Source organism: Ammospiza caudacuta, chromosome 9 (assembly GCF_027887145.1).
Source record: "Ammospiza caudacuta isolate bAmmCau1 chromosome 9, bAmmCau1.pri, whole genome shotgun sequence".
NCBI classification, from domain to species: domain Eukaryota; kingdom Metazoa; phylum Chordata; class Aves; order Passeriformes; family Passerellidae; genus Ammospiza; species Ammospiza caudacuta.
The window spans coordinates 14918180-14986889 of NC_080601.1; the positions used below are offsets into that span (position 1 = coordinate 14918180).

The window sequence follows — 68710 nt, forward strand, 5'->3', positions numbered from 1 at the left end:
CGGCCCGCTTTGCTTCGCACGGTGCTTCTTCTTCTCTTTTTCCTCCATTTCACTGGTTCAGCACTTGCATACAGCCAGCAGGATCCCGAGTTCCTCCGTGTGACGGCGGGCACAGCTGGCACAGAGAGAGAGCACAGTCGGCACAGGGCACGGGTACACAGCACTCCAGCTGGAGAGCACCGAGCGAGCCCCACCGCAGCCCGCTCCCGGGGCCCATGCCGGTGCACGGCAGCCCCCGCGCCCCGCACTCCCGGCCCGGGGCCCCGGGCAGGCCGGCAGCGCCCCGGCAGTGCGGCCGAGGGCGGGGAGCCGCCGGGCACACCGGGGCCCTCAGCTGGCCAAGGGCTCCGGCCGCGGGGCCGCTCCCCACGAGCAGCCACCACTCACCGGGGCCGTGCGGGCCGTGGGCCCGCTCCGACGCTGTCCTGGCCGGTCCAACGCTGTTCACCCGGCCTGCGTGGTCCCCCCAGGTCGGGTGCTGTTCCTCCGGCCCCGCGCTGTCCCCTCGGTTCGGGTGCTGTTCCCCCGGCCCCGCGTTGCCCCTCGGTTCGGGCGCTGTTCCCCCGGCCCGGTCCCGCCGCCCGGCCCACGTGTGCCCGCACCGACCGCTCCGCTGCGGAGCTGCCCTCCCGGGAACAGCGGCTGCGCGCCGAGTTCCGGGCACGGCGGCGGAGCGCTATTGCCGGCGCACACGGTGTCCCACAGCGGCAGGGTGGTGGCGGAGCCGCGCAGCCCGCACCGGGAACCGGGACGGGAGCCGGGAGTCGGCCCCTGTGCGCCTGTTCGGGAATAAATGACTCCCCTGCAAGCTCTGTGAAACCCGCGATAGCTGGCCGGCCCCACAGCACCCGGAGCGCAGGAGGCGTGCGGACCATCGGGTGCCCGCGGGCTCGGGGCAGCCCCGTACGAACTGACAGATGCGGCCCCAACAATTACTGCGAGAAAGATAAAAAATCGATCCCTGCCAAGGACTATGGGAGAACGAACAAGTCAGAGGGTGAAAGCCTATGGAGAGCTTTTCCGTGCAGTGAATTCTGACGGAATTCATCAAAGAATGGCAGGAACAATGGGGATTTCAGCCCTGAGCCCGGGGTGATGAGGCCACCCCGTGCCCGAGCCCCGCCTGGGCACAGAGGGCCGCGCTCCTGAAGCCTCCGGGAGCGAGGACTCCCCCACCTCCCCGGGCAGCCCATTCCAGTGTCTAATCGCCTTTTCTGTGAAGAAATGTTTCCCGATTTGCAACCTAAGCCTCCCCTGGTGCAGCTTAACACGGTGTCCTCTCCTCCTGTGGCTAACACAGCTCAGGTGGGGGCGTTTTGCAGGTACCAAGCCCTGCAGGCACAGGGACATGACCGGGCACGCAGAGGGCAGGGTGCCCGGGTGAGAAGTGAGCCATTGTTCTATCTCCGCCTGTGCCCCGCCTGCAGGCCCGTGCCCGTGAGGAGCGCTGTGGGTGCGCACCCTGCACAATGGAGAGCTCTCTTACCAGGGGTGATTCTCCTTGTGGCAGAGCCAGCGAGGGGCAGGGCTGCTAACGAGGTGTCGGGGGTGAGCGGCTGTTGCCGGCCCCATCGTGCCTCCCAGGCAGGTGCCTTCCCCTTCCCGCTGCACTTGCGGGGCCGTGGCTGTCACGCTGTCACAGGGGAGGAGGCGGCTGGGAAGAAAGGAATGTGATTGCAGGTTCCCGCATCAGGAGCTCGGGACACCCTTCAGTGAATTAGCCCAGCCTGACTAACAGTGACATTGGTGAATTTGGGTCCTCGCTGTCTCTTTGACAAGCTATGTAGAAAATACTTTTTTCAATATTTAGCGTGTAAAATCCTCCCTTCTTCTGTAAACAGGAGTATTTTACAGGCAGTAGAATAGTTCAACTGCTGAACACATTTGGTTCCTGCCCCAGCATCACCTGATCATGACAGCAGAGATGCTGGCCAGTCCAGGGGAGGCTACTATACCATTGCTGTGGAAGTTCCTCCTACGTGTTGAATAAGCATTCTCATCAAGAAGGTATTATGAGGGAGAAGGTATATGTAAATAAATAAGTCTTAATACTTTTTTTTTTCAAAAATTTACTAAAAGAGTCATAGATACAATCATGAATACAATCATCTCTTTGTCCTTCATTCTCAAATACAACTTGTGTTCAAAGTGCCTTGCAGCTATTGTCTGAAGCCATACAGCTGTTCTGTAATACATGAGTTTGTTCCAATCCTTTAGGTCAAAGCAGAAAAGTTATAGCCAGATAAAAATTACTGACAAAAGTGTGGACTAATTTTCCGGACTTCTGTGTACACAACTCCAGAGACAAGTTTGTGCAGGGATATCAATTTTATTAATAAAATAATGCTCTGTGATTAAGTTTTATTGTTACTCTTGTTCAACAAACAAAATAATTGAGTTAATAACAAATGTATTACATTCTAAGCATACTTTAAAATATTCCAGAGCCACATTTTAAACCCAAAAATAGATCTGCATGTAGAGTTTTCAGCATCCTAGGCCTAATACTGCTTTAACACACACCCATGGCAGTTCTCCAGAGGTACACATGAAGAACCTTTCCATGATTACTGTGGTCTTCTGGACAACCATGGATCTTGAGAATTCTAAAAATAGGCTCCATGTACAAATGCAAAGATGAAACACATTCTTCTCTCCTCTGAGTGCAATTCTACAAATTCATGAAGGTAAAAAACCCTTAATTTGGCAACTAGACAATCACAATTAAAAAAACCAAAAAACAAAATCCAACAATTTGCAAACAAATTACACAAAAGAAAATCAGAAAAATATTGCCTTTTGAAAGACTGTAGTAATTTTTAAATGAAAACACTATAAATTAAGTACCCAGGAAAAGACCATTAGTGTTCTTTCTGAGGAACACACCTAAAATGCAAACACACCCAGTGAGATGTCCCCTGCCACCACCAAGGCTACTTTTCACATGCTTGTACCCCTCTTGTGTCAATGCTTTCTCAACTAAAAGCTATAAATAAGTCTGTTATCTAAGATTCCTTAAGTTAAAATAAGTGAATTATGACCAGAATAGAAACAAAACTCAGTAAGGCCACAGAAACACCACTATAGTGCTAAACCTCCTGGCAGAACAAATCCAGCACAGTCTGAGCACAGAGAGCTCTTCAGTGCTGACACAGCTGTGAAGGTCAGTCTGTGCAGGCAGGTTAGTGTCAGGCTGCCCATAACAAACACGTGCAGGAACACTGCAGGGGTGGTGACAGATGGCCTGGGCTGGGGAGGCACCTCAGGCAGCCCTTGCTAACATGGCTGATCTTTCTTTCCCTCCCATACAGGCTACAAAACTCAGAGCAAGCACTCTGCACACCTAGGCCTGCAAAACCTCTGGCCACTTCAGACGACACTGGCAACTGAGAAAGAAAATCACATTCATTTTCCATCAGGCAAGTGGACCCACTGCCAGTTTCATGTCTGACCCAAATGACAGACTGAATTCTGGCCACCAAAAGCAGAAAAGTAACTTCTTGTCTGACCTTGCTCTGCATTTTGCTCATTCTCAAGCAGCCAATCTAACCCAATTCCCAAAATTTCATTTCTCATGCCCAGCCAATGAGAGTCATAGTCATTTACTGTCTCCAGCAGCTGCTGCTCATACAGTGGGGCTGGAGTGCCAAGTGCCCTTTGATACCCCCCTTCATGCTTTGGAACTACCAAAGGAGGGCTAGCATTGCTAGCTGCAGCCAGAGGTGAACTGTGCCTCATCTGCTCGGGCTCGAGCTTGGGTTCCCCCCCATCAAAACTGAAAGTGGAGCCATTCCCAAAGGGAGAAGTGCTTGACTTGGCATACAAACAGTTCTCAACACCCAGGCCCTGGTTAGCACTGAAGTAGTTTAAGACAGGCTTTCTGTACATGTTCTCTTTAGGTGCTGGGTACTGGTGGTCTGTACAAGGCTGGAAAACATCTGCATCTGAGTAGTAGCCTTCAGGGAAGGATTTCTTCAGGTGCGGATACTCCTGTGCCTGCTGCACAGGGAGCGAGAACGGGGCGGCACTCCCCAGGCTCCCCGCCCCTAGCGGGACCCCTCTTCCCGAACAGTCCAAGCCGAAGTCAGCCGGGGTCTGACCCAGCGCTCCAAAACTGTTATCCAAGCTCCTGAAATGCATGTCGAGCCTTGAGTACAGCTGCCCCGAGTAGAACGGCGACTGCCCTCCGAAGCTCTGGCTCCCTCCAGGCAGGCCCGGCTGCGGGCAGAGGCGGCTCCGCTCCGTGCCCGGGCCCTGCTGCGCCCGGGGCCGCTCCTGTCCGGCGCACCGGGGTGGCTTCGGCTTGCCCGGCCTGGCGTAGGCGGCGGCCTCGCTCTTCTTGTGGTTGAGCTGCCGGGCTCTCCGGTTCTGGAACCACACCTGCGGGACCGGCAGACACTGAGCACCCGAGCCGCCGGGGAAGCCGCTCCGCCACCCGCCCGTCCTCCCTGCCCGGAGCGCCCCTCTCACCTGGATGCGGGACTCGGGGATGTCGGTGAGGCTGGAGAGCTGCTCCCGCACAGCGATGCCGGGGTACGGCTCCTTCTCGAAGGCGCGGACCAGCAGCTCCAGCTGCGCCTTGCTGAAGGTGGTTCGCTTGCGCCGGCCGCCCTCCCGCCCCGAGCTGGGGCCGCCGGGCCGCGCCCGGGGCTCGCCTGCGGGGAGAGAACGGGAGCGGCGGTCAGCGGGGCCGGGCAGCGTCCTCCGGCCCCAACGCCGCCAACACCGCCACCACCAATACAGCCAACACCACCACCAACACTGCCACCACCGACACTGCCACCACCGACACCGCCGCCACCACCAATACAGCCAACACCGACACCGCCGCCACCAACACCGCCACCACCAACACCGACACCACCAATGCCGCCACCACAAATGCCCGTCCGGCGCGGCTCACCGGTGGCTCCGGGGCTGGGGGCCAGGCTGGCGCTGGCGGGGGCCAGGCTGGCGGAGGGGAGGCTGGCCGGGGGCAGGCTGGCGAGCTCCATGCGGGCCGAGGTCTGCGGGCGGTGTAACGGCACGGGCAGCTCCGTGCCTTAAGAGCCCTCCACCCCGGCCTTTAGCGACCCCCACCCATCGGCCCGGCCCCTCTGCGGCTCTGAGGGTGACTCAGAGCCGTCTCCAACACCTCCATTGTCATCCCATCACCAAAATACACATAATGAGGGCTCGCCCCATCCAAGGAGCCAAAGTGTCTCCCAGCGAAGTCCCCGCTGCTGCCGCCAACCCATCCACCTTTCTTTAATTCAAATGGAGAGAAAATAATTTAATGAAGAAATCTTCTGCCTTTGGTTCATCCCTCTGAGGGTGCTCCCCTTCTCTCTGCACTGCAGGCCTGGAGCTCAGCTGGAAACCCGGTGCTCCCCCAGTGCAAGGAGGCCTCCATAGCACCCTTCTCCTACAGCCAAGCCATCCCAGCGCTTCCTGCACCCAGGCGACAAGTCCTTGTCTTCCCCATTTGGTTACCCTGCTCCTATTCTTATCCATGGGACATTTCTCATTAGCTTTACTGCAGGAAATAAAATGCTGGTGGCTTTACTAGACATTGCATCAACATCCAATGTTCACAGCAAAGGACAAAGCCTCCCCCAGCACACTCAGGTCACCCGGGTCAGATGGAGCAGTCTCCCTCCGGAGTGCATGCTGAACAGCTCAGCAAAGGTTTTCCTTTCCTGGGGCAGCTTTCTTTCCCTCCAGACAGCTCTGCTCATCCAAGTCAGGTACAGAACAAGCAAGGTCTGTGCTATCAGCCCAAGGTGAAATCATGAACAGCATATTAATTCAAAAGAGTGGCCAGAAATATCATTTAAGAGAGCCAAGAGTGACATAAGGGACTTAGAATTGCAAGGGAGCAACAGTTGCAATTGAAAAGGATTAGATGTTAGAAGAGAAGCAAATCAATTAGTCAGTGTAATAATTTGTCAAATGAGGCCACTAATGGCTGTCACTGAAGATGTTCAAGAATAGCAGCATCATTACATCATTTGTTTTTCATCTCAACTTATCCCCATTCATTTTTCAAGCTTGGGACCTGCTCCAGCTTGCTGTGAATCTGAAGGGTACAGGGACAAAGTGAGTGTGAGCTGGCACACACTGTTTGCATTCTGTAGGGACCAGTGCACCCATCATCCATGCTGCCACTTCTGGGTTGAGCTGCACAAGGGTTTTACCATTACATACACCATCACAGTCCTTCACAACAAAAATGAATGTCCTTGCACACAGGGATGGCAGTCAGCTCCTGTGAGTCTGGTACTCCAGAGACCAGATTCCTTTAGCAGCTTGGTCCATAAGGCTCAGAAACCACTATGCCTAAATGACATCTTCAAGCAGAAGGGCATGTGTATCTGAGTGCTCACATACAATAAGCAGACTTATAAAGCTTGGGGTGTAGTTTTATTGACAGTGTTCACTACAGCAAATTCAGCTTCAGCTGTGAATTCTTGTTCTAGGCATGCAGCCTCTAGCTGCCATGAAGTCCTCACAGGGCTTTGCACCCAGTCGAGTACAAACCATCTCCAGTGCACTCTGGGCTAGCAAAGCTCATGCAGCTGCTCCTTCAAAAAAAGCTGATCACTTTTTCTTTTTTTTTTTTGGCCAATTTAGTTTTTGGTGAACTTAATACAAGCATCAGCATGGGACAGGGATGTACAGGGGCAAAGGGAAAGAGATAATCAGGGAGCCTCAATTTGAAGTGGCTCAATAAATTGTGGAATTGCACATGACATTTCCATCTCTGCAATTCCAACAACAGTCCATGGGATAGATGCTACACTGGATCAAGGATACCAAGGAAGTTTGCAGGGTACCAAGAGAGATTACTCATTCAGTCTGGACAGAGGGAATGCTGGAACAAATGCTCAAAATTTTCTTTCTGGATTTCCAGTTTTTATGGCAGAAAAGATCATCTCATGGCACGAAGTACAACACAAAGCTGCCCCTGTAGGCAGCCTGCAATATTGAGCTCAAAAGAACAGGGAAACCACCTCCTCCAGCACCCGCATACACACCTTATAGACAGAGCCAGTGCAGAAGAGATAAGAAGGAGCCAGCAGAGGCTTGCACAGACTTGCAGTGCTTGCTAACAGTGCCTGTCCATCAGTACGAGCTCGGCTCAAATAGAACAGCTTTTGTTAACATCCCCTAGCATAGAGAGAGCAGTTCACACTTCCCGGAGTTATTGTTTGAGGAACTCTGCCAGGCAGCCTCTTTACACCCTTCATTTCCAGAGATTTTCTTTGCAATGCTAATCGACAGAGATTGCGAGTTTTGTTTTTAAGTCAGATTCCAGGAAAGAAGATGACAATCGTTGCCTCCCCCTCCTTTTCCTCCTGTTCTGCTAAGGCATATGGACTTGGCCTAACATAAGAGCTAATTTCTGCCACAGCTGCAGAGGAAAAATAGTATTCTGACCCCTACTTTTGATTCATTTCACAAATAGAGAAATGGGAGAAGTGTGGGAAAAGAAGCAGGAAAACCCAAAGCAGCATGCTTAAAAAAAAAAAAAACAGCATCTCTTTGGTTCACAGATTGTCTTCAGACTTCCACAAAAATCCACGGAATTTTGCTACAGTTTTTTTGCTAGTAGGGTCCAAATGTGGAAACCCATTCTGCCAGGGTTCCTTTATGCCCTTTGTGGTACAAGTGCATCTACAGAGGAATCCAAATCACAGGTGGGATATGCTGAGAATAGAACAGAAATGAAGGATACGTAAGTAAAGTATATTTAGGAGCAACAACATTATTATTAGACAAGGACTAGCCTCAGTGCTCTTTAAAATGGCTCTCGAAAAAAGGTTTGCACCAATCCTATGCAGGCTACGGGACGCAGCTCTGTTCTCTCCCTCCTGAGCAGCCCTCATGTCAGAGCTGCCAGGCAGCCCCAAAGTCGTGCCAGCGTGAATGGTGTGCTGAATCACCCAGTGCAGCACGGCCCTGCCACCAGGCGCCTGCCTGGGGAGTCCTGGGACAAACACCCTTCAGAAATCCCTACATCAAACATTTTCCAGGGCAGTACAAAGCTATTGATGTTTGAGCAGAACTTTCAGCCCGGAGGAGTCAAGATCAATTTCACTAGTTGGTCTTCGGACATTAACACCTCATAAAAAGGATGCTCATGCCGTGCTTATCTGGAATGTGTCTTTAATTATCTTCTGGTATACACCTTTTGCAGCCCATTACTTACCAGTCAACACTGCTTTAATTATGGGCTTGGCAGTAACAGGCAGCTTTTACATCGTTGAAATAAAAATGCCAGAAAGCAACCCGGGAGAAATGCAAAGAGATTTCATGTTCCAATGGAAAACGGTGGAATTCAGCAAAGGGACATGGATTCTCATTCACAAAGATTTCATACCATGAGCAGGACTCTCATGGCCAGGGGCACCCAGGAACCCTCCAGAGAACATGAGCAGACAAGTGCTGGTTGTGCTGTCCCCTGTTCCTCAGGGAAAGGAGCACTTCCAGCAGCCCCTCTTGCTTTGAAAAGTAGTTCAGTGTCCAGACAGGTCCAGTTCCATGGGGTGCCAGCAGGATAAGCAGGTCCATGGGGTGCCAGCAGGATAAGCAGGATGGAGGCACATTTTACACCTTGAGCAAAAAGAAGACAAAATTTATGACAATCCTTGCTTTTCAAGAGTATTCATTCCCCTGTCCAGAACTGGCTCTTGAGGGAGCTGCCACCAACACTGAGCTTTCCCTAACAGTAAACACCTTTGTTAATCCAAGGCATTGCTCTAGATTTTTCTCCTACCAGAAATAAATGTTGCTTCTAATGCTTGAAAGTGGAGGCAAAAAATATTGCTGAAAACACCATGCACTTTTGGGACATACCAGTCTTGCTCTAGTTCACACTAAAATCTATATATTTCAAGATGAAAAATGCATTAGGCCCATTTCAGCTAACTTGGAACAATATTACACTTCAATATTTCTTATATTTAAATAAATAAAATAAATAATTTAAATAGTTTATGTGACTGATTGTAATGCTCTGAAATCCAGGGTAATTATAAAAAAAGACTGGATGTCTGTCTCACCTGATATTTAACTCTTCACCAATGATGGAAACTGGATACCTGCCACAGGAAGGTAGGAATCTATAACCAGCTCAGTAAATTACATACTGGGACTTGAAAATTATGATGAAGACCTCAGTCATTTTCAGCCCAGAGTTTCTATTTTGTGAACTTACTCTGTGATTGTCTGAATGTATGTAAAATTTTAGCTTCCAGAGCATCCTTTCACTAGGACTTGTCACATGAAACAGCATTTAGTTTTCTGTGTTCCGAACATGTAACTTGCTAAAATCATTTGGTGCTTGCTGCTGCCCACCCAAGAAAATGGAGTGACCTTCACTGACTCTAGCAGTTCACACTGACCATTTTTTCATACAACCCCTTCTCTCTCTACCTTCAGCCACCTCATTTCCAGACTGAAGACTCCCATCTTATTCATGCTAGCTGCTCCATGCCTTCCTCATTCCCACTGTCTTTTCCAGAGCTTTTTCTGGCTATCCTGTATCCTTTGTGAAAAAAGAAGATAGAGTGACTTTCAGAATTTAAGATGTAGAGGAATAATAGGGTTTTAACTATTATGAAGGTAATGTGCAGGTTTTTTTCCCAATGCTTTCCTAACAGCTAACATTTGCTTTCTCTTTTTGACCCTCACTGAGCTTGCATTGTCATGGAATTATCTATCCAGCTCCAAAATCTCATTTCTGTGTTGTAATGGTAATCTGCTGTGAAACCTGCAAAGTTCCTTACTTGTACTGGATGCTGCCTACCGGTGAGTTTTTGAGTCCTGTGGCAATCTAGAAAGAAATTGTCAACCCTGTCAAAGAGAAAGCTGCCTTAAATTTTAAAGGAAGCAAAACCCTAGATAATACCAAAGGTAAAGTATTTGTAAAATTGTGTATTTTATGAAGTGGTAGCCCAGCAGTACCCAACACTGTTCATTTTTTCTGGGCAGTAGGAAAAAAGTTTTAGAAGATGGATGTAGGATAGCTAGGAAAGTGGTGATCAGTGCTCCCAGCCTCATGCAATAGAATGTCTCCTCCTCTGGTGGAGGAAAAATCTGTGTTCTGTGGGATAGGCCTGCCTCCCACAGCCACACATAACACTGATCTGCAGTTTGGACAGGCTGAGCCTGAGTCTGTCAAGGGTTAGGATGACCACAGGGAAGGACAAATCAGCAGAGCAGAGTCTGCCCCAGTGCAGGAATGGGCTGGAGTAGGATTTCCCTGTTCAATAAGCCTAATGAATAGATTATCAGTATTCTTGACCCCATTGAACACACAGTAGAAAAGCCACACAGCCATGCAGTAGGAAACCTGTGGTCAGTAAAATCCTGCCACAGGAAATATTAAAAAACCATGGATAAAATATCCTCCAGAAATCCAGCCTGGGCCTCCAGAGGTTACTGAGCACCATTCAGTCTGGGAGCCCTCACTTGCTGCAGCACCACTGAGATAAAGATGATTCCTTTAAATGTCGTGGTATTTCATGCCCAGTACAGTCAGGCTCACAGGCTACCTTATTTTATGGTAATCCTTCTCCCTGTGCTCTGTGCCATGTCCTTCCCTGTCTCCTTTCCTTTGTGACAAACCGTCTGTCATCGTCCTCACCCTGCTGTTTATGTAACTGCAGATCTCTCCTGTGACTGATCAGCTCCAGAAGCACTGCTGGACTCAGACATGACAGGATCAGACCTCTGAGCTGCAGATGTCTTAGGAAAAGGACTATCTTTTTCTTGTGCTGACAGAATCCAAGCACACCACATGATAGTATAGAAATACAACAGATCTCAACATGGCAGTCTGCTGAACTTGATTATGATAACTAGTCACCTAAGGACGAGTGAATTTGGCCTTCAGGCTAGTCTGCTGGGACTGGAGACAAGTTGTCTGGAGTCTCCTCCTCCCTGTTTAAAGAACTATTGCTCTAACCTCCCCTGTCAATCCTACTCCTCATCTCCCAAATAACATCCCCACCCATGTGGCTGTAGTGAAACATGCTTCCCACCTATCTCACCATCTGCCAGTGAGTTACCCCATTTCTTGGCTAGATCTGTGCTGGCTTTTTTCTACTGCATTTAGTTTTTCCATCACAAGATTCCTATTCCAGACACATAGGAAAAAATATTCAGGACTATAAAACTGTGTCAATTGATATGACTTGTTCATTAACTGAGGAGCACAAAAAAGATCCATTAGTTGGTCCCAATGGACCCTCAAGAACAGTAAACTAAATGGAAACCTTTGCTTTTTCTCAACACTGCACTCTGTGCTTACTGCCATTCCCCTTGGCAACACAAGGCAGCGTCTTTCCCAGTAGGAAGCAGTAAAAAAGAGTTAGGAATTCCTTCAGAGAGACAGAAGAAATAGTGTCAGATTCCAAACACTATGTATTAAAATACACATGCACTGTCACGAAGTGGTTAAAGGCCACAACAAGGCATCAAAATGCTGAGGGTTTGCTGGATATTTAGTCCTTCATTCTGTTATAACAGTGTATGTGCTGTAGGATGCTGGTGTGCAGAGTCACAGCACTGGACCTGTAGGAAATATGTTTTTGAATAGTCTAAGCTGCTCAGGGTTTTCCAACATGACCAATATGAATAAGGCTGTCTGTCACAATTTATCCTTGCAAAGTACATTCAGTTTTATTATTAAATACCCTCCCCAAATGACATAAAATCTTTCTTTGCTCCCACAGCTTCAAAAAAAAAATCTTGTAAAATGCTTGTAGTCCATTCATATCCAATTTTTAAAATTCCATCAGATCCATTTAGCATAAATCCAACATTTATAAACTGGGATTTCAAATGGACTTGTTACTTGTTAATACTTCATTTTTAAAAGCTACCTCATAATAAAAAAAAGACATCAGAGATGTCCACAAAATATTTTCAGTAGGACTCAAGTTACTGACTCCCAGCAGATATGGGTGAAAACAAGTAGAGGACTGTAAACTGCACAATTGTGGTCAAAACTGAAGCTCTCTGTACAACCTGGACTTCAGACTGGTGAGCCTTGGATGTTTCTTGACAAAGGCTTATTAAGGCAATGTTGGTTGAAGCACATCATGATAAAGATGGCTGTTTCACCTTCCTCTTCCTCTTTAATAAGAGAAAAAACCCACAGTGATATTGCTAGGATGAGCATATGGAACTCTGACATAAATTCACCTCTAAAAGGCACAAACTGAATTTGTAGTAAAATCAGTGAGAATTTCATATGTTTATACTTTATAGGTGTTACCTAGTTCTAATCTTTGCAAAGAATAAAGGATTTAGCTGGGACCTTTATAGCTGACAATCTCCAAGACTTGAATTATGTTCATAATTGTGTTTAAAATATGATAGAAGAGAAGCAGTTTTATCGAACATCCAAGAAATCCAATGACAAATGAGAAGGATACAACAGACATATGCAAAGGTTACCTCACTCCAAGTTGCAAAGGCTATTCACCACAGTATCAAACAGAATTACTATAGCACATTGTTTCCTATTATGCACATCTCATTACACTCAACATTTCCTGTAAGTACAGGAGTCTGCTGAAAATCTTGTCCATTAACCCAAAAATTTGATGCTTGTCAAATTGCAACACAAAGTATTTTAAAAGACCATATACTTTTCCTTAGCTTCTCTAATCTTAGAACTAAAAGATTAAGGTGATACAATTCTGAGTCCCCACTAAAAATTAGAAATGACAGGTTAACTAGCTACATTAGGAACCAGACATTGCTTGCAGTGGTTTCATTATAGCACTGTGCCATTTAGCTCTGATTTTAAAAAGAGTCCTGTTGATAATTCTATTTCCTTTTCCCTGAATGCATCCCATCTCTTTTATACCAGCTTCAAATCCAGTTTAAAATAGGCTCCAGTTTATTTCCAAGTAACTTCCTAAGAAAAGTCCAGTCCCTAAATCCTGACTTTTAAAGAAAGTTGCTGTTTAAAGAACTCTAGCATGATGACTCATGCCATAAAATTTGTTCTGAATTTGACTAATCCTCCCTCCTCCCTCTCCTCCTTTTTTTCTTTTTAAGGAATTTTAAAAGACAGGGAAGAGCTAACGTGTCTCTATCTATTCTCTGGCATCCACGGAGAACACCAAACAAAAGAGGCCGACTACCTGGCAAATACCCTTTGTACTTCCCGATGGAAGTGAGATAGCCAATATCTCTAAGTTAGAGATAGCAAATGTTTCTAAACTGAAGAGGCAACAGTTTCCAAAGTAGAAATCTCAGAAGTTATGGTAAAATAGTTTTATTTTCTGTAAACTCAAAGTGAATTTGTTCTGCATTTTTTCAATAATTCACCAGTGTTTGGGATTTGTTGTTTCCAGTTTAGATTATACCTGTCAATAAACGCAGTTCACTGACAAATAACATTCCCAATGTTGAAGCCACAAAGATAACTAATCTGTCAAAAATATGAGGGCAGAATTGCAAACCTTTGCAAAATATGATAGAGCAAGCTTTTCAGATACTCTGGGAAATTACTCCCTCAAAATTAGTCATCAGATGTATCTAACAACACCTAAGAAACACAAGAAAGATTAATCACTGAAAGCTGTGGACTTTCTGTTTTATGACACCTTGAAAGAAAGACAAAATGCCCCTTGAAACGTGTCCTGTAAGTGCAAGTCACTGACCTCTATTCAGAGAAACAAGCTAATATTTAATGGCGTGTGCTGGCCAGACTAGATGATGCTACAGGTCTTCTGCCTTGAAATGATTACAACTGGAGCTATATTCAGCTGCTTACATACTCTAAAGACTCATCTCTTTGTCAAGAGAAACAGTCTGTTTTAAAAAGTCAGGTCAAAGACACTGCTCTGGATCAGAAATGGAATCTCTGAATGCCCAGCGCCCAAGAAAGGCCTGAGCAGGGAATTCATGAGCTATTTCACATTCAGGTCCAAGGCTGCCGAGATGCCAGGGCTGGTAGAGCTGCCCATGACAGTCAACAGGGCTGGCAGCGAGTGGGGGCTGCTGCCCCACGTGAAGAGTATCACTTAATAAAAATATAGATCAATTATTTTTGGCAACAGAGAAGCAAAAGTAAGCCAGCTCCCTGTCCTCTGCCCACGGTGCGGGCGGTCCTCACTGGAGAGTGGCAGTACGGGTGACAGGACACCGTCTCCGGCCCCACCTGGCCACCCAGGCCGGTCTAACGAGGCTCATGCAGCAAGCCCGTGCCTTGGCTGTGAATCCACTGCCCTCTGCAGCCACCGCCGCGCAGCACCCCTGCAGCGAGAGCAGCCCTGCAGCGAGAGCAGCCCTGCAGTGAGAGCAGCCCTGCAGCGAGAGCAGTCCTGCAGTGAGAGCAGCCCTGCAGCGAGAGCAGCCCTGCAGTGAGAGCAGCCCTGCAGCGAGAGCAGTCCTGCAGTGAGAGCAGCCCTGCAGTGAGAGCAGCCCTGCAGCGAGAGCAGCCCTGCAGTGAGAGCAGCCCTGCAGTGAGAGCAGCCCTGCAGCGAGAGCAGCCCTGCAGCGAGAGCAGCCCTGCAGTGAGAGCAGCCCTGCAGCCCCGGCCGCCTTTTGGCCGCATTCCCAAGCAGGGACCGTGCTGGGACCGCGGGGATGGTCCTTGGGCGGGCACGGTGGGTTCTCCTGGGCCGGGCACGGCGGGTTCTCCTGGGCCGGGCACGGCGGGTTCTCCTGGGCCGGGCACGGTGGGCTCTCCTGGGCCGGGCACGGTGGGTTCTCCTGGGCCGGGCACGGCGGGTTCTCCTGGGCCGGGCCATTCCCACGCTCTCCTGCCACACAGCTCGGTCCGGATCAGGAGCTCAGCTCCACCTTGGGAGAAGCAATTGTGTAGAAGGTTCTAAAGAGGAAGAAATTAACGAATGGGTTACTAAAAACAAACCAAAGCAAAGCAAACCAAACAAACCCGGGAGAAAAAAAACCACAAAAAGTTTAATTTCAGAAATTTCTCCCAGATACTAAGATGTACGTGGGGCCACACGCTCTTCTCTCCTGCATCAGCAAAGCAACACAGGGAAATTTATGAATCAGGTTTAAGTTCACATAGCCAACCTCACTGGGTTTTGTAGATGGGATTCCCAGCAAAAATTTTAGCACAGAAGGATTTTTTACCAAATTATCTTGTAATCCCCAAAGAACACCCCAGAAAAAGGAGGAAAAAAAGAAAAGGGTGTGGGGGGGAAAGCACAGGTATGTCATTAACACATAATTAACAGAGCAGTGTGTTTAGCCTTCTTGCAAAGAGAAACGAGAGCACAGCCAACATTTGACATTGTCTCTACACTGTCAGTCATGCCAAGCAAACAAGTAACAGAGCTCAAAGGAAAGCAGAAACCCGCCCAACCCACCCCCAGCGTTTCTACCCCTGAGCACCTTTCCCAAGGCCTTGTTGACTCATCACCGAGACCACATTCCCAAAAGGGCACAGGATAGAAAATGCTGGATTTAATACGCTTTGAATCGCCAGTTTTCAAAAGGGAAGGCACTCTGTAATGTTCTAGATAAAGACTGAACTGCCCAGTGGTGGGAAGGTCAGTAGCTGTTTATTTCCCCCAGGAGCGAGCGCCAGTGCAGTGTGCGCTCCGGGTGTGCTGCGGCCGGGACAGCGCGGCGTGCCCGGACAGTCCGGGGGCACCGGGGACGGCCGGGAGCCGCCTCCGCCCCGCGGCCACGAGAGGGCGCTGCGGGCCCTGCGGCGTGGGCCGGGCCGGGGCTGCCCGGGAGCCGGGCGCGCATCGCGGGCCCATCTGCTGCGATTGATCCCCTTTGCCTGCATTTCCTCACCCCTAGGCAAACCCTGCAGGAAAGCAGCAACGAGTCAAGCTGAAAAGCTCACTGCAACTTCTGTGCTGTTCCACGCTGCGTTCGGTACAGAATCGCAGAATCGATTAGGTTGGAAAATACCTCTGAGACCATCAAGTCCAATCTGTGACCGAACACCACTTTTTCAACTAGACCATAGCACGGAGTGCCATGTTCAGTCTTTTCTTAAACACCTCCAGGGACGGTCTTTTCTTAAACACCACCTCCCTGGGCAGCCCGTTTCGGTGTCTAATCACCCCAAACTGCCCTAGTGTGGTTCTGGACTATGTCCTCTTGTCCTGCCACCGACTGCCTGGGACAAGGGACCAATTCCCACCCGGCACACCCTACTTTCAGGCAGTTGTACAGAGTGATAAGGTTTCCCCAGGCTAAACAACCCCAGCTCCCTCAGCTGCTCCTCACAGTGCTTGTGTTCTAGACCCCTCAGCAGCCTTGCTGCCCTTCTCTGGACACATTCCAGCAGCTCAGAATCCTTCCCAAACTGATGGGCCCTGAAGTGGACACAGCACTCGAGGTGTGACCTCACTGGTGCCATGTACAGGGGGATGATCCCTTGCCTGGTCCTGCTGGCCACACTTTGCTGATCCAGGCCAGGATGGCATTGGCCTTCCCGGCCCAGCGGGCACGCTGCTGGCTGGCTCCTGTTCAGCCAGAGCCGAGCAGCACTCCTGCTCTTTCTCCGCTGGGCCACTTCCCAGCCACTCTGCCCTGAGCCTGGGTCTGCAGAGGCCAAGCACAGGAGGCGACACTGTGCCACACCGGGTATTGACACTCGGTCACACACATCGGTGCCGGGCCGCCCCCCGCCCGGGCCCGAGGGCAGTGCCCGCCCGGCGCTGGGCGAGGCCGCACTCCGCCTCCGCCCGCCGGGCCCGCCCCGGCCCCGCCTCCCCCAGCCCGGCCTTAGCGGCGGCGGCGCGGCCTCCGCTCACAGCGCGGCCCGGCGGCATGGCGGCGGCGACGGAGCGCGGCCGCGATGGCAGCTGCCACTTCCAGCGCTCCCGGCTCATCTGGATGGTCGCCATCATCTTCGGCATGATCCTCCTCGGCGTAAGGAGCGGCGCGGGGAGGGAGGGAGATGGGTCAGAAACCGCGTGGTGCGTGGAACAAGTGCCCTGCACCGTCCCCGTATCCGCGGAAACGCCGCTCCCTAAAATAAACGGGGAGAAAAAGGAAACTGGAGGTACTGCTTGGGCCAGGCGGGAGGAGGCTGGACAGAGCCATGCAGGAAGGCCAGAGGGAGGGAGAAAGCAGCTGGTCTGTAAAGGGAAGCAAGGCCGTGGCGCTGCGGGCGCGTCCCGGGCCCGGTCCGAGCATCCCGGGCGGCAGCGGCGAGGGCGTGCGGGGCAGGTGCCCGGGAAGGGGCTGCAGCATTGCCAGCGCTGGGAGCTGCGGCACCGAGCAGCAGCACAGCTCCGGGACAGCTGGGGGACATGTCAGTCCCCAAGGGGCATTTACAGGGGAGGACTTTGGGCACAGGCTGTGCGAACTGGTGGTGTTGGAAAACACACGCATTCGGTCACCACGGTGTGTTAATTTCCAAAACCAGACTTCAGCTAAGTTAGTTTGGATTACTGGAGCAGGGATATTAATGGCTTTTTGATGTATCTGGCAAGTTTATGAAAGTCATCCCTTGACTTTCACATGTTGTGATTTTCTTTCTGTTTGCGCAGATTTTCTAAACTTGGGAACCACCACTGTAAAAATGATAGTCAAGGCACGTCAAGCCACTCACAAAACAATTGTTGGGCTGTTTCAAAAGAAATAAGAATGAGCTTTAAGCAGATTCCCTGTTTAAAATCATCACCTCACCACATCTTTGGCATAGCTGAATGTACATATAGTGAGAAACTGCAGTGTTGATATACCAAAGCAAGATAAGGCAGTGTGAACTTTGGCCTGGTGCTTACCTTATGTCCCCAGTGGCCTCTGAAGTGCACAGCTCATCCCTCACTGCCTGCTCTCCTCCTGGCTTGTGGAAATCGGCGTGCACAGTGCTAAACACTGCGGACAGCTCTGTGACAGGAGAGAAACCGGGAAAGGAATTCTGCATCTCTGGTCTTGGGATTCGTGCTCAGCTTTCTTCTGTGCCCTGTTAAAAATAAACAAAAATCTGACATTTTCTTTTTTAGGGGATGGAAAAAGAAAGACTGATCCCCTAGTTTTAGATAGCTATTCCTCCTAAACAGTGTACTCATGGTTTGGCCTCCTCAGGTCACTTGCCTCAGATTAACTTCTTCAGGACAAAGACAATGTAGGTTTTGCAGCTTCCATGTCTAATAGGTAATGAGCTTACAACCTAAATACCACTTAACGTGCACATGCACTCTTGGTCCCCAGACAGCAACCTTAAACTTATCCCATTGGCATCTGGTATGTCAAGGCATAGAAGTTTCCTAGTTGGAATCTTTCAAAGGCTACTGGAAGAATATGGTCCTTGGACAAGGTTAATGGAGTGGAAGAACTTAAGCACTATGAATAAATGAGCTCTGAACTCATGGGGCTCAAAAATAAAGCTATATTGAAGGTTTAATTGATAGTACTTCTACCTTGAAGTAAGATAACTTTATTTTTTTTTTCCCAGTGGGTAACACTTTGGCCTTCAACTATACCTTATAGTTACTTGGGATTATTTGGTACCTTCCTCAATTATTTAGTGGAACACCACCACAAATGGGTATGCTACGGGTAAGTTATATTTGACTGTATCATTATTTTGCCTCTCTCTGACTCCTGTACTTAGTGTGTATTAGCAAGCTTTCCTGTAACCCAGTTGTTAATTAGATTTAAAGAGCTCTCCTTTCAAGCTCATTACAATTAAGGGTGTGGGGTAATAAGTATGTAGAGGACTAGACAGGCTAAGACCAGGTTGATAGTTTAAAAATTCAACTTCGAATTTGGCATCACTGATGGTTTAACAAGAAAGGGAAAAATGTTAAGATACTACTTTTGGTGACAGTTATTAGTCCAAAGTTATACTTGTACCATCTACTGCAAGTCTTTTTCTTCTCTAGTTGTTACTCGGCAGTCCAGTGCTTTCTTTTGGAATCTTTTTTATCCAGCTTCAGTTAAAGAACATTTTCTACCCTGGTCCTCACTTCTCCTGATCTACATGAGAAATAACCTGCTGAACAAACTGCATAATGCTGTTTTGCTGGGTTACAAAACTAAGTTTTTGCTACTGTAATTAACAAAAGGGCCAGAAAATATTTGCTTGAGCTCACTGGCTTCCTGTAAAGACAGAAATCAGTAGGGCTTTCTTGTTTATTTTATGTATCATGTAGAACCTTCATCTTTTCTCAGAGCATCTTTTGCTTTAGCAAGGTATTTAATTGATCCTAACTGATTATTTTTTTTTTCCTACAAAAGCATCTATATAAAAATTTGTAGGCCAAGTGTGGCTTATCAAGTCACATTATATGTTCTGCATCTATACACACAGTTGTTTTCATAGAACTAAAGCTGTAAAAACTTAAGTAGCTCCTTAGGACCACTAAAAATACTTATTTTTAAGTAAGTAAAAGGATAGATTTTGCATGCTTAACTAAGATTAACTTGTACTGTTTTCACTAAGCATTTGCTTTTTGGCTTAATCTGATTGCTGAAAATTTTGGAAGCCTAGTGGATGTTTCAAATAGCAGGTTAAGGCTTATTGCACAAGTTACAGTTGCCCTCATTTTCTCAGTGGGCTTCAGCTCCTTTTAAGTGTACACTTGTGGGGTTTTTTCAAGATGAAAAACATCCTTTCTAGGTTAAAATAGGTTGTTGCTTCAGTGCTTCCAGATTTATATTCTCTGCATAATGCATCTTTGATCCAACGGTCTTCTCCCTGATTTTCAGCAACATAAACCGTGTTTTCTTTCTGCCAGGTTCTGGATATCCTGGTTGATTCACATAGTGGAAGCCCTCTACGGTATTAAGTTATGCCAGTAAGTTGTTCCCTCCTCTCACTCCAACACAGGTTCTCTGTAAGGGGTTTCTGAATCAAGTAACATAGGCTACAGACTGATTGTGGTGGCTCTCAGCAGCAGTGAATCCAGAGGATGCTGGTAAAATTCTTGCTGCAGTGATAGCTTGCTGTGCTCCACAGTTGGTTGCTGCCACCTCTCCCAGTGGTTGCTGTTGTGCAGGGCAGCAAAACCAAGGGCTGGCACCTTGCACAAGTGGCAGCAGTAGGGTTTGCCAGAGCTTGTGTGGCAGCCTCTGAACTCCCTGTTCACTGGGTGACACTGCTGCTCAGGAGGCAGAGGGAACAATGGACAGTGTAGAAATAGTCTGATAACTTCAGGTGTTAGAATTTTATCAGATCTTACCCCATCAGGATTGCGATACTGCTAATTACACACTTAAACAATCACACTTGTATTGTGGGAACACAGCTGGGCACTTTCATTTGGGGACTCTTTCAGATCTATTTGCATCTGCAGGTCCCTGGGATAAAATCCTGGAACCAGTCAGACCATACAAGCAAAGCCATCTGAGTCTTAGGTTAGGATAACCACGTACCTGGAAAGGAGTGCTGTCCAAACACATCTTTCTGTTCACTTGTGGTTGCAGTAGTTCAGAACAATGGAGATAATCATTGGGTTCCCATGCTCTGCAGAGTCAGGCCAGTCTGTTTGCCATGATGGGTTCCCACTCCATTTGGGTCATTCACTGCTGTCTGTCCCAGGCTTCTCAGGTGACAGCTCTTGGAAGCAACAGGATTTTGTTTCATGGAACGCTGCATAAGTTGTTTGGTTTTTTTTGGTCTTTTTTTTAAATAGTAGAATATGGATGAAGAATTTCTGCCTTCAGATTGAGAGTTAGTAAAAACGTCATGTTTATCAGATTGCTGTTTTAAGACTGAGTGTGCAAATAAATGGGTATCTGGGCCTAAGGCAATTCTTTCTAGTATGAGGAAACTTGACTACCAGTGAACATACCAAATGAGTGTATTGTAATTAATTTTACTAATGAAGTTTTACAGAGTAGTGTTAAAATGCACAAAAAAAAAAAAAAATCAGAGATGGGCTGCCCATCATCATCTCATCAGGAGTGCTGCTTTAGATTACCTAACAGTTGTACTTCTGTGAGCACCAAACACCATTTATTTTTACTTATGTAAAAGTTGTGACTACCTGGCATCATCACAAAGGAGGCACAAAGAACAGTGTGAGGACTCAGATACAAATTTGTTAATCAGCAGTAGTACTGTCATTGGCTCTTTGCCTGTATTGCTGCACATGGTCTATTAATTAAGCTTGTCTTGTAGTAACAGGTAAATTTCCTAAGCCCTTGTTCTCCAGGTTTTGCACTAATTTGAAAACACTGCAGCTGAGGTTATAAACAAAAAACCCACAGCTATGGAATTGTTTACAGGAAATGTGAAACCCCTTGGGTTTGCTGTTGTGTTTATACTTGTTCCTTTCAGTAGGAGTACTTCTCAAGAACAATGGAGGAGAAAATGACATTTTCTGTAACATACAGAAAAGATCATGTATGTTATATTGAAACTAACTAACATAGAAAGGTCTCTTCTTCATAAATTAAGTGAAGTGCCTTCAGCCCTGTTACCTGTCTTTGTCTAGCCACAAACTCAGGTAGCAGTGTTTTTCCATCCTCCATCACACAGTTACTGTCAGGTCTCTGCCCTGCCAGCATAGTCTCCCTTGACTAACACAGTCAGCAAGAAATTATATTCAGACTTGTGTATTAAGATCAATATTAAGCTACCCCAGTTTCTTGCTTCTTTGTACACAAACTTCTGGGATAAGTAATTTCAAATAGGACAGATGGAGATTGCAATTTATATATCATTGAGGAAATTGCATGTATAGAATGTCTGAAAGAACTTTTGTTCAATAAATAACTTAAAATCCTAAACCCACAAGAACTGGTGTGTTTAGTTAGCACAAAAAATGTCTCAGTAGATGGAAACGAATGTGCTGAACTGAAATGTTCTAATCCAGTCTGAATCTCAAGGATGGGTAGAGATAGCTTACCTTACTTTATAAGTACCAGTACAGCCTGCAGGAGCATAAGTTTTTTGACACATTTTGTGTTTTGTTACAGAGCCAAAGGAATCACTGACCCAGCTGTTCAGTTTCAGTGGTTTGTTCAGACCCTTTTATTTGGATACGCTTCCTTCGGTCTCCTGGTGTCTTACAAGCCTGCAGACAAGAAGCAGTACTAGAAGACAATGCAAGAGGTCACCTCTCGCATACCTAATCTCATTTTTCTGAAAAGACCCCCACATACATGTCTAGGTGCTATAATTAGCTAAATTACATTCCTGTTGTATGATGCAGTGCCCTTCTACCCAAGCAGCTCTCCTCTTACTAAGCAACACCATTAAAATTCACAGGGCCCTGTGGATAGTTCAGTAGAAAATCAACTCTTCAGTCTTAGCACTGCCAAATTTTAATCCTATTTGTTATGCAAGAAGCCAGAAGTTGCTCCTCTGCAGATTTTGACATGTGTACTCTGTCACTGACAGCTGGTAGCAGTGGTTGATAAATCACCTTTTCATTGTTCTACAACAGGGAGGGTTATTGACAGCCACAAGGCAGCTTGCACCTGTTTTGTAATAGGATTTAAATTTACCTGTATTTTCTCTATGGGACTGACATTGTTGTTAAAGCCTGCTCTTTGCACTTTGTTTTGTCTGCTTACTTTGTTCCACAGAGGACAGACCACTGTACTGCTGCAGGCACATTGAAAAGACCAGGTCTCAGCTCAGGATGAGGGACAGTGAGCTTGGATACATGAAGCACTTTAACTTGGTTTAATACAAGTGCCTTACAATTCATGCAGCATGACCTCATCTTTGTAGTGAAGATTTTAAGTTATGAGTTATTATCGTATAAAGTAGCTTTGAGGGCAGCTTTTTTGAGAAGTTATTTATTACCTAAAGGAAAAAAAAATCAATCAAAAATCTAGCTGAAAAGTTGATATTTGGCAATGAAATTAGATGAATAAACAGTGAATAAACATACACCACTGGTTCCCAGATGCTGGTCTTTAAAACCTAAGGTTGAGAGACCATCATAAGCACATCTCAAGAGTATTGCCTGTATGTGTAGTGAGTCTTCCATCAGACTGTCTTTTACTTTTGAATATTTGAACAAGAATTTAGCCTGTGTAGTTTTAGCACTTTTAAAAGGAATAACTATTTAAAGTACTAACTCTGGTGTGGGGAGAAGTTTTACCATGCCACTTGCCATGATACTGTTGTGGAAGAAGGGGTAAGAAAAGGTTGTTCTTTAACCTCTAAGAGCTCCACAAGGTGGTAACAAGTAACTTTGTGCAGTACCTACAGGCTGTAACACTTCTATACGGGAAGCCTTATTCAACCACAGATACATAAAGTTTTTGCTTTCAGTGGGTACTAAAAGCATGGAGAACTGAAGGGTTTGAAATGGTGGTTTGTTTGTCTTTTGGGTGGTGTTGTTGTTGTCTAATAGCAAACTGTTTAACTTAAATATTTTATAGAGAAGTAAAAACTCATTTAGTGACTAGAAATCCAACAGGAATGTCAAGAGCCTGAGCTACGTTTTACTGTGTAACCTTTTGTCTTAGTCTGTGACCCTGGAATAAAGGTTTTAAAAAAGTGAAGAAGTTGTTTTTAATAGCCTAGAAATAAAATGCTCATACAAAACACATAGACACCTTCCTGACACCACTATCAGTGTTCACACTTGGAACATGCAGGATCAGCTTTCCAGAGTAATTCCCATCACTGATACTACACAGCCTTCCCCTCCCAGGCCAGGCTGCACTCCAGGCAGTGCTCAGGCTCACTCTCAGCCCTTTCCACTGGGCTCTGGAGTGGCTACAGGCAAATCACAGCTCTGAGAAGTTATCCACATCCTGTCAGACTCTCCCTAATTAGACTTCCTTTAGACAGGCAGTGGCAAAGCTTCCTCAGTGCAGCCCAAGGAAGCTACAGTAGAAAAAAATATCTACTGCCTTAGTTGAAAAAAATTACCAAGTTAGAACAAGTTTTAGCCAGGTACTGGCATCAGCTCCATTTTTTGAAGCCTCTCTGGGATTTTTTGTTTGGCATGACAATTTTCAGCAGCTTTCTCTGTGGAGGTTGCTGGGCATTGCTTACCAAAGCATCTAGAAATGCAACTCCCAGGTATTCACCCACCTTCAGACACTTTCTCTCCCCAGCCTTTGCTTCACAGCAGTTCAGTTTTAACATTTGGTTAAAAAAAACACAAAATACTCCCAAAAATAAAAGCCCAAAGAGAAACCAACCAGTGTTTGCTGTCAGCCTCTGTCAGAGCTGTAAACACAGATGCCTGTTTGCTGCAGTTTTGGAGGCTTCACAATGCAATTCCAACTGCAAACCTGAGGAACCTGGGATAGGTAATGCTGACTGGCCATGAGGAAAAGGAGCAAACCCACAGCATGACAAGACTGAAAATAATATTGAGATATCATTTCTGAGTAAGTGTTTATAGTGCCCTTAACAGCACAGTGAGATAAACATACCCTTAATATGTGACAAAATTATTTTTAAAAGCCAGTAGGAGCATGAATACATGCTCACTCATGTAGGTACCTCACTCAGCTCATAAAGACACATTCCTGGCTTTGTCAGGCTCCCTGGAAATGCTGCTGGTTATACCAGGCATAAGCATTTCTCCAGGCTAGTTCTAGTAATAAAGGATTACTCCTAATCACTTAGAGCAACTCCACTGCAATCAAAATGTTCTTTCCACAACAGAAGGGCAGAACAACCCAAGTGCACCTTCTGTTTCCAAAGGCTGGGTGTCAAATCACCTTCATCAGCACCCAACCCACCCTGCTTGCCAAAGGAAAATACTTGCAAATTCACTGTAACAAAATATTTCAAAATATTGTTTCCCATTGAAAGGAAACCCCAGTGAAACATACAGAAGAGCTTTTACTGTTGGAAAAGACCACTAAATAAGAAGGTAAATCACCAGGAAAGCTAGGATTAATAAAGGTTTTTCAGAACGGATATTTCTGCCAATTTGGCTGCTCACAGGACTGAAAAAATAAACACTTTAGACATCCATTTCAAATTGGAAAGAAGAAAAAACCAACCCTTGCTATGAAAGCTAAGTGCAATACTGGGTATGCATTATATTAACAACGTAAAGTACATGCCAAGAAAATTTAAAAAGCAACCATGCCTGTTTTTTCTAGACATATTAAAAACCACCCCCATTCTGTATTTATTTGGCCTGCATTGGTGATCAAAAGTAATAATTTCATACAAGTCAGAACCACCTCACTTAAAAGAGCACTTTTATGCTGTGATTGCTTGGCAGCTTTGTTGCATAAGACAACAAATAAACCACCCAGATCCATTTCACCCTTAAATCGTAATATATGGAAACGAGTGGCATTTACTCCTTACAGTCAGGTTATCCAGATCAGCATGTTTGGCAAATCATTGCTCAAATCAAGCTCTGTTGAGGAGATCTGGCTGGGTAGATCAGGACATGCAGCATCAGCTCAGAAACACTGCAGAGCCTGGACAGAAGCAGTGAGGGGTCTCCCACCCATTTTCAAAAACTATTTCTAAAGCTTTCAGGGCTGTAGCTCATTTTTGTGAGGGAGTGACGAAAAACTTTTCTCAGAATCTCAATATGTTGTCTTGCTTTGACCCTTTTTCATGCTGACCTAGCATATTCTAAACACAACAGGAGTTGACTGAGGCAGACTTTGGAAATACCAAGTGCTGGTTAATTAGGGACATTTAATTTGCTCTGGGGCTGGGTCCCCTGCAGAGCAGCAGAGCCTGGTGGAGCTGGGGGAATGGCCCCCTTGGTCACTGCCATGGAGTCTGCAGGGAATTGGAGCCCTACAGGCAGGTCCCACAGTCTGATGTCTGGGGGCATTCTGGTACAGTCTCTCTGTGCAAGATCTACATGAACAGCTCAAGAAATGACCATAGGTTGTTGAAAGCAGAAGAAACAAAATCCCTCAGTATTTCCTTTCCTCCTGCTTTTCAGAAGAGCAGTAATAATATAGCACAATCCACGTACTGTGCCAGACCTTACACAGCCCCTGCAACTCCAAACATACCTGCAGCACATGCATGAGGGGAAGGAGGAGGGGAGAGGAGAAAAGAGGTGTAAGGAACATTATTATATCATGTATCAGCATTCTTTGAGACCATTTTCACAAAGGAAAACCACTCAGGTGCCCCTTGTGGGAATACACAGGGTGACCAGTTTACTAAGTTTAGCAATTACACAATTTAAAATGTCTTTCTAAAGATACTCTAGGTCTCTTATCAAAAGGAAAACCATGTCCTTACCAAAATTTCAGAAGTGTGAAGGATAGGGCTTTTCACAGTTGCAATCTGCCCCTGCACCCCCCACACCAGGCAAGGAAACCAGAAGTAAATCAGAGTGCCTGCATTTAGAGGAGCTGTCAGACATCAGCAGCACAGGACAAGCCCCCTGTATCCCTTGTGTGGGTGCACTGAGATGTGACTGACCTGGCTCTGACCTTAAGGACTCCTGGTTCCTTTAGACTGACAGGCTGTATGGGATGTTGATTATTATTGACATACTTCACAACATTCGTATTTGGTTAGAATATTTTCCAAACACTGGCACCAGTTTTTGTTGCAGCTTTAAAAAAATAAATAAGTGCTTTTGAACAATGGGAAATTCATCAGCTCAGGAAGGCACAACGTGCTGAAGGATTCCTCCTCCTCTGAGATGGAGCAAAAGTTTGGGAGCACATGAAAGCAAAGATTTGTAATAGAAGAAAACTCTAAAAACTTTAACACCCTATACATGGCAGAATGCTTGCAGTTAAACAAACTGCAGACAAAGTGACAGGAGAACCAAAGCCATCCAATAGATGACTGTCAGGAATTACAGCCCAACCCCAGAGTGTTGCAGTTTACTTTTCCATTCAATAATCCACGTGCCTGTGTTTGGGTCTAGCAAAAGTGAAAGAATAACATGCCAAACGCACTTACTGTGTTGTAGGATGGGGAGTTTGTGAATCTCCCAAAAGCTGCAGGCCAGAAGGCAAGGTGCTGCCTGTGAGGACATGCCACCTGCATGGGAAGATAAACTGCTCCTGGTGCTGCAAAAACATGTACTGGCAGAGATTTAGATGTTAATCCCCAGCTAACAGGACCTGGCTGAAAAAATTAGGGAATTAGTGTGGGAAGAGATTTTGTTTCAATTTCAGATGCACCTTGTTTGCAGCAGTCCTGGGAAGCAGTTGTGCTGTGCCCCTGACAAGCAGCGTGTGCCTAGGACAGCTCCCAAAGGGGCTCAGCTCCAGTGACACACCTGGGGCAGGGCATCTTGTGCCTCTGGAGACAGGACTGTGCATTTCAGCCAGTGGCACCCTGAAGTGAAGGACAGGTTCCCCAAAGTTGGTGATGACTGCAGTGAGAATCGCAGAGAGCTGACTCAGCTGGTCCATGGACTTCAGTGACCCACCTGAGCCCAGCCCAGGACACGCTGCACCCACACCCTGCCCACTGCCCAGGAGCACAGCCAGGGCAGGGAACAGCTGCTCCATCTGTGCCACTGAGCAGGGTCTGGGCTGGAATGAGCAGGGTCCATGCTGGAATGAGCAGGGTCCATGCTGGAATGAGCAGGGTTTGGGCTGGAATGAACAGGGTTTGGGCTGGAATGAGCAGGGTCTGTGCTGGAATGAGCAGGGTCTGGGCTGGAATGAGCAGGGTCCATGCTGGAATGAGCAGGGTCCGTGCTGGAATGAGCAGGGTCCATGCTGGAATGAACAGGGTTTGGGCTGGAACGAGCAGGGTTTGGGCTGGAATGAGCAGGGTCCGTGCTAGAATGAGCAGGGTTTGGGCTGGAATGAGCAGGGTTTGGGCTGGAATGAACAGGGTTTGGGCTGGAATGAACAGGGTTTGGGCTGGAATGAACAGGGTCCATGCTGGAATGAGCAGGGTCCGTGCTGGAATGAGCAGGGTCCGGGCTGGAATGAGCAGGGTCTGTGCTGGAATGAGCAGGGTCTGGGCTGGAATGAGCAGGGTTTGGGCTGGAATGAGCAGGGTCTGGGCTGGAATGAGGGCAGTCCATGCTGGAATGAGCAGGGTCCATGCTGGAATGAGCAGGGTCTGGGCTGGAATGAGCAGGGTCTGTGCTGGAATGAGGGCAGTCCGGGCTGGAATGAGCAGGGTCTGTGCTGGAATGAGGGCAGTCCGGGCTGGAATGAGCAGGGTCTGTGCTGGAATGAGGGCAGTCCATGCTGACTCCCACCCAGGGCCAGAGCAGCCATCCTGCCCAGCTGCTCTCTCCTCCCTGCCAGCTCAGAGCTCCCCCCTCACATGAATGATGTGGGTTTTGAGCCAATGTCTATGACAGATAAAAGAAAAATATTAACTCTGATTTTTTAAAGTGAGGCTGCTATCACTGTGACATGAGAGAATGACAAATCTTTCATTGCTGAGGTGGCGTAGCAGAATTTTAATTGTTTTTCAAATAAATACAATGCTTAGATTTATATTTTGCTCATTTAAGCATTAGTGAAATTTTAAATAATCATTAAAGTTATTTTTCAAGGTATATAAGAACACTCTATATAAAAATACTTCTTTAAATAAAACATTCAAAACCGCATTATTAAATATTTGAAATGCCATAGATCTTATTATATTTCATAATTCAAAAAGGAAAAGGTTAGCAGCACAGGTATTTAATTATTCTTTTCAAGCATACATTCATTTAAATGTCTCATTTTGAGGGTTTTTTTTCCCCCCCTTGGAAGATCTTAATTTTGTCTTTTAAGCCAATGAGACTTCAATGAAGGCAATATAGAATGTAAAATACCTCTGGTATTATTATATTCACATATAAAGTGTTTATTACTGAAGAGTGATTTACACTTTAAACTATGTTTATACTTAAAACAATAAAAATAAAACCAAACAGCAAATATAATGTTCAACATTTTAAGAACCTTCTGGACATCACCTTCCTTCCCCCCACCCCAAACACATTTCCAAAATCTTATAGTGATTTCAAGTGCATTTTTGGTTGCTCTATCTGCTACATCTACTTGCCCCAGGTTTGTGAAGACTTGCTAACTGCAGTCCCACTGGTTAGGAAAAGTTGTTAATGCTCTGAGCTTCTAAAACAATAAAGTACCGGGTAATCCAAAATTTTTAATCCAAATACCCAGACAGCAGAACATGTTGGCCACTACTGAGAACTTTGGTTATAAAGTTCCATTTTCTTCTCATGTAGGTACCTGAAACATCCTCAAAATTTCCTAAGAATATTTTCAGAAAACACAAGAGGGTACTTTACCTCACCAATAGTGGGTTTTCATCCCCAAATCTGCTCTTTGATGATGTGGTTCATTTCTCATTCCAATGGAAGTAGCAAATATGTAATATGGACTCTGTAATCTATTTCCATAGAGATTTTTAAACTCTCCTGACAGTGGAGAGAGTTGTGTCTGATAGGACATAGCTGTGATTTATAGAACCAAGGCCTATACCCATCATTCTGGATGGCAAGAAGGGAGCAAAACAAACCATTGGGGCATCAATAATTTTTAGTTCCATGTGCAAACCAATATGGTCCTTCCAAAACCAGACCAAACCTGTAAACTTCTATTTTTTGTCCACCATTTGTCAGACTCTGTACTCCTGCTCCTCTGTGAACTACAACAAGAAGGAGAAAATAGATTATTTCTCAGAAAAATTCTACTGCAGAGACAGCCACAATGCTGCCCTTCTCATCCCTTCTTGCCTGCACAAGCTACAGGGGGAGATGGATCACGGAACCACAGAATGGTTTGGGTTGGAAGGGACCTCAAAGACCATTTAGTTCCAACCTCCCTGTCATGGACTTCTGCTCACTGGACCAGATACCTCAAAGCCCCAGCCAACATGGCCTTGAATAATTCCAGGGATGGGCATCCATAACTTTTCTGGGCAACCTGCGCCAGAGTCTCACCACCCTCACAGTACAGCATTTCTTCTTTATTCCTAATATAAATCTGCCCTCTTTAAAGCCTTTGCCCCTTGTCCCATGCAGCTTTCCTGGGGGCCCTCTTTAGGTACTGGAAGGAGCTGTAAGGTCTTCCAGAGCTGAAGTTAAATTCTGCCCAAATGAAAGGCACAACTGTGTTGTGTGCACATTCAGAAGAGGGCCTGAACTCCTCTTACATTTCTTGCCATCCCACTCTGTTATATTATTAGTTGGTCTCTGCCTGTAGTGATAAAAATGGTATTTAGGTCAATGTGTTCTTTGTTAATTGCATTAGCCATGTGCCTAAGACTTAGGCTTCCTCTTCTCCCAGCACTGCCTTTGGCTATTAACATGTGGTCTTTAAATATATGTCACTATTAACAGTGCACTCAATCTGTCAGGTGAGATGGATAGAGCCTGTTTTAGACAGACTAAGATAATCAGTGGAACGCTATTTACAAAATTTACATTGGTAGTGAGACTCCTTTTTATACTGAGTCTCCAAAAGCAGAGGGAAGAAATACATTTGTTTTCTGTTTATGAGCTCTAATAATACTCTATACTTTTTTTCAATTTCTGCAAAATATTTTGGAATTTTATTTTGCAAATAGGATCATTTTCCCTTGGGAAAAAATTAATATTATATTGGCTTTTATCTTCCAAGGGTTTTTCTGTCTGCATTTAAATTACCTTCTATTAGCAGAATTTTTCCTCACATGGTAGCAAAGATCAGAACATATTCATGTTCAATCCAACACATCTCCTGAAGCAGATTTAGCAAACAGAAAACTTCTGCACTTGTAATGTGGCTAAGTCCAGCAGAAGGAGCTGCATTACTTCAACAACGGGTATCAAAATCAGAAGACCTTTGTGAGGTCTATATCCAGATGTAAAGAGAAATGCCTTCTCCTTGTTTATGGAATATCATTGGGTTCTACACACTAGCTAAAATCCAGGCAGCCAGCTGATAATGAAATGAGGTATTCCAACACCAGCAGACACTAAGAGCTTCCCTTAGCTAAACTAAAGTTTTGAGTTGAACTTTTTTTTTCCCAAAGACATTTACTACATTTTGAGCAGGAAATCAATATTCTGATGCTATTTGCTAACTGTTCGGCTTTGAAAGATGATATTTGTTGTGACAGCCTCCAGGCTGGGGCTCTGCAGAGTCCTTGGCAGAGGCCCTGGTGCCCCAGCCGCGCTGTGCCCGTCACCGCTCCGTCCAGGCAGCTGTGGGGTAGCGTTCCAGGAGTGCATTCCTCAGCTGGGCTGTGTGGATCTTGTCTCTGGTCTCCACAGTGCAGATCACCTGGAAAAAGAATTAGGACCATTCCTGATGGCATGGCAGCAATCTCAGACAAAGCCATTTCCAACTTAAACCTAAAATGCACTCATAAAAACAACCAGTTCAAAATAAAACTCTGTCCCTCACATCCGCTCTCTATGCAGGTAAGAGAACTGACATTGCAGACATCTGGGGCTCTTCCGGCCCATCTGCATGACCATAAAACCTTCCAAAACCCTACTTTATAGCCTTCAAAGTTTAAATAAGACAGCTGATCCTCTGCTGGCTCTTGGGCAAGGTACCTCTCTGCTCTTGGCCTCCCTGAAGACATCTGTTAGCAGCCTCTCTTTTCCTTTCCCTGTGCGTGGCATTGCTGCCACCTCATGCACCTATGACTCTTACCTCATCACATTTCTGTATTCCTGGCAAGTGTTTGTTCCAGTATTTCCATCCTTCAAGCTTTTTGCATTCTCTTTCTCTTGTCTGTCATGGAGTTATCCCCCAGTTCTCTATAATCTCTGCAATATTTTGGCTGGTTTCACTTCTCACACACCTTCTTGCTTAATTCTGTTTTTTGTTTGCTTATTGCATCACTTCTAGTTTTCTTTTCTGGTTGTTCTACTGCTAAATAAAACAACTTGGGCAAAACTAATCTTGATAGTTTTTTTTTATTTCTTCACTTTCCTCCAAAGGTACTGTTGAAATCCTGTCATGTAGACACTAAAGATAATAATTTGAATGGCATTTTTAAAATTTTTTAATTATCTCTCTTTTTTGCATACTCACATCTCTGCTCCCATCACTTGAAAGCCTGGGCACTAGCAAAGATGAGGCACCAAATTAAAGGCACAGAAGGAAAATCATACTTCACAATTTGAGGCTCCTAACTTCCATTACTGATAGTCCTGCTGCAATTATCACTGGTGTTGAAAGTGCCACATGGGAAAACAGAAACATGGAAATCTAGCAAGGAAAGGACCCAAGATGAGTCACAGTGCAGCTACAGAGAGTTCAGTGTAGCAGCAAATCTACAGAGAGCAGAGAAACAAGGAGCCATGAAAACCTGGTGGTGGGCTGCCCCAGACATGCCCTGTCAAAATGTTCCTATCAGAGCTGCATCCCTTTTAGAAAACAAAAAATACTCTAATTTGTTTACAAGGACATTTCTAAATAAGAACTTAGAATTCATGTTTTCTGGAACTGTCTTAAAATAACAATAAACCTTTAGCAAAAGTGCTGAATGAAAATATAAAACACTAACACTCCAAGTTAATCTAAATAGCCATAGCTCACTTAATTAGAAAACTGGCTTCAGTTTCTCAAATACCCACCATGAAATAAGCCACAATTCTGATCTGGTCTTGTAATTCTTCACCTCTTGTGCTGCACATAGTTCTATTTGTTTGGCTCTTTGGAATGCAAATTAGATGCTAATTTTTTCTTCTTCAAAAAAAGTGGGATTTAATCTCAAGAGAAGGACAGTCATAGAGGACAAGAAATAATGAGGAAAGGGGAGAGAACACAATGACTGGGAAAAGTATCTGAGAACACCGATGTACCCAACACCCATTATCCATTCCCTGCTTCATGTAAAATCTCCAAAGCTTTGCAATCATATCTTCAAGGGGACAGACACATCTTACATGGAGTCTGTAATTAAAAAAGTAAGATTCTTCCTCTTCCAGAGTAATCATGCCTGTTTTGTCCTGAGCAAATCAATTGCTGCTCCTGGAACCAGTCTGCATGTGAGAGATTCAGCCTTGAATGTCTCGGTGCAAGCTGTGGCTCTGCCCTGGGAGCAAGCATGGGGAAGCATTTTGATTTATGGCTAATTATCCTCTCTGCCCTTTCCTTTCTGCTCATGATGGAAACCAGGCAGACCTCAGTAGACTGGAGCCAGAGAGAGAGCTCTTTGCTCACAGAGAGCTTGTGAGCAGGCTGGATAAACACTGTCATTCTGTTCTAAGCATGCACCACAAGCAGCAGCTGATAAAGGAGACACTGAGCTGCTGTGTGTCATAAAAGTACTAACAGCAACAGCAGTGATGAAAAACAACCCCAGAAATTCACCTGATTTTTCACAGTTGTCAAAGAAAGGAACAGAGAACATTTGGCCCCAGCAGGAGTGAAGAGAGAATCACACAACACCTCGGGGCAGCTCCAGATCTCAGCAGCACGGAAGGCAGGAATTTACTTTCTTGCTTAGATTAAGCCAATTTACACTGCAGTTATACTTTCACAAACTTTCTCTCTTGCTTGCTTTGCCTGGGACACATAATTTACATGAGTAAAGAGCAATCCTCACATTCACAGGGAGTTTATGGGGTTATATTTTGTGTGGGGAGCAGAAGCACCCCAATACCTATAGGAGGTTGCATAGCTATTGATGACCTAAGAGTAAGTGCCCCAAAATGGTCTCATTTAAGAATAAATGACAAATCCTATTGCCTGATATTTCTTGTACACCAGAAAAGTAACTTATGACAACTAGAGAAAAATTTACCTTAAACTTATTTCATACTGATAAGCCTCAGAACTATACATGGGATTTTGGAACCTGCAGAGCTCTTATTGGCTGCAGGGCCAGCTGTGCACAGCACACCTTGCTTTTCTCTGTATCAAAAACCCCACAAAACCACCAACAGAGTGCATTTTACAAATTTCTCTCCTACATATCATATCTTTGCTGGATTAATTAATTAAATAATTGTCTGGTCCAGTAAGACCATTAAAATAACCAGACAGATAGACCTTTTACTGCATTTAGGTTCCATTCCCTGTGACAGGTAATCTAAAGATATATTTCAGCCAAAGGGTTAAGTCAGCCTGTAAGTTTTTTTCAGAGCAGGCCTACAAGTTAAATTTAAGACAGAAGAGATTTCACTGAATACTGATGGCTTGTGGGGTTTATTTTATGACTGGAAATTATTGAGGAAGCAGGACAAAAGCTGAAAAAGAATTAAAGGAAAAAAAATTATAAGAAGTTATTGCCATGCAACACCAAAATCCAGATGCATAAATCCAAACACTCTTTGGAATTACACTGACTTCAAAGACAGGAAATTTCATAACTTCACAAAAGGAAGAAATATGCAAAATTCTGTGCTGAATAGGGTGGACACCTCTACTATCTTTTAACTGCAAGATCTCAGTGGGGACACTTCACCTTTTAGATCATATTTTCCTAGATTTTAAAAATTAATTTGGCATACCTATCAGCTCCCTTATGTCTACTATCTGTAGGCTGTGTGTGCAAATAAAAACAGTGGGTGGACATGCTAAGACAATGTTAGAGAGCAGAGGAAATGTGAGTAGTACTGCTGAATCAAGAGATTTCAGTCTTTTGTGCTTTTCCAGGCTCCATGCACAGCTAATCCTAAATAACCAGTGCAGTCCTTTATGTCTTTGAATCATCCATTGAACCTTTCTATTCTGCTTCTTTAATTCTAGAAATCATATTATTCATCTTAAGTATGAATAACTTAGTATTCATGATCTAAGTCTTAGTATTCAGGCATCTAAGTCTTTTTGCATAACTCAGTATTTATGATACACCACATTTAGCAACATTAGAGGTTTGCTTGCATGAAAGTCAAGTTAAGAAGGAAAACTTGATTTTTATATATACTGGTTTCTGTTCTGTATTTAGAAAAAGGGGTTTCTTTTAAAATAATCAACAGCTGGGCAAGTTTGTGAATTATTTGGTAAACACCCAGTGTAGATTACGTCACATTACAGATTATTTGGTAACAGCAGCTCAGCTGATGGTTTGGGATCAGCTGCCAGATTGTCCCCGTGGTCAGAGCACTGGAATGCTTGAGAAAGAGAGCAGCAGCTGTCAGCTGGTTGTGCAAGCTGAGCCCTTATCTTTTGCCACTTGGGGCACTCAGGTGGGTGAGCACGAGCAGGAACAAGCTGCAGCCATTACGTAAGGCAGGTAAGAACCCACAGGAACACTCAGACCCTCCCGGGGCAGCCTCTCCTTCTCACAGGCTGCCCTGTGCCGCAGTCTGCTGGAGAATGCCTTAAAGAACAGCACCAAATTCTTCTGGGGAGCCTCAGAAGAAATGGAGTGTTGAGCTTCCCACTCCCAGTGTCTCCACTCTGCAGCTGGGGATGGAACATGGAAGCAGAGCCTTGCCCAGGGTCATGCAGGGAATGCTTTGGGAATGATAGCACCTTTCTGCACATGTGAGCTGCACAGCTGCCTGCTCCAGTGTATCTGCTTCACAGGGCAGTGACAGGCAATATGTTGGCAACTGGGGACTCTAATCCAAAATATTCCCTTCCATCCTTTACAGAATGCAAGCTGGCCCAAAATAATTTATTCAAATTGACCAGAGCAGACTAAAATAATTTATTGAGTTCTGGCCTGAGGTGAATGAACTGCTTGAGAAAAACAGGCACTATGCCACACAAAGCCAGGAATTTCAGCACCACTGGGAGAATGTGCAATATTACTGAAAAGAAAAGGAAATATTTGATCTATGATTTAGCATTTTCATGCACAGACAAGAGGGAGAAGTAGTGTGGTGGATGTTCTTTTCACAGGCAGTCTCTTCCAAGTTCTCCAAAACCACAGCACAGTGAAGCTCCCAAGAGGCCTGAAGTGAACAGACCAGACAGCCCATAATGCCAGACAGGAGTGAGCTCAGAGGGAGCACTGCCACCCACTGAAAAGCTGCTGGGGCAATTCACAACCTTACAGAACCCTCCTGGACCTGCCAGTTTGACCATGCTGGAGTTTCAGTGGTGAGAAGACTTTTCTAGAAAATGGATGAGCTCAAGGAAATTTTTTTCAACTAGGTTGCCCGAGTCCAAAAATTATACACTCATGAAGCAGGCAAGCTGCTGAACTACTTCATGGCAAAGAATGTCCTTACCTTATTAAGTTGCTTATTGATTTTTGTTCATTGACTTCTCTATGAGCCAATAGTATTATGAAATTAAAGGGACTTAAATGGTTTTAAAGAGGTTTACATATGGAAGCAATTTAAATGATAAATTGTCCCAATTGAATCTGAGGAATATTACTGATGGAGAACAGAGAAAGTTCACAGAAGCAAGGTGTAGCTTCCTCCCATGAATTGGGTAGTCCTTTAGATATCTGTATCCACTTAACTGGTGATATCAGATGATTATTTCATTAGCTCAGATCTTTTTTCTGCCGAGATATTCCCTGTCATCTAACCTCCTTCAACAGGTGTAAAATGTGAAGCTTCCCAGACTGGTTATTTGTCTGATTTGCTAAGAGTTATCTATTTCAATACAGGGACTTTGGAAGTAGTTTCCTAACCAGTCAGGTAAGACTGAATAAGGGTGTATTCCTCTGCAAGAAAGAAATCCAGAATGAGTCACAAGGGAAGAGAATCTAAACTGGAGGTATGAGCAGGCAGAATCCTAAAGAAACTCCCATAATATTCTATGAAACACAAGCAGCTGATCCCTCTGCACAAGGCACTTCTTACTCTAATATAGACATATTCCCATATTTCTTCCTTATTCTTTAGTAAAGAAAAAAAAATCTTATTTTTGCCACTAAAATGTTCCAAAAGTTTTTTTTTTCCAGAAGTGAAGATTGAACACAAAATTTCATTTTAGAAAGTCCTTACTTTTTCATGAAACTAGACTATCAACAAGGATCTTCCCACAGAGTGTTCCAAGTGTGCACTAGATGAACAAGCACTAACCCAGAAAGGCATTTCACTAGAATGAAAAAAACCCAACCAAAGCAGCTCTGTCAGCCTGATAAGTGACTAGAAGCCAAGTTTCTCTCTGTTAGAAATAAAAGGGTACATCTAAAAGGATGATTAAATACTGAGGCAATAATCTTGACAGGACAGATTTAGTGTTTCAAATCAGCATCTATGCTCTCTGCTCTGTCCTGTCAAACACCTAATCTACATCCACAGTCACAAGCACACATTAAAGTCAGAATGAAATGGGCATAGCTGCAATGCCTTTCTTGTCATTACTGCCAGTACAGCACAAGGTGGTAATTTTGGTTCTTGATCCAGGTCTAAATTCATACCTTATTTTATGTGCGGTAATTTATATTACAAATGATTAAAATGTTTTGATGACACTGGTCTTTGGCTCTTAGAAAAAACAAAGAAAAAACCAAAATACTCTTCATAGATATTAGCTTTACTCTGAAAATAAGTATTTTTTCCTTGTACCTGGATAGAGCAAATTCATTTTGATGCTTTCCTATAAACCCTTTTTGACTACACATGTTTTAATTTTCAAAGAAAGCTTCACAGTTCTCTAGATATCACCAGATAGAGCTGCCTGCAGAGGTCTGTATGTCTGGGCCACTACTTTGTACTTCACATCTAATTATGCAATAGCCTCTCCCAGACTGGTTGAAAGCCATCATGCAAATCCAATATCCAATTAAATTATTCAGGGATGCAAATTCCTCCCTTCACCCTTTTTGTACAACACTGTCAGATTCTTGAAGTGAAATTACACTGTTTAAAGTGCAGAGAATACTATATAGCACTGTTTTCATTCAGGGCCTGTATTTACTAAAAACTAAAAAACCAAACCAAACCAAACCAAACAAAAAAAAGAAACACCTAAGACAGTAGATTTCATTTGATTTGCCTAATAGCATTAGTAAAAACTACAAGTCTCACTCCATAAAAATGGCATTGAAAACTTTATAAGAGTTACAGGCTTTATTGAATCTAACCTTCAGTGAAAAGCATTTCCAGAGCTAAGTTGGTCACTCAGAGGGGTTTATCCACCTCCTGCACCTCGTGCAGTGAGTGTCACACTATCTCCAAATCAGCCAAAGCTGGCCTATCATTATGGCACACTGCAGAACAATGTGGGTTAAGTGCTTGAGAGTATTGATGATATCATGTACCATAGTGATCTTTAATCTGCCTCTTCTTTCTATCTGCAAGTGAAAATATTGAGGAGGCTTTTGCATCCAGGCGGGAAATTAAATTTAAAGGCAAAAATCAACGAGATTGCTTACCCAGTAACTTTTCTGATTAGCAAAGATCTCTAATTTGACTTCCACCTGGGGTTTCACAAACTAAGTCAGGTTGGACCTGGACAGCAATAGCATGAAATCAGTAGGACCACACCTTTGCCAAACCAGTTGAAATAAGAGATGCATCATGAGAAAAATGGTCCTTTTGAGACACCATTAGCTGGTAGCACCTCTTCACTCTTTCTGCATCCAATACTCAACAAAGGAATAATGGCTTTCCTCTGTGCTCTGGGTGGCTAAGAAACAAAACTGAGTGCCTAGTTTACAAGGAGAATTCCTTAAGAGTAAGGGTGTTCTCTGCATTGCTTTAAGGCAAACATGTCAGACAATTACAGCCAGCCTACACAGCTGGCTCTTCAAGTTCTGGATGGATGCTGCAGCTTGCTCACCTCCTCCAGCACCTGCCACATGTGTCAGGAGGGTTCATACCAGCAACAGTGCCATGCAACACCTGGAGTACCTCACCACAGTGTTGCAACAGCAAGTAAAACTGGTCCTGTGTTATTTATAAGCCTGCTAAGTGTTTGGCAAGAAGCTGTGCAACACAGAGGAAATAATCTCTGACACTCTGCTGGACTTTTTCAACATAGGCATAAAGAGACAGGGAAACAGAATAAACCAGGGGAGGCCAGTACTATTAGAGAAACTGAAATTGCATCTCATCTTACCTCGACAGTGAAAAGCTCGGATGTCACAAATGTGCGTTCTTGTTTGATATCCAAAACTCTAGATCAAATAAGGGACAAATTAGAGATCACAACAATCCCCTGTCATTGCAAAACAGTTCCTGAAAGTGTTTGGAGAGTAAACATATTTCCTTCTTTCTGAATTAGACGCAATTCTATGGCACAAAGGTGTTTTCAGACTGGAACAAAAATCAAGGAAATAAAAACTTTTCTGCAATATAACAAGGAAAAAACCTTTGACTAATTAATTACTTACAGACTTGGCTTCAAAGATGTTTGGAAACGCTTCCCAATCTTTAATAATCTTTGTGCTAATCTGTGATTATATTTCCCAACTATTAGTCTGATTTACCTTGCTTCCTCCCGAGCCAAAAGCTCCAGTATCTTTGACATGTCTCCTGGGCAGTCAGAAATCACAAGGGAAAATCTGCACACTCTGTTATCCAGGGTCAGGGCACGAGCTATGCACTGCTGCAGCAAATGTAATTCCAGGTTTCCACTGCATATAACAACTGCCACTCTGAAAACAGACAGAAAAACCAGAGTTTTGATTAGCACTTGCCTGTGTAAAGGAACTATAAATCATAAAGACTGTGCCAAAATCAGCCTAAGGTCTGCTAGAACCTCCCCTCAATAAATATTACAGATTAGAGGGCTCCTGCCTCAGTATCCATTGTGAGCAGGTAGGGGAGGCCTATAATTTGGCTGCATTAGTTGGTCTGAAATGTTGTTTTCATTTCACATTTCCTGGAGATTTGAGTTTTATTAGCGATAATTAGCTGGTGAACTGTAGGTCTAAGTTGCAAGTTTTAAGAATTTGACATAATTCTCACCTGGAAGTTCTAAGTTTCAGGCTCTTACTGATCAGACAAAATGTATGTTCAAGGTTTTCTGTAACCATTGATTAAATTCATCACAACGCTGAAAAATGAGTGCAGAAATGTTTGAAGTGCAAGTGAAGAGCCACAGGATTAGTCTATGAAAATCTCTCTGCAGAGTCAAACCTACCCTCTTTGCATTTTCCCTTTTATTGTAGCTGTACTGAAATGTGTTGCTGCTCTGTGTGCACTGCCAGCCTCTTCTGAAGAATTGTCTCAGCAGTATTTTAGTGTGCAATCCTCTGCACTAGAAATCTTATTTTGTCTTGAGGGCATGTATGTTTAAATACATTCTGGACTATGACCTGAGCCAAGGCCCAATCCACTTAAGTGCTGAGTCCTCAGGCTGAGAGGCCAGGCAGCACTGGGCCACACGCTGAACACCAGGCACAAGGATAATCCCTCTGAGTGTGTGCACAGCTCTCAGGAGGGGAGGCAGGTGCCATGGGTCACTGCAGCAGGCAGCCCAGCTCTGTCCCACCACAGACAGGGCTGGATTCCACAAGTGGAACAAAAGGAGACAACAGGCTGACAAGGGCAGGACACTGTCCTGGCAGGTGTGACGATGTCTTGTAGAGCTGTAACTGCCTTTCCCCAGATATCTGAGAATCAAGGCGTCAAGGAAAGGGACAAGATGTGTCAGGTCTCCATGCTGGCATCTGTCTGGTTCAGCACAATCTTACCACCTGTGGCCAGTCCAGTCAGGCTGAAGTTTCGGCCACCAATGAACCCCCTTGCCAGTTCAGGGGCAGGAACTGCCTGGTCACCCACAGAACAAGGACATGGTCACTGTTTTCTAGGACCAGGGTGCTCAGTCCCATGTTTCTGCCACAGTTCCCTGTTTGCAGCAGCTGCTGTACCTTTTACCCTTCAACTCAGGCAGCTTCCCTGCCACCAGTGCTGCAAGCCCAATGGCCCCTTCTGCATCAACCGTGGCTCGCTCGTACTCCAGCAGCCTCAGCATGGAAATGAGGATGTCCTCCTCCCTGAAAGAGAGACCTGGGTCAAAACAAATCAAATCAAAAGAGCTCCCAGAAGCAGAAGATAACACATTTATGGGTAACTGGGTTCTTACCATCCACCCAGATACATGTGACCCCAAGGTGCTGTGCTGCTGGGGGTGAACGTACATCAGACTCATTATTAACTGAAAGACAGAATGGCTTTTTACTCGAAATATTACCCAAATCCTAGTAGCAAGTGTATTCCACAAATGTGGCCTTGTGAAGATTTAGAAGAGGTTTGCCAAGGGCTGCCTTCAAGTGTTGTAGAACACAAGGACAAGTTTTACATCCAGAGCATGACCAGGAAGTGGTGGCAGGTGAAATTTTGGCCAAAGGGTGAGTTTGGACAACACTTTCAGTCATATCACTTAGTTTTAGGTAGTCCTGTGAGGAACTGGGAGTTGGACTTGATAATCCTTCATAGATCTCTTCCAATTTGAGCTACTCTGTGATTTCTATGGTTTGTGGGTCTGGGTTCAAAGCCTTCAGTGCCCCTCTTGGAAGGAAAGGTACCCCATGCCCACACTCCCCTAGTCTGCATGTTGCATTTTTCATACACAACAACGTGCATCCAGAGTTATTCATTTCACTGCTTTTCTTCACCCACCTCACAGTAACAACTTTATCCACAAGCTTCCCAGTCAGCTGCAAAGAATTGCTGCCAAAGCAAACTCCACTCACATCTGCAGATTTCAAAAGACAAAAAAATGAAGTTGGCTGCTTTAGACATATTCAACATTTTTTAGAGTCCTGGCTGGTTTGTGCCTTTAATGAGTGCAGCACACTGCTGTTACATGACCTTAAGTTACTTGATTTTTTTCATGTGACAGAAACGTGTTTGGCAATGAAAGAACAACTCTCACAAGAAGATTTTGCCATTTTGGACCCCTTCAAGAAACTTCTGATACTTCACTGGCATTGTTGCAGTGTGAGAGTGATCCTGCAGCCCAGTGCTTTTCACTATTCAAGGAGGATTGAAGGAGAGGAGACCCAAGAATGGTATTGGGATTGTTAGCTCCAGCAGCACAGCTGGCTGAGAGTGCAGACACAGGCAGAGCTAACCAAGAGAAATTAGAAGTTTCTTACAAAACTCCCATTTAATCCAAAACTTCCAGAGATTTGAACATCAGGCAAACAGGATGTTCTTAAATTGCTTAACAGATGAGGTTTTTTGAGCAAATGATAAGGAAACAACTCTACCATTTACAAGCACTTTTGTTCTGAGTACAGTTTTGTGTCTAAATATTTAAGCACTGCATCATTTTCCTGCCTTTTCCACAAGAGCTTTCCCATTGACTTCACTGGTTTAGATGCTGTGTGTGAGCACAATGTTCAGACAAATAATCTCATATTTCTAAGTATTCATGTACGCTAGAAATAATATTTTACCCCATCAGGGTGTGGGGGAAAATGTGGCAGAATTTGCTCTTACAGCTTGAACTAAATTGTAACTCTTCAGAGAACTTCCTTAAAATACGTTTGAATTGAAATAGTAAGAAAATTATATAGTTGGAGAAATCTGTTACAACCTTTATTTTACCTCCAAAAGAATATTGCATTTTCTCACCTCCATAGAAGTGATGATTGTTGCAGGCCTGGTCGTCATTTGGGTGGCCAGCTTTTAAGGACTCTTGCAATACTGGGAAACTTTCAGATTCAACTCCCTGAGGAAGAGAGAGGTTGTCACTTTTTTATTGAACCAATTGTAACAGAAGTTACCACCAAAGTAGACAGCCAAATCTACAGAAATTTCCTCTTCAAATTAACAATCAATTTCAAGTGTCAAAACAACCATGCTACCACTAAACTTATTCTGTGGCTCACTTAGGACCAAATTTTTCCAGTAAGAACTTATTTCAAAACACAGAACAGGATTTTATTTGCTTAGGAGAAGACTTCCCATGCTTTTCTCTTAAATCCAGCCAAACTGCCAAGGGACAGGAACTTCTCGGGTTCTTACAGGGTCTTCTCTGAGGCAAAGCCCATGGGATCAGAGAGTTCCTGCCTCAGCATAGGCAGTCTCTGCAAGTGTCACTAGATACCAGTGTCTTTTGTAAACAGCAATGCTTAATAGGTGAAAGGCAACTTACAATTACAGAAATATGTGGGTTGAGGTGTTTGAGTGCAGCAGCTGACCCTGCCAGCAAGCCACAGTGGCCTCCTGCAGGGAAAATCACCGCGTCCAGCTTTGGCACCTGCTCGTACATCTCCAGCCCCACGGTCCCCAGGCCTGACAGGTACACAGCACTGTCCTCCCTGTGGAAGGAAGGGCACACATCAGCTGCGGTCAGGGCAGGGATAATAATTCCATCTACTACTTTCAAGATCTTGTTCAGCAGAAAAAGATAAATGTGAGTAAATCAGCAGCACATGAGGGGAGGAGGTGATGCAACAGGATGGTGCCATGAGGTGGACCACAGCCTGCTCCTGCCCACTGGGAGAAAACCTGTGCTAAAGACAAGCCCCTCAAAGAGTGTTCAGACTGAAGAGCACTGAACTCCCATTGTTATCAGGGGTTTACAGAAAAGGCAGGGAGAAGTCATATTTCCATTGCCATCACTTCCTTCTGCCTCATAAATTTTAAATGTTGCAGTCTAAACTACAAGCAAAGCCTCAAAAAGGAATCCTCTCTTTACTTATCAGTGGATTTAGTGCTTGTGATGAATGGAAATTTTCATGAGATTTAAGCAGTGTGTTCAACCTCACAAATATCAAGGAGATTGCTAGAGTTGTCTTTCCACAATCCACAGCCAATATCTGATACCTTTCCATTAAGCAATGCACTTAGTCATGCCAAAATATTTACTGGTAAAATACTTTCAGGCAAATGTAGTATAAATAATAGGGACAAGCAGCATCAAAAAAATGAAGAAAGCTCCAGCATACTGTCATGACTGACCTGGATCTATTTCTAAAAGCTGGCTTGCATTTTATTTACAAGTTAGCAATGATGTAAATGTAGAACTACATGTAAGAAAAGAAATACGAGCTCTCTGTACATTCTGCTTTTTATGACAAACAGAATTGCAAGTCAAATGGTTATACTTGATTTACTTGACCCAAGGATGTTTGGGTACTTTGAAACATTTTTTATTGCTGTACCTGTTAGACAGGCACAGAGAGGCTCAGTGTAGGAGCACAGAATTCCTGCAAGGAGGAGACCAAGGCCCTTGAGAAGTTACCTCACAGAAAATTCTTCAGGGCCAAGGTCTATATAACTACATAAGAAAGGTTTGGATTAATGAACTTCCACTCCTGTAGCACAGCCACAGACAAAGGCAAGAAGTCATAGTGGAATGAGTAACTGAATCCTTCTATTTACTCTCTTCATCAAGATACTGAAGGAGCTCTCTCCTCCTCCTTATATGTGACAAAAGATATCACTGGGCTCCTGAACAGTTCTGGAGACTTATTCCCAAATAAGGTTCAAATCCAAGTTTGTGGAGCTACCCCTGCCATAGTTCCATGGGGTACAAGGGGACCTGCAAAAATGAATGAAGGCTTGAAACATTCACTGAAGGAATAAAGCCTCTCTAACAACTGAAAACTGTCCAAATGAGACTGCTCTGAGCATGGAGAGCTATTAGCAATCTCAGATCACCATCTTTTCCTTGATAACATCCAGTTGAAACATGAGTTCACTGCTCAGCCATCAGATTTTATAATAAAATGGGTGCATTTCTTTGCATTTGACTAATAACTTTTGCTTTTTGAAAGTAAAAAATATATAATATGCCATTGAGGCAAAATGAAGGAAGAGGGCAGATAAATCTAGACTGGAGACTGAAACAAGCATTTTTGAGCCAGGGCCAGAAACTTGGATATTTGCCTTTTGAAATGTGTGATACATCAGCAGTCAAAGATGGGCTGTCAGGCTGTAGTTTTCCAATGAAGTTTTGGTGTGGCAGCTACAAGGCTCTGTTTGTATCTGTTCCAAGGAAAGAACTCAGTTTGTTGGATAGAGTAACAGGCTAACCAGATCAGAAATAATCAGGTTTGATCAGCATTCAGATATGGAGTTACACAAGAAAGAAATGGGCTCTCAAGGATGGAAGGTGTGTAATTCAATCTGCAGCACCCTTTCCTCCCTGATTCACAAAGGAATGTTTCTCACATCCTCACAGAGGGACTTGGTTATTGGCAATAGTCACATTGCATTTATAATGAGGTCCTGAGCCCCTGTAGTTAGCAAAAATTTCAGGGCACCTAGGCAGCAATTAGGCAAAATAAATGATTGAATTCCAATTTGAAAAATCACATTTCCTTCCTGGGATTCCCCAGGAAGTTGCAACCGAGTAAAAAGTGCCCTCCATCTATTTGAATTCTTGCATGGTCATTTTCATGACATAGAATTTTAATTGCACCCAGCAATGGGAAGAGCTGACAGTGACACACCCAGCTGCAGGCACAGCCCAGCCCAGTCACGTACCCAACCCTTCTGCCTCAGGAAGGGCAGAAGGAATTCCTGGGTGAGGAGACCCAGAGACCAAATTGCTTGGGATTGCATCCCAGCTAGAATTAAACTGGAATACAATGACATTTTGCAAGTTACACTCTTGGGAGCTCAGCTGGTATTTTACAGCTTTGGCAAGTGTCAAGAATGTGTGTCAGACCCACACTGTCCATAAAGGCACACATTACACTGGGAAACCTCTCCAGGTCTATCTATACCTAACAAAATATTTTTCAGATATCCCATTATGAAAAGCCTCACAGTTGAAGTGGGGGGTTTCTCCTTTTTTTTTTTTTCAGTGAAAAATTGCATCTGTGAGGTTTTAGTTAAACACAGTCACAGATTGAACAACTTGTTTTTCGTAACCTGAAACCTGAAATAAATCAGAGTGCTTTAGTATTATTAATGGTAGTGTGTACATTTAGAGTTTCTCAGTGCTGGATGTTGAAGTTCTACACATGCATTGTCCCTGGAGCTTCATGAACCTGGAGAATATCTACCTTATGTAACTGAAATAATTATTTAGGGATGAGGGGAAGATAAAAAATCAAATTACAATAAAATAATTTAGTTCTCTTGTGTGAACGTGATAGTTGATGCAAGCCAGCTGAAGGTTAATACATCAATTGAAAAATAGCTGACAGAAATTTGGAAATCACCAAGTTAGGGAAAACTGTGGTTTTCAAAGGAGCTTAAAAGTGTTTAAATTCACTGGGATTCAGGGCACCTCATTCCCCATTGAAAATCCCAGTCTGGGACCAGACTGTGCCCACGGTGGCAGACCAGGCCCATGAAGCAGCCCTGTGTGTCACTGGCTGCTGGCAGAGCTAACACCGGAGTTGAACAGCACAGTCTGTAGTACTGCCTTCCCAATACACCAGCTGGCAAAGAACTTCTATTATTCTGCTCCATTCTGGGATCTTCTTCCCAGGCAACACCCCTCACCATTACTGTGTTTGAGGCAGCAGTGCCTGGGAGCTGGAAGGGAGCAGGCACTCCCTGCAGGAGATGCCATACAAACACCAGGAGTGGGATGAAGCCTGCACAGAAGCAGCAGTGGTAGGGGAACAATAACATTCCAGCTCAGGGTATCAGAGGGACCAATGTTAATGATTCACCCCTCTGTGCTTTTGGAAATCTTTCTTGAAGAAAGGTAAAAAAAGAAAAGGGGCAGGGCAGAGGGGGAATGCATAAGAGGCTACAGATAAAAGAGAAAAGGAAAAAGGTAGGAGTTCTAAGAGTTTTTGCCTGTCTTATTTATGTTTTTGTTAGATCTGCCTTGTCCAGTGACCTCAAATAGTTTAAATTTAGATTTGTGCTCATCCTTAGCTACTTTAAACATATGTATGAAGTAGACTCTCAATCATTGTTTTTCAAGACAGGATCAGTTTTGCTCCTCACACCAGATATATGAAAATCTTAGAGCATTAGAGCATTAACCTCTTCTTGCTCCACATTTTCTCACTGAACAATTTTAAAGATTAACTTTTACCCATGTAACTTCAAACAGAGAGACCAGAAATGAACACCAGCCTAAATACTTTCTGATGGAGTTACTAAAGAATTAAACTATAGCCACTATCATATTAGCTCATAAAGATCAGAGTTTGCCTGAGGGGCAGAGAAGTGCGTTTCATTTTGGTCTCCATCCCCAGCTGTTACAGAAAGACACGATTTGTGCCTGGGAACACGTAACTGTCCATATTCCAGGTAAGAGGAGCGTTTGGATGAGCTGTGATAATTTTAATGAAACTGTTTTTGCAGAGCTGTGCAGGATCTAGTGAGCCGTCTCTAGCGTGCCTGCTGTCACTCACTCCTCCAGGTAGAGGTATCCGTTCTCCTGTGCCAGCCTCCGCGCGTGCAGCTGGGCGTCCTTGCCCGTGGTGCCGTAGGAGATGACCATGGCGCCGTAGTCGCGGCACATCCTCACGCGGGCCGGGGCCGTGCTGGGGCACAGGATCACGAACACGGGCACACGGAGCTCTGAGGCGTGGTGGGCAACAGCCATGGAGAAGTTGCTGTCTGAGGCCACGATCACCCCTTTTCTTTGCTGCTCCTGAAAACAGGGTTGCAATTGCACGTTAGTGTCACATAGCTGTCCCATATGATCCTGGATCATTCTAATGATCTGGCTTCCTTTTTTCCCTTTACTAGCTGATTGAATTGTGATGTTATGGTACACTGTATGCATGGCTGGTGTGATCTCAGGATTTACACACAAAGCTAAAACAGCACAAGGTCAATCCCTGTGCCTGCACTCCTCTGGGTTCAATTCTTGTTCCATGGGAAAGAGCTGAAAAACTCCAACTAATCACAGAAGAGCCGATAGGTCCCTCAGAGTTTATATCTCTGCTCTGCCTGTATGAAATTATTTAATTTCTGCTTCCTTTTAATAGAAGATTTCATTTATATTATTACGAAAGGCAGGAATAACCACTGCTCTGGGCTGCTGTCTCATGCCAATTTTAACAATGACTGCAGAGACTCCTATGACGATGGCAATAACCTCCTATGACAAATGATAAACAAGCTATTCATGTAAGAAAACTGAAATTCATTACAAAATCAATTGGTGATCTAGATCTTTGTCATCACTTATTGTAATTCAATTTCATCATTGCTCATCAGTTTGGTGGTTTCAACACATCAGAACAACAGTACACATAAAAACACTTGGATCTTAATGCCATAAGAAAATGCTGATGTTTCCATTTTGCAAGCTTTTGTTTCAAACATTAAGAATTTCAGCAGCAGACCAGCCAATTGTAAATAAAGTAGTATTCTACATTCAGACCAATCTCTGTTCACATGCTATGTTCAGTACAATGATTCTAAGGACAAGAACACTGTGATTCCATGGAGATTAGAGGCAAATTTATCTTCAACTCTACTCCATTTTCATGAAGCAGAGCTACTCTGCTCCTTTTTGAATGCTGACATTTTGCTGTACCTGAGGCAATGACATCAGAAGGTAAAGTACACCTCGTTCCTTCACAGACCCCGTGTACTGGAGGAACTCCTTCTTCAGGTAGATGTCCATTCCATACTGCTTGGATAGCCTAGAGTACTGGAGTAGATAAATAATAGTATGTCAATATATCTACTGCTAAGAAAAAACTTCCACACCTCATGTTGAGGCATGAATTCTACTGCTATATCTGAGCTCTAAAAAGCAAAATTCATCTTCTGGTTCTTCATTCACAACAGAGTACTGTTACCTACCAGGTCCTTCTGCTTTATGGAAGTGATTCTCAAACTCACAGCAGTGAAATATGGACCACATGCCACTAAGAACTCTGAAAATAGCACTTGCTTTGGATCTTATTGTTCAAACACAGGCATTAAAATAAATATTTTCAATTATCTCAAAACCCACACTTCCAGCACTTGCCAGAACTGGATATTGACTACCCAAAAAATAAGCTCATCATCTAATAGATACAAAGGCCATCAGAAACTACCTCCTTGAGCCCCATTATGGCTCTGCTATGGTTTCTGCCACTAATTCCCCATTGAGAGTTGTCTATTTTGCATTCTAGGCCAGTAGAATATTAGCAAAGACATTTCTTACTCAAAGAAAAATGGAAACAATAAAAAACAATTTCCCAGGACTGGAAGTGTAAGCAGCAGCTGTCTGGAAAAGCTTAGTGTTTGGAACAGAAATGATGCCTGAGCTGAGGGGAATTAGCAAGCACATTACACGTGATGCACTGCCCAAGTGCATGATTTTAAAAAAATTTTAATGGAAAATATTTGTTAAGCTTTGTAATAAGACACTCCCAGCATGTATTAACATATTAATTTCCTATTAGCATATTCATTAAACCCAGAGTTTTACACAAGATAACTTGTGAAATAGAGCTGCAGTAAGCCTGTGGGTGCCAGCTCCCCAAGCTTATTGCAGCTCTATTTCAGAACTGGCTCCATCTCCTCTATTGGCTGCCAAAGCAAATGAGGCCCTGGTGATTTAGGGGATCAAGTCCTCATTTAAGATAAGTCATGAAGTGAGACAGATCCAGAACCAGCATGACAAAATATTTCTCTCAAGCAGTATCTGGCAGTGTCACACATACAATGTATAGTGTACACACTAATAGGCACTGACACGGCTTTCAGACTGGAGGACTTTCCAAGTGAATTTATATAAACTAAATATATCTGAATCAGACACTTGCTTTAAAGTATGCAGTTAAACTACGTGTTTCAGGTGAACACTTCAAGGCTTTTTAGTGGATTTCCAAGCGTATGTTTAAGTTCCTCACCCATAGGTGGGGCCAGATTCTCTGTTTTGCTTCTGAAAATCCTGACATAGGAGCTACCCCTTGCTGCTCCTTTGCAAATCTGGCTGCAGAAACTGAAACGATGGAAAGTGCTTAGCACACTAATAGGATAATAGTTTATATCCTAAACATCCTAATCTATGGAGAATGCCCATGCAAAATAGAACAAGAACACCATAAAAGAAATGCTGCTAGTGCTTCACATGCCACGCTTGTTTTAGTAGACAATCTTGTATTCTAGAGCAAACAATCAGAAAAAGGATTTAAGGAGATGAATCCTGTGCATAATAAAGTTGCTAAGCCTCCTACATTTAAAACTGTGTCATTTAGTCACTCTTTCCCACAGGGGTGGTGTACTTTAGATTGATATTTGTCTTTAATTTTGATAGTCAGGATTTTAATTCTTTAGGTTGTCCTTTTTGTCTCTCTTTAACTGAGGATTTTTTCATATAGCCTAAATATAGCAACTACTTCTAACAAAGCAGGCATCAGTGCTATTTGCAGTTGAACTGACCTGATGTGTGACCTCCTAAGACTCATTGAACCAGCCTGTAAGATTTCCTTTGAGTCACTGTGATCTTATCTAAGGACTACAGATACCATGTGTAAGGAGCAGCACACAGCACATCCACCAAGCTAACACAACACAGCCCTCACAGCTCCTTCATCAGCAGCCAAGCCAGGTGTCCAGCTTGATGTCAGTTCTTCGTTTTCTTATGCCTACTGCCTCTTGGACATGTTACAATTCACTCATGATGCCACATCTCAGCTCCAAGGCAAACTCCTGCCTAAGGAACCATGCACCTCCATGTTCCATCCATGGTTTTGCCTGAAGATTAGGAATCACCCTCTGCAAAGTGTTTCTCCCTTAAATTAATTAAATGGATTATAGTCACACTCACTTTTTTAGTCTAAAGAAATTTCCCTGAAAGGGGCTCTTACCTCTACATGATGAGTTAAAATAAAGGTTTTCTGTGTTTTTCTTGACACCACTCTGTGCTTTTGAAACAGTGCACGAAATGCACTAATAACTTCTGCAGGAACATTACTTTGAATAACAACAGTCATAGGCTATTTTCACAGTAAAATATACAGGTTTTTATATGGGTATAGGCTTTCCACTATTCTGATAATTTTTAAAGCATAGTTAATAAAAAAAATACTAAAGTGAGACTGTTTAGCTTGAAACAGTAAATGCAGAAAGGGGATACAACTGGGTTGCATAAATCTGCCAGGGATAACCAGGAGCAAGGAGCTATTTAAGTTGAGGGGTGTCATGGTTTAACCTCAATTGGCAACTAAATATCATCCTACCACTTGCTCATTTCCCTGCCCCTGTGCTCTGGGGGAGATGAGAATTGGAAGGGTAAGGTAAGAGTGAGAAGTCTCATGGGTTGGGATAAGTATACAATATACAATTAGTAAGAACAAGCAAGCAAGCAAGCAAACAAACAAACAAACAAATAAATAACAACAATGTAATTAAAAGGAAAAATAACAAAGAGATAAATAAGACCAAAGAAAGACAGCTTATGCAATTGAAAACAACTGCTCACCAAAAACCAGGCCCTGAGCCTCAGGCCCCCAGCCAACTTTCCCCCTAATTGCTGAGCAAGGTGTCATATGGTATGGGATGTCCCTTTGGTCAGCTGGGGTCAGCAGCTCCAGCTGTGTCCCCTCCCAACTCCTTGTACATCCCCAGTCTTCTCACTGGTGGGAAGGAGTGAGGAAGAGAAAACACCTTGGCTCTGTGTAAGAGCTGCTCAGCAATAACAAAAGCATCTCTCTTTTATCAACAATATTTTCATCACAAATCCAAACCACAGCCCCATACCAGCTACTGTGAAGAAAATTAACTCTACCCTAGCCAAAACTTCCCTGCATTCCAGCCAAATCTTTTGTGCCACGTTACAGCCCCAAACTGTCTTGTGTCACATCCTTTGACATAAGAGACACTTCAGTAATGTGCTACAAAAAGCACAGCTAACCTTATTTTGGGAATGCTAGGCTAAAAAACCCACACTGGAAGTAGTTATGATGTCTCTGCATCAGCAGGCATCATATGGGAACAAGGAGAACTTTGAGGGCCCAACCACTTCACTCCAGGGACTGCTAACCCCAAGAAGATTGCAAGGTTCTTACCCTGTGCATGCCAGAAAAACAATCCACAAGGATTCACTGAGAGTGTGATTTGGGACTGCTGCTAGAATTGCCATTTGGCAAGGACCCTCTTTTCACCCACCAAAAGGAAAAGAGATTACCCAGAGAGCCCAGAGTAGCCTGCTTGAAGAGCTCCCAATGGTAGAAAAACACAATGAAAAAGCACAGAAATACAGCACAGCTTGCCATTGTACTTCTCTTCTGCTTTAGCAGACCTTGCACATTGATGGGGTGCCTCAGTCATTTCTATACCAATGACACGTGCACGTTTGTGTGCATCCTTATTTTGCTGAAGACACCTGTGGCAGAAATACCTGGCTACAGAACATATCCGGCCCTTCCTGGTTGGCCTGACAGAAGGCAAATCTGTACCTTCAAACCCTCCAAATAAGAGGGCTGGTTCCAAACCAGACCCTCCCACAAGAGTGCTTACCCAAGCACTCATAGTCTGCCACCTCCAACTCAGGTTCCTTCTAGCAGGAGTTTTTCACTGGGAGCATAATACCACAGTGCATTAGGTCTATGCCTAATGTGGTTTATCCTTTGTTTACAGGCCACTGCAATCTTTGAGGATTTAGGTTAGTGTAAACAGATAAGAAGAAAATTATTATTGACAGTCAAGTACAATTAATATGAACATGAGTCTTCTCACACAGATCTATCTGCTGCAATTCACACACACCCTTTCTTCATTTCTGATCGACTTTCATAAGGAAAATAAAAAGAAACATTGAGAGAATGCAAACCCATCAAGATTCCCTACCATGCAGGGGGTTTTCTGAACACCACACTGGATTTTGAAGGCTGCTGCACTAATGTCTTCAAACCGAATGAGCCTGTTGCAGCTGGCCAGGCTGGTCCTACTGCTTGGCTGGGGGATGCAGGAAAGGGCATCCCTGAGCAACTCCTCATTCCGGCTCACTATCTTCATTTCCCAGGTCTTCACATCCCCGTTCAGGTAATCCTCCTCACCAAAATCCTTCAGTCTCTCGGGGTTGATAGAGGGTGGCTTCTGCCCAATAAGGCCATTTCTTACAGGGACATCCTTACAGCAGTGAAGATCACAAACTGCTGGGATATCTTGTTTCTTTATTTTATTGTCATCCCTGAAAACAAATAAAAGAAACTTGTTAGAAAGGCTTGGATAATTAAAGGTTTGATATTTAGCATTTTGGAAGGATGCACATCTCAGTTGCTCTTTGCAAGCCTCAACCAAGCAGAGTGAGTTTGCTGCTGACATAATACCTACCTGCAGGTGCACTGAAAGATACTGTAACCTTCCAGCTGTTAGAAAAGCCACATAAATAATTCAACATGTGGGCAAACTGTGAAACTGTCCTACCCAAGAAAATAAGAATATATAATCTGTGCTGTCTGGACAGCCAGACCTTCCTTATTACTCAGTATTCAACCAGAAACGATCCTAGTTGAGTGCTTCCAAAAATTTTGGAATAACTGGAACTGTATTTTCTGTACACAATTCTATCTTTTTCAAAAAAGGCAAGGAGCGTCTGCAGCCCATTCCCATAAACTATTAATAGCAGTCACAAATGCCACTATGTTGTACACATGCTCTCTGTCCTTGCATACTTGCAGAGTGTACTCTTGACAGCCATCAACTGCCTCGTGAAGGGAAGGAAATTACTTTGATAAGGTACAATAATTATATCCTCCTACAGAGCTAAAGAATTAGGTCTTCTGATCTGTGGGTTTACATTTCATGGGTAAATATCTCCATAGATACGGCAGAAATGTGATGGCACAAAAATCTCCTTTCCCAAGAAACATACAAGAGATAGCACTGCTAGAAAAAATTGCTGGATTTGGTACCTTCAACTGCCTGACTCTGTGGTCCACAGATTTCAGTCCACAAGGAACACTGTACTGTAGTGCAGGGTTCTGCAGCCCTACTGACAGATAAATGCAAAGCTTCTAGGAATTTGGAGATTATTGAGGCGAAAGGGAGCATCAAGCAGAAGATCAGTGATTTGGAAAAGAGCTGATACCACCCCTGGTTTGTGGCTGTGATTCGACAGATGGTATAAGCTCCTCTGCATGACTCACTATTAGTCTATTTGGCTGAAATGGTTTTTAAATCATGTCAGACATTCCAGCATTATCCCCAACAAAAAATATTTACCTTTTTTCTAAAATAATTTGGGTCTAAGTGTTGCAGCTATCCATCAACAGGACTGGCTAAAGCACATTTTACAGCAGTGATCAACACCATAATATACTTTGCAGCAACTTCCAAAAGAATTTTTAAATATTTAGAAACATCTGTTTTTTTGAGCAATTGCCCACTTTGGGTATCATCCATTCCCTTAATAGTATCAATAATCTGTGCCAGTAGCTCTGGCTCCTATTACACTTCCAATTTTTCCACTGAGGAATTCACATAACAATAGAGGCAACATAAAATGTTTTACTATTAGAATCAAGTAATATACCACAGCATCAATCATTCTGTATATCCTCATAGGACAAAATTTTTGTAGCAAGATCCTCTCTCTCTAAAATTAATGAGAACACTAATTTTCTAAGGTAAATAATGTATATATACATTTGTAACCTCTTTATGTTGAAACTTGTGATGTAAAGTATTTTCCCAATACTGTATCTTAAAGCTGATAGAGCCTAACACCAGGCATTCTGCTTTCAAACCAAGTAACTTATCAAGGAGCTCTGTTCCATACGTTTCTGCATCTCTGCTCCATTGGGGTTAGACAGCTGGAACACTTCATAAAATGTTAAGCTTTCAGTGTTAGCTCGGGTGCACATTAGTCTGCTTAATGCAAAGTTGAGAACCAGATCAGATTTCCTCCCTGTGAACTTGTTACAGCACAGCCCAAAATACAACAGCAGCATAATCCAGGAGGCCACAGTGCTGGTGGAGTTCATTCCTTGTCTCTCCCTTCCAAAAAATGTTTTCCATATCACAGACTCCCATAAACACTCCAAAAGGAAGAGCAGTCTTATTTCTGAGCATATTGTCTAAAATGTTTAGCAAGCATTAGCAATGAATTATGTTCTTACACTGGAAATGTTTTAAAGGGGTCTATGTAGGGTAAAAAAATTAGGCAGATCAAAAATTTGTGAGTTTATGGGTCAAATCTTTTATCCAGCTGGCATTTGAGATGGAAGAACAATTCTCATTTTTCATTGCATCTGTTGCAATCAAAAAGTCTATAAAAACACCCAGCCAAAGAAGTTTATCAATGAAGCAGGATTCTGTGAGAAAGTACAAGTGCATGGTAATGCCTCATCACACCAGTGCCATCAAATATTTGTATCTGCAAATAGACTAAAATGGTATATTGACTTTTTGCCCTAGTCTTAGTTTTCTCTTTTTGTGGCAGAAAAAGAAGGAGGAAAGTAAATCAGATTCTCAGTCCTTGATGTGCATGACCAGTGAGTATCTGCTCAGGACTCCAATGGAGACAACATCTTGTGACCATTGGAAAAGAGGAACAGAAATCAAACAGCTGTAAAATATGTACAGGATTTTTAGGCTTGAGTTTGGTTTAGAGCACATCTGAATTATTACCATCTCAATATTTAATACAAAAACTATCATACATTTGCATCTGAAAAGTCAGCAGCCTCTTCATCAAGGGGATAATATTCTATTGTATTTATATGTATTGTGTGTATTTATTTCAGAATTCATTTGATTCTTCTACACCCACATGTCTCATTCACATTACAGAATGACATTTTCCCATACTGAGCCCACCTGGATGTGCCACAGACCCTCCTAGAGCTCTCAAACTCCCAAGGTAAACAGTGGGCTGAGGTTTGATCACATATCACAAATGGGCAACTAATGGCCCTGTTGGGTCAAAAGTACTTCTTGCCTCAAAAGCATTCCACATGCTTGGCAGAGATCTAGATGGATTTCTTCTACAGGCAGCAAAGCATGCAAGTGCTCACACAAACCCAGCTCGTGGCTTCTCAAGCACAGTCACAGAGCACAGCCCCCGCCCCAGCAGCCGTGCCCACCAGCTGAAGATCTGAGCCAATATAAACCCAAACCCCAGCATACAAAGCACTGCTCCTTTCAGATGGAGCTTTTCCTTTTTTGGAGCTTGCCACAAGTTTGCATTAAAAGGTCTGTTTATTTCCAGACATAAAACAAACACCCAGCTGGCAAGCTTTGTTACGTGGTTATAAATTACAACATTTTACCTTTAAAGTGATTAGTAAAAGCAAACATGAAAATACAGTTTATAAACCTACTTTTTCAAGAACAGCTGCTCAGCATAACTGGAAAAAAAAGGAGAAGATCCATATGCAGACTTTCCATAAACAATTAAAGCACAGGAAAAAATATCATTTGTTTAAGTAGAATGCTTTACATATTTTAACATCTCAAAGTCAATGCAAAAACAGTGTGTACCAAAATGTACTCCTACAATAATAAAAAGCAACCACTTGGAATGAATCAATTTTCTATTTCCAGTTTGTTTTTTTGAACATACTGATAATATTCATCAAGTTAAACAGCACTAGGGAAAAAAAAATCCAAAAATAGCAATAGTAACAATCTAAGAAAATAATAAAACCAGCAAAAATTATTTTGGGAACATGAAAGGCAATAATGCATGCTATACCTAAAGACCACAACTGTTGCCTTTGTCAGGCAGAGAAGTGTCCAAGTGTGCAACGATGGACAGTTCCATGTGCCCATGGTGAAGCACTTCAGATTGCCTCCCTCAGCTCCCACAAAACAGACTAAACAGATTAATCTGATGCACTGGGATCTCCTCACCTTCTAAAACTGAAGGAACAAATTCTGTAAAAGCATGCATGTCCAGGCAATAGCAAAGTGTGAAAGACTATTCACCATTCTGCCCAGTATAAATGTTAGGGGGAGATGGTATTAAAGAATGAGGTAGAAAATTTAAAATTTCCCTTCTTAGAGAAAATAATTAGCTCACAGAACTCATTGCAAGAGGACTCTATGAAGAACAAAAATATAAACAGGCTCCTAAAAAATACACAGCTAAATGGAAGTAGTGACCAATACACACATTAATTCTTGTTCAAGAATTCATCTGTGATTCAGGAAGCCCCTGGGCAAACTCCATGAAAGCATGTGAGAGAAAGTGTCTTAGGTGGCTTTCATTTTTCTCCCAATTCTGTTACTGGCCACCCCTAGAGAGAGGACACAGAGAGGACTGCTCTTTGGCCTGACCCAGTGCTGATTGCAGATGTACCCAGTTAGCCCATTTGGCAGCTTTTACACTTCCAAAATGAGTCACAAGAGCACATTTTGAGGCAGACATGAAGCTGAAATAATGGACATACATTCCCATGTACTGGTTCCCAGATGGAAATTCAACTGTCACAAGAGGAAACTAATTTTAATATAAGACTGAAAACTCAGCCTTTCTTTGTCATTTCTACAGCAGCTTTTGTTATCTGCATTCACAGTGATACACATTCACTATAAAGAGGGGCTGACAGTGTTGCAAAATGTGCAGTTGAGCAGTCACAAAATGTTAACCTTGAATACACTTCAAACTCATATGCACATCTTCTCTACATGTGGATTTTAATTTTGTCCTTTTTAATGTTTTGGGTGTAGGGGTTTCTTAAGGTCACCTTCAGGCTCCCTGAAGACTTTCCTGGAGCACACTGACCAAGGGACATTGGTAAGAAACAGCTTTAGACAGATTTGTCATCTGCTTTCAGGTAACTGGGCTAATATCTTACACCTGCAAGTTCAGAATACTTATTAAGGCAAAAGGTGACCCCACTTGAAGTCACTTCTGCCTCTTTGCTCAGTGTTGAGCAGAGGTGGGTCAGGTACAGGGGGCAAGGCAGGGCGAGCAGCCTGCTGCAGGTGCAATCTGCCTGGGGCTGGGATCTCCTCTTACAGGAGTGAGAAAGAGGCAATCCCAGGATATGACAGAGGGGGTCCTTTCCCTCATCCTAATCCCTTTTACCCAGAACCTCTCCAGCTCCATTAATCCTTCTAATTCCATGTCCCAGTGCTGTCTCCTCTGACCCTTCTCACCACTTGAGCTTCCCAGACCCCTCTGATACTTTCCTTGTTTGCTGCAATCTCCTTTTCCAGTAGCTCATAAACATTCCTGTTCCATCTCAACTCCTCTTCTACCTTTTTACCCTTTCCCAAATACATCCAAATACTGCAATAGCAGCAATTCTTTAAAGCTTCTCGGCAACTTGAGCAAGTGCAACTTTATGAAAGAAAAATGGTAGAAAAATAGAGGGTTGCTGGGATAAAAGTATCAAGAAGGATCATAACAAATGTCATCTTCACTACCAGAAATTCCAGGTTATGCACTCAATAGTGTCTGAGTGCCCTGCACACCACTACAGGGTGACAAGTAAACTCCTGCAGGCACAGGGAAGGAACACAATAAATTTGACAATTCCCTCTCCTTGACAATAAATTCAAAACAGATCAAAGACAATACTGCACTCTAAATATTACTGTCTTGAATTATCATTATTTTGATATTGAATTATCAGTATTTTGTGTAACACTAGCACTTAGAAACACCCATTTGAGACTGTATCACTCCAACTAGTGGCACATACATGATGGAAATATAAAATGCATATCTGACCTTTATATATCTAAACCTTGTGCAAAGTGATTGCTCCTAAATCACATAGGAATCACCACCACCTGCCCCTAAACAGAAGGACAAGTTCAGCAAATTTAAAGTTCAACTTTATTGATGGAAACTGGGACACAGACAGATCCAGTGGCTTGCCTAAGACTTCCGCAGGGCTATTTATCAGAGTGTCTTAAAGACAACGAGGTCGGGGCATAGTAAGCATGCTGGGGGACAAAAGTGTAAGCACTGTACCCATCCAACAGAGACAGCTACATAATAACCAAGCCTTGAGACTGAGCAGGCCTTGAGAGCTCTACTCACCGTACACAGGCCTGGCAAATCTGTACGATGCTGCACCAGCAACACACACAAACAAAGTTCAAGTTCATGCAGCAAACAACCAAGCTGTATTATCACCTTTGATAAAATCTCTCCTTACATCTGGCAAGTCAGATTTACCAGAGCCTGAGCCTAGCACTACATATGCCTTCATCTGTGGTCATAATCTATTGCCATTCTTCTGTACACAGTATGCACATCTCATTGCTTACTGCTGGCAGTGGCAACTGGGTGTCAGCTGCTAAATAGAAAACACTCGGAACAGCAATCTGAAAGCAAGAGGAATTCACAACAGCACTCATGATGGAAATGTTGAAGCAGAGGTAACCAACTGTCCCTCAAACAGACCCATCCCTCTCAGAAGTTCTTGTAAGACATTCACTGATGTGAATGCCAAATTACAGCTATCCACCACTGCACAGAGTTTGGCAGCTAAAACTTATTAAGCAATTAAACTTTTCCCTAAGTTGAATGTATTCTGAGTCTAGAGGCTTTCTGGTGACTAACACATCTCCATAATTCACTTCCAATTAGGAATGAATAACATAACCCAAAATAGAGCAAAATAGAGCAAAGGATCTCCTTTCAGCACAGGCCCTGTGCTAAAAGGAGATCCACAGCGCACTGCAGAACAGGTCACATCATGGGTGACTTTGGGCAAGCCCTTTTTACAGTGCAGAAGACCTTGTCTTCCCCTTTATTAACAGCATCAGGCCCACTGAAACAATTTATATGTTAACAACATCTGTGACAAGGAGGTGCAGGAAATGAGAACTGTTCCTTGTTTGTACCACATCTGGCAAAACCAGAGCGTGATCTCAATAGTGGTGTCCAGATAATAAAATGGAGGGAAAAACAAACTATGGAAAAGGTTAAGAATGTGATTGCACAACACCACCATGCCATGTGTGTGCACAGCCTCAGCTCATGCTACACAAGGACTAGATGACTCTTAAATTCCATCTGCACCATCCAAGTCTGAAAACAGGAATTCAAGATCACCATAAGCACCATAACAAAGACAACCACAGAATTGTAATAACAGGATCTGACATGGGCTATCCCAAGATAAATTTTCAGCAGTCCATTGGCCTGTCTGGGGTTATTTTTGATTCTGTACTCTTGAAGAAATAAAAAAGCTGAACTCTGTGGGCTAAAAATATTAAAATCTCCACCACTTCTAGCGGATAACTCCAAGAGCAACCCACGGAATCCTGGGAGATTTTGAAAAATTACAAACAATTTCCTGGATTTTTTGTTTGGTTTGATTTTTTTAGGGAATTAAGGAAAGGAAAAAGAAAGCATTACCTATACAGCACAGAGACTAAATAAACGACGACGTGAAGCAAAACTCCAACTACGACAGCATAAGGAGGCAGGAGGGGTCCAGGGGTTGTCATGTCCATGGGCCTGGCCCTGGGGGGACCCCGAGGGCTGACCATGACCCCTGAGGGGGATAAAGGAGCACTCTAGCTCTAAGTCAGACAGCAATATTCTCCAACCTTTGCCAGAAAGGATCGTAGTCTTCGTCTTCCCTGTAGCGCTCCCTGGGACTTCTGTTTTTTAAGACCCTGAAGTAGATAAACTGTGCTGCAAAATTCATGGTAACTCCTGGTGCAAAGCAAAGCTGGGACACTGCTGGCAGGGGACACACTTGCCTGTGAGAAGTGTCAGCCCTGCACTGCTGGGTGGGAAATAGCAGGCAGTGTGCTGTAAGCAGCTCTCAGGGCTGGCTGGGGGAAGTGCCTTTGAAAGAGATGGCTGCTGCTATTTAAAGAGATTATTTCAGAGCCCAACCTGTCCCTGTCAATTTGAGTCAGGGCCTGGATTATGCCTGGGTGACGCTCTGTTAGCAGGACACTTGGAGCTTTAGTTACTTACTGCTTAGCTGTGGAGCATGATCCCCACCAGCTGCAGGGCCCATGAGTGAGCAGCAGGAAAGGGGTGCCAGGCTTGGGGTCTCTGCAGGGATCCTTTCAGGCAGCACCAAGGGACATGGCTCCTCATGGGACTGAGGCACAGAGGAGACAGCTCAGCTTGTGTGAGTCTTCTCTTGGCACAAGTCCCTGCAGCGGAAAAATACAGGCACCTAGATCATAAAGTACAGAAAACAGCATCTAGGGGAAGGACTGTAGCAAGTTGTCTATTTCTGTGTACATATCTGCTCTATTTTTATATATATAGGGTTTATATATCTATAAACTCCATCTAAATCTGTTTTTCTTTGCCCTGAGAGAGCACTAGCAAAGGCAGAGTCGCAGTTCCAGATACAGAATAGCTGTGCAGCAGGGATGGGGCAGAGGTCCTTTTGTGGTTCCTCTCCTCTCAAATATATTCCTGATGCCTCCAGATTGCCTGGAGATGAACCAGGTATCTATTTCCAGGTATGAGTGGGCCCTCAGTACCCTCTGCTTTCTACTGAGACCATACAAAATCCTAATCTCCGAGACAGAGAACAGGCATGTCATGAAATCTAACCCAAGCTGTGACCTAACTCTCCCCACAGGATATAATGAGAAATACTATAATGAGATTTATATGGGAGAGTCAAAATAAATGCTCAAATAGTCTTCTGGGATCTCTGGACAGTCTGAGCTGTGCTGGTGGAGCCTTCCCTACACTGGTGTGCAGGCAGGCCCATGTTCTCTTGACCTCATGTTGATGAAGTTCCAGATTGACCATTTTTTCCAGTTTCTCACACACAGACCCCTTTTATTCTTTCTTTTCCCAGTGGTGGATGTGCAGGCTGTGGTGGTGCCCTGTGCTACAAGTGGCCACAGCCCAGCAGGAGGCTGCTGCCAGGGGAGATGAGGAAGGAATGAATGCACTCAGCTGCTGCCAGCACTTGCAGCCCCGCAGCCAAGTCACCTTCAGCCAGCTTCACTGGTGCCTTGAAGGCAGAGGGAAGGCAGGGGGAGTCACCACTCTGCTCACAACACAGCTGAGTGCAATGGTGGGCACGAAATGGAACTCTATAGCAGTGAAAATGGCAATTCCTTTGGCTCTTGGCTATCTGGGGGTCCAGATGTGCTCAAACCCTGACCTGAATTCAGTTCCTCACAAACAAGGCTTGATCTGTGACTGACACTTGGACCACATGGGTGAAGACTGCTGGGACCATTTGGTCAAGAAGATGGAAAAAAATTCACCAAGCTGTTGCATGACATAAGTACATGAAGCACTGAATTGCTATCCCTGTAAACACTTTCAAACAAGCAGCCAGCTATAGAAAAAGGATCTTTGGGAATTTCTGCTGCAGATTTCAGCCCATGTCAAACATTCTTTCAAAGCCCTTGCCACTTCCAAACCTGTTCACAGTGCTTTTAAACATACCACAATTACCACAGGAAGGAAAAACTAGCTTTCAGTTTTGATTTTTTCTTTTGTATGGGTGGAAGGAAGGGATAAGTAAGATACAATTTCAGTGCTGCTGCAGTTAAGTGATATCTAACACAATTGCCATGAAACTGTCAAAGACACTAAGTTACAGGTCATCCAGGAGATGACATTTCTTTTCAAATCTAGAGTTTCTTACTTCCCTCCAAGCTGCTCTTTGGTGTGTCCTAAGGGAAGGAAGCCAATGCCTCAGTGCTCTATAGCTTTCCAAAGGTTTCATTTACAACTTCCATGCTGCCACCAGTCACACTTTGTGTGTTTGTGCAAGGAAATCATCGTTCATCTCTGCCCAGCTGCACTGTGTACATCAGAAATGGCAATTATTGGGAAGTGGTTTTATCCACATCATAATAAAACATTATCTTGTACTTAGACAATTTTGAGTCCAAAGAAAAAATAAACCGCACAGTTTATCAACAGAGAGAATTGAAATACAGTGCTTATGTGCTGGTGTGTAAGAAAAAACAATGTTTAGCACTGGAAAAAATTGGAAAATCCAAATCTCAGAATAACAGTTTTATACTCACTAGGTCATATATAACTGCCAGTCCTCCTCCCTCAGTCCCTGGTGCAAGCCCCATTAAGAACAGCATAATGTGGAGAGTAACAGCTGCTTCTTTTTCTAGAAAACCTTTTAAACAAGGTTATGCTGCACTTTTCCTGAACTAAAAAATAAAATAGAACCATTTTGCTGTCAGAACGGAAAAGAATGCCTCATTCTCTTGTAACCAGAGAGAACTCACTTTGGACAGCACTGAGAAAAATAGCTATGCCCATTGTAAATAAGGACTTTATTGAATTACAGGACTTGAAAGATTGTTTTGAAGGGTTAGCCAACTTTTTTTTACACTAAATAAAATTAATAACATTTCCAACCTCAGTGAGAACAGCATGGGTGGGAACTGACAGTCTATCAAAAGCAGAGAATTCTTTACAGAATTTGATCACTTGCAGAAGGAAAGAGGGTGGAGACAGTCTGCAGTTAAGCCAAGAAAAACAATAAAACTTTCTCAGAGAATAGCAACTCAGAAAACCAAAATTATAATTGAGGATTATGCAACATATTGATGCAAATGTGGTGGTAAACCAATGTGATAATCAGTATGGATAAAAAAATACAGGCAACTCATAAAGAATTGCCAACTAAAAAAAAATAAACCAGAAAGAAGAAAAAAAAAATAGGCACCAAAAAGATGCTCGTTTCCTTCTAATTAAAGATACTAATTTAACTCCCATCTCAGTTTCTTCATAAATCAATATTCATAGAGCAGACTGAAGTTTCGGTCCCAAGTGTTTATATTTTTATTTGTTTACATTTGTCAGCAGCTGACCCACAACAGTAAAATATCACATTCCCATTTACTATCTTTAGGGATCTCAGAAAAGGCTGAAAAGGTAGATTCAAATCAGTGGAAACAGAAGTAGCTTCCCCAAGCTGGATTTCACAGAGCCTGAAACAAAGAGCAGGCATCAATTCAAAGAACATATTTGCTGGAACAAGAGGCAACAGGGAAGCCTGGATGCTTTATCTAAAGTTTTGGGACAGACTGTATCTGTTAATGTGGGACAGACTGTATCTGTTTTATGTAAACATTTTGCAGAAAGGATGAGCTATTTCTCAAGGCAAAGAGCAAAAGCTTACGTTAGAGTCCAAAAATTATCTCCTCAAAATAGTATCTATATCCATAAGAGGTCTAACACTAAGATGCTGAACCAATAGCATTCCATGAGGAAAAACTGGCAACACAAAGCTTGTGCCTTGCTGTAGCAAAAAAATGTACATTCTCTTCTTCTGAGACTAAATAACTGGTAAGAACCAGCAAAATATTTTGCACTGCTATTTAAGATATTTAACATCTTGCTTATCTCAGTTTCAAGTGGTAGGATAACATTTATAATACAGGCAGAGGCAGCAGATTAGCATTGCAGATGCATGAAAGTACCCAGGAGTCTATTCTAAGCCACATCACAAAATTATATTAATGAACAAAGACGGTATCCAGTTATCTTTGAATAACATGAGATCCCTTATGCTGTCACTGGCTCCAGGGGTTTTGCCCATGTGGGTCTAAGGCACTGGTCATGCAGTTGTGTTCACACAAAGTGGAAGTGCCCTGGCTGAAGCCCACACAGGGAATCGCTGAAAATCCACATTTGCTTCTCTGTTCAGAGAACAGCAACTGTGATCAGCTGTTTGACTTCTGCTTTTCCAGACACATTAGACCATCAGAGTGGCACCATATAATTTCAAAGCACTAATGCAATAATTTTTTCTCACTAACAGAGATCATCAGGCATTCAAATGGCAAGTGAACGTGAGCTGAAGCACAATTAAAGCTGGGGGTTTCTAACAAACTTGACTCCCAAAGGGACGCTGATTTGCCACAAAACAACCACTACACGATGCTTTCAGAGGCTCACGATGGCTCGGAGGATGCAGGACCCGGCAGCAGCGCAGCACAGACGGTGCTGTGACCTTGTCCGAGACACTCAGGGATATAATCCTCTGCCCTGCCCTGCCGCTGTGCTAATTAAAACGCTGAACTCCGGGCTGCAGTTCCCTGTGCTGTGCCGGAGATCAGCGCACCTGGGCTGCGGGAGGAGGACAGAGGAGCAGCCGCCGGAGTCAAAGGGGGGCAGGAGAGGGAGCGGCCCCCGGGTAACCTGGTGGCCAGAAACGGGTCACCCCAGTGCCACCTGAGGGGCAGCTCCCCGGCTGCCAGGGGCCGGGCACACGCGTGTGCCAGCCCGCTCCCCACGCTCTCCTTCCAACAATCCCAGCAAAGCTGAGCAATCAATTCCCTGCCAGCGGCCCCAGCAGAACGCTCTGTGCACCCTGGACTGATATAATTTCCGCTAAATTCAAACCATAGGCTTTTGCCCCATCGGCTTCTCCTAATTCACCTTTTTAATGATGAAGAGATTACTTCAGAATTATTTATAGTATCCTGGTGATTCAATTGACTCCTGCCCTCACCTTTGAGGCTTCTTATTCCTCGAACGCATGCAATGAGCCCTCCATTTCCCTTTGACTTTTTTATCCTCTAATCTTGTATTTCCTCTTTTCTCAGGGTTAATGAGAAGAGACGCTAGAGAGTCACCACTGTCAAAGTCATACCTTCATTGTTCTGTAGCTAGCAAAAGTAGTATTCAAAAAGATAAAAACAGATAGCACTTACAGAAATTAAAACTACAGGATGACATAGACTAATATCTGCATTAAGACATAATTTTTCTGTTACTCTTACAAAGAGTTCCAGTGGTGGGTATGAATTAAAGAACATTTGGGACAGATAATCTAAACCGTTTTACTGCATGAGGACAGAACACTGTTTTACTGCATGAGGACAGATCTTTTAACTCTGAGCCAACTGGTCTCTTAAGGCAAGGAAGGCTGTCCTAAAATCTGACATTGGAAACAGCATCCATGCTATCCCAGTTTCCTACATGGATGCTGCTTCAGGTGATAACTCTTCCTCCTACTTCTTTCATCCTTAACACAACCATTCATGCAGATACAGCAAACTAATAGCAAGTGTAGCAACCATCGGGCTCCCTCCTAAATACATGTGGAACCGATTGCACTTTGACGAACTCATTAGAAAAAGATTTAGAAAAGGGGTGGAGGACAATAGTCAAGTTCACATCTGTTTTCCAACAATTGGAGCCAATGTTCTGCCTCGGGAGTTTGTAGAGTGTGCTAATCTGTTCATTTGTTCATCTGCTCAGAAGGTTTTTCATGTCTTGAATCAACTTTTAATGGAAATCTTTTAATGGGCCCTTTTCTTCCTTCTAATGGTTATACTATTTCCCTATGGCAACTACCACACATTCTCCTGCCAAGTAGTGGCATTATGAAACTATTTAAGTTGTCTTTTACTGCAGTTTTTCATCTGGAATTAAAGAGGTGAGAAGCCATCAGTACCACACAGTAATAACTAGCTGTACTGTTGGGGAATCTTGTTGGACAGGATCCATCATGTGATTAACTACACAGGCAGCAGGATGAAAAAAAATTCATACACATTCTTGTTCACTCTCTGCCTGGAAACATGTATTGGAAACGTGTTTGAAGAAAAATTGCAGCTAAAGACATAAGGGATCTATAATAACAAAGGAACTACTCTCATCCTGCTTCAGTATTGTATATACACTCACACACGTACTCTAAAAGGAATTTTAACCAGGGATTTTTACTGCATTGGCTTTAAAATTATACACATACTGTAAATTTTCAGAGAATTTGCAGTAGAATGATCAACTTGGCTTCTCCCTCTGGCACGTCATTCTTCCCCTTGCAAGTCTCCATGACCTTGTGGCAATTAAGAGGAAAGGAGACCATGCTGAGTGGCAAACAAAAATAGGATTTATTTCCAGCTGTTTCTCTGTTTTGTTAGGTATCTCCACCCACATGGCAAACATGACTTATATTCAAAGGCTTCACATACATGGCTGATGCCTCCCCTACTGGAGAAAGGTACACAGGTGTTAAGTAACAGACCTTTTCCATTGTCATGACTGTGTTCAGCAAGGTGCTACTCAACACGTGAGTAGCTTCTCAGGTATTAGCAGGACCTTAAGAGAAGAAATTGTGGCTTCAGTTTCAAGTAATTATCTCATTTAATTGGTGTGGTTTGCAATACTGATCTGCTAAAGACACTAGCTGAGTAATTCTAATTGGGGAATAATCAAGGACTTCCCCTGTATTATTTTCCCCAGTATTATCCACCACACACTCACAGATCTATTTCCAATTTTTACGTGACGCAAATGGGTGCACGTAAAGTTACAACAGCAAAGGGCCACAACCTTCTGCAATAGGAAACAGAGCAAATATCAGGCCACCATGTGTGCAATACAAGACTGGGAGTAAAGAGTATATTCATGAATCACGAATTTTGCTGGGAATATAGTTAATCCAACTTTCTAAGGTTTCTTTTAAAGAAAAGAAAGGTTTCTTTTCATTAAAGTGGGTGGGTGCACTGTGTATCATATTTCATAGTGTTCCTGAGGCATGGCCAGCCTTCATAAAATGCGTGAAATGTGTCAAATGAAAGGGCATATCTTGTTAAAATACAAAACAAACAACATAATTCACTAATATTCCATGTGACCCACCTTTTCCTTCAGCTTTCTGATTCAGTTTCCTTGCGGATCATTGCTCAGGAAGCTGAAGCCACAGACTGCAAACAGCCTGAAGCCATGGGATGCTTACCTAATGCTGGCAAACAGAATCCAGCCTAGTGTGCTGGCATCAAGATGACACCAGAGAGTCAATTCCTGCACTGACTCACTGCTGGCTCTAGGCGTAGCACAAAATGTATTGTTTTGAAGAAGGCTGGATCAGAGTAGTTTGCTCCATGACACACAGGCTTGTTAACTTCTCCAGGGAGGGCAGAGACAGAGCTGATCTTCACAGTGCTTCACACTATGAACCACATGATATGGGATTTTTAACTGCATCAGAAATTATGCCTTCATGACAATAGCAGGAGAACTTGACATTTTTCTATGTCCCCTGCAAATCGAGATAACAAACACGAGTACAAGCTGATATGCAGCAGACCAGAGAGGGGCTTGCAGTGGCCAAGGGAAGGTGAACACTCATTCAAGGTGATCACTCACTCAAGGCTGCAGACCTGTAACTCCAACAGAGGCTGCCCAAGAATGACAGAGGCATGGAGGCTCTGTGGAGACTGCCAGGGATGGGTGCTAAAAATCACCACTATCCAAAGCTTTCAATGGCAATGTTTACTTCATTCTAATGAAATCACCACTGCAAGAGGCCCTTCATCTGTTCACCAAACAGAAGTACTGTTGCAGAGTGAGCTTCTGCTTCTCTGAGAAGCAGTCCCAAAGCTGCATGCCCGCTCTGCACAAATCAGCCTCCCCAGGTAATAAAACTCTGCTCCTGCATCTGTTCAACAAGTGCTCTGACCCAGCAGTCAGAAACCAAATGAATTAAGAGAGTGAAAGCAAGTGACCTCTTCCAAATGGGTCATGTAACAAGTCTCAATTTACATTAGGTATTCAACAGCCTCCAAGTAGCAAGAACTTCTGGTCGTGAGCAGCTGACAGAAGTTAAGCCTTGACAAGAGCCTAAGGTACCTCCACAGTCCCTAATGGAGACAAATCTTCTCTCAGGGGCAGGTAGGCAGACTACACAAACCTTGCACAAATTTCATCATCCACCAGTATTAAATCCAGGGTGGTGATTATACTCTTTCATTTCCTTTTCTTCAGGGTAAGGCACTTTCCTCTCCCTACAAGGATTGCTTTTCTACTTTATTTTTGTCTCCTGAAGTAATCTCCACTTAATTTTCTCTGTGTTTCACATAAGGTCCTGTTTTTCCCAAGAGTGTGCTCAGCTATATCTGTTGTCAGCCCATGCTGCAGGATTTCATGTCCAATAGCAATGTGATTTTTTCACATGGCACATATGTCCTCTGTCAACATATACCCTTGATTTAGTCCATTCCTTCTCCCTATGTACCCTGTGGGATCACTGTGCAGTTATTTATTGCTTTTGCCAAGCATTTAACTAGTCCAAGAAAGAGATACAGAAAGACTGTACCAAAAACAAACAAAAAAGCACCTCCCAAAATAGACTTAGTCCTTATGTTTGCTCTCCCTTTCACCAAACTGCCTGCTGGCATAAATTCACATCCCTATTCACTGGTATGCTTTTTTTGGCTGCCAGTGTCTTGGGAACATCTCAACAGCTGGATTTTGTGCAAACCTACATTCATATGATCTCACTGTGTTCTCATATATGGCCATTCCAAAGATGAATGTGCTAAAGAATGCTCTCTCTGATGGCAATCAGTTACTGACTAAACTTCTCAGAACACAAATATGTTTGCATCATATT

General features: G+C 43.7%; 3 protein-coding genes across 3 annotated transcripts in view; 1 reads left to right on the plus strand and 2 right to left on the minus strand.

Annotated features, from left to right (window-relative positions):
• Positions 1–523, minus strand: part of BMS1 (BMS1 ribosome biogenesis factor) — a 21360-nt gene extending 20837 nt beyond the window's left edge. The window contains exons 1-2 of the mRNA XM_058810386.1: positions 388–523; positions 1–115 (exon numbers count right to left, since the gene is read on the minus strand). The exon at positions 1–115 is cut by the window's left edge and continues 128 nt beyond it. Of these exons, the coding sequence (XP_058666369.1) occupies positions 1–48 (48 nt within the window). The 5' untranslated portion in view covers positions 49–115; positions 388–523. The remainder of the gene's footprint in view (positions 116–387) is intronic.
• Positions 524–16733: 16210 nt separating this feature from the next.
• On the plus strand, positions 16734–23407 carry TMEM254 (transmembrane protein 254). Its single transcript, XM_058810519.1, has 4 exons — positions 16734–16869; positions 18404–18507; positions 19689–19748; positions 21874–23407. Exons 1-4 carry the CDS (start codon positions 16768–16770, stop codon positions 21992–21994), a joined length of 387 nt encoding a protein of 128 aa, XP_058666502.1. The 5' UTR covers positions 16734–16767; the 3' UTR covers positions 21995–23407.
• A 4832-nt stretch (positions 23408–28239) lies between these two features.
• Positions 28240–60038, minus strand: LOC131561309 (L-threonine dehydratase catabolic TdcB-like). The gene is made up of 12 exons (XM_058810579.1): positions 59752–60038; positions 55751–55777; positions 52275–52617; positions 48022–48138; positions 46886–47127; positions 42709–42874; positions 42186–42282; positions 41226–41301; positions 40475–40600; positions 39089–39256; positions 38719–38776; positions 28240–31068 (listed from the first exon to the last, which is right to left on the minus strand). Exons 1-12 carry the CDS (start codon positions 59883–59885, stop codon positions 30970–30972), a joined length of 1653 nt encoding a protein of 550 aa, XP_058666562.1. The 5' UTR covers positions 59886–60038; the 3' UTR covers positions 28240–30969.
• Positions 60039–68710: the final 8672 nt, after the last annotated feature.

Coding starts and splice junctions, on each gene's coding strand:
- TMEM254 (XM_058810519.1), top strand. CDS start 16,768: ATGGCGGCGGCGACGGAGCGCGGCCGCGATGGCAGCTGCCACTTCCAG. Junction 16,870..18,403: donor TCGGCATGATCCTCCTCGGC/GTAAGGAGCGGC, acceptor TTTTTTTCCCAG/TGGGTAACACTTTGGCCTTC. Junction 19,749..21,873: donor TACGGTATTAAGTTATGCCA/GTAAGTTGTTCC, acceptor GTTTTGTTACAG/AGCCAAAGGAATCACTGACC.
- LOC131561309 (XM_058810579.1), bottom strand. CDS start 59,885: ATGGTCAGCCCTCGGGGTCCCCCCAGGGCCAGGCCCATGGACATGACA. Junction 42,875..46,885: donor GGATACCTCTACCTGGAGGA/GTGAGTGACAGC, acceptor TTCCTTCCACAG/GGAGGACAGTGCTGTGTACC. Junction 38,777..39,088: donor TTGGCTCGGGAGGAAGCAAG/GTAAATCAGACT, acceptor TATTTGATCTAG/AGTTTTGGATATCAAACAAG.